Raw genomic sequence first — 72089 nt, forward strand, 5'->3', positions numbered from 1 at the left:
TTTTGGTATATTTCATGCGACTATTTCCCAGGCAAATGCGAGCAAATAAAAAAAAACTTTAAATTTTTCACAATTTTAGGTTTCTCAATGAAATTATTTACAAACAGCTTGTGCAATTATGGCACAAATTGTTGTAAAAGCTTCTCTGGGATCCCCTTTGTTCAGAAATAGCAGACTTCTATGGCTTTGGCGTTGCTTTTTAATAATTAGAAGGCCGCTAAATGCTGCTGCGCACCACATGTTAATTATGCCCAGCAGTGAAGGAGTTAATTAGGTAGCTTCTAGGGAGCTGGCAGGGTTAATTTTAGCTTTAGTGTAGAGATCAGCCTCCCACCTGACACATCCCACCCCCTGATCCCTCCCAAACAGCTCTCTTTCCTCCCCCACCCCACAATTGTCCCTGCCATCTTAAGTACTGGCAGAAAGTCTGCCAGTACTAAATAAAAGGAGTTTTTATTTTCTTTAGTTTTTAAAAATATTTATTTAGCTGTGATGGACCCCTGCTTTAGCCCCCAACCTCCCTGATCCCCCACCAAACAGCTCTATAACCCTCCCTGCTACCTAATTGCCGCCATCTTGGGTACTGGCAGCTGTCTGCCAGTACCCAGTTTGCCCCCAAAAACAACAGCTTTGTTTTTCTTTAGACCTTTAAACTTCTCTGTAGTGTAGCAGCCCCCCCTCCCAGATCCTTTTATATTTAATTTTTGAATTTTTTTTTTTTTTTTTTTAACTTTTTTTCACTGGTGTCAGTGGCTAATGCGCCCCCGTGCACACGTACGCGCACGCCCCCCCCCCCGCATGCTCCCGGCACCCGGCGTGCACAATGCACTTACAGGAACCAGATGCCGAGTAGCAATGGGTCGCCTCCCGGTTACGCTCCCACCCACCAACAAAGTTTTTAACGGCACCATCGCTACCGGTGCAGAGAGGGACACAGAGTGGCTCTCTCTGCATCAGAGGCTTGTAAAAAGGTATTGCAGGATGCCTCCATATCGAGGCATCACTGCCATACCCTGAGAGCTGCTGGAAGCGATTGCGATCGCTTCCAGCACTCTGTTAGACAACTGACGTACCAGGTACATCTATTGTCATTAACTGTTAGTTTTTGCATGACGTACCTGGTACGTCAGTTGTCATTAAGGGGTTAAAGGGACACTGAACCCAAAAATTTTCTTTCGTGATTCAGATTCAGAGTATGAAATTTTAAGCAACTTTCTAATTTACTCCTATTATCAAATGTTTTTCATTCTCTTGCTATCTTTATTTGAAATGCAAGAATCTAAGTTTAGATGCCGGCCCATTTTTGGTGAACAACCTGGGTTGTTCTTGCTGATTGGTGGATAAATTCATCCACCAATAAAAAATTGCTGTCCAGCAATTTAGCTAGAGAACAAAGAAAAATTGCTAATAGGAGTAAATTAGAAAGTTGCTTAAAATTGCATGCTCTATCTGAATCACAAAAGAAAAAATTTGGGGTCAGTGTCCCTTTAAATATTATTAACCCCTAATCTGCTGTCCCTAACATCATTGCCACCTATCTACATTTATTAACCCCTAATCTGCCACCCCCAACATCACCGCCACTATAATAAATGTATTAACCCCTTAACCACCGTACTCCCGCCTCTCAAACATTAATTAAATATTATTAACCCCTAATCTGCTGTCCCTAACATCGTCGCCATCTATCTACATTTATTAACCCCTAATCTGCCACTCCCAACATTGCCGCCACTATACTAAATGTATTAACCCCTAAATCTAAGTCTAACCCTAACACCCCCTAACTTAAATATAATTAAAATAAATCTAAATAAAATTTACTATCAATACCTAAATAATTCCTATTTAAAACTAAATACTTACCTATAAAATAAACCCTAAGCTAGCTACAATATAACTAATAGTTACATTGTATCTATCTTAGGTTTTATTTTTATTTTACAGGTAAGTTTGTCTTTATTTTAACTAGGTAGAATAGTTACTAATTAGTTATTAACTATTTACTAACTACCTAGCTAAAATAAATACAAATTGACCTGTAAAATAAAACCTAACCTGTCTTACACCAACACCTAACCTAACCCTACAATTAAATAAATTCCCTAAATTAAATACAATTAACTAAATTCAATACAATTAGCTAAATTACAACAAAAAAAAACTAAATTACAGAAAATAAAAAAACAAATTACAAGATCTTTAAACTAATTACACCTAATCTAATAGCCCTATCAAAATAAAAAAAGCCCACCCAAAAATAAAAAAAAACCTAGCCTAAACTAAACTACCAATAGCCCTTAAAAGGGCCTTTTGTGGGGCATTGCCCCAAATAAATCAGCTCTTTTACCTGTAAAAAAAAATACAAACAACCCCCCCAACAGTAAAACCCACCACCCACACAACCAACCCCCCAAATAAAACCCTATCTAAAAAAAACCTAAGCTGCCCATTGCCCTGAAAATGGCATTTGGATGGGCATTGCCCTTAAAAGGGCATTTAGCTCTATTGCAGCCCAAACCCCTAATCTAAAAATAAAACCCACCCAATACACCCTTAAAAAATCCTAACACTAACCCCCGAAGATCCACTTAAAGTTTTGAAGAGCCGTCATCCATCCTCAACGAAGCCGGCAGAAGTGGTCCTCCAGACGGGCAGAAGTCATCACCCAGACGGCATCTTCTATCTTCATCCTTCTTCTATCAGCCAATCGCAATTAAGGTTGAAACAATCCTGGAACAGCCAATAGAATGTGAGCTCAATCCTACTGGCTGATTGGATCAGCCAATAGGATTGAAGTTCAATCCAATTGGCTGATTGCATCAGTCAATAGGATTTTTTCAACCTTAATTCCGATTGGCTGATAGAATTCTATCAGCCAATCGGAATCTAAGGGACGCCATCTTAGATGACGTCATTTAATGGAACTTTCATTGTAGAAGAAGCTGTCGATTGAAGAGGATGCTCCGCGCCGGATGTCTTGAAGATGGAGCTGCTCCACGTCGGAAGGATGAAGATAGAAGATGCCGTCTGGGTGAAGACTTCTGCCCGTCTGGAGGACCACTTCTGCCGGCTTCATTGAGGACATCTTGCCGCTTGGATGAAGACTTCTCCCGGCTTTGTTGAGGATGGATGTCGGCTCTTCAAAACTGTAAGTGGATCTTCGGGGGTTAGTGTTAGGACTTTTTAAGGGTGTATTGGGTGGGTTTTATTTTTAGATTAGGGGTTTGGGCCGCAATAGAGCTAGATGCCTTTTTAAGGGCAATGCCCATCCAAATGCCCTTTTCAGGGCAATGGGGAGCTTAGTTTTTCTTTAGTTAGGGTTTTATTTGGGGGGTTGGTTGTGTGGGTGGTGGGTTTTACTGTTGGGGGGGTGTTTGTATTTTTTTTTTTTTACATGTAAAAGAGCTGATTTCTTTGGGGCAAAAGGCCATTTTAAGGGCTATTGGTAGTTTAGTTTAGGCTAGGGTTTTTTTTATTTTGGGTGGGCTTTTTTTATTTTGATAGGGCTATTAGATTAGGTGTAATTAGTTTAAAGATCTTGTAATTTGTTTTTTATTTTCTGTAATTTAGTGTTTTTTTTTTTTGTAATTTAGCTAATTGTATTGAATTTAGGGAATTTATTTAATTGTAGGGTTAGGTTAGGTGTTAGTGTAAGACAGGTTAGGTTTTATTTTACAGGTCAATTTGTATTTATTTTAGCTAGGTAGTTAGTAAATAGTTAATAACTATTTAGTAACTATTCTACCTAGTTAAAATAAATACAAACTTGCCTGTAAAATAAAAATAAACCCTAAGCTAGATACAATGTAACTATTAGATATATTGTAGCTAGCTTAGGGTTTATTTTACAGGTAAGTATTTAGTTTTAAATATGAATTATTTAGGTAATGATAGTAGGTTTTATTTAGATTTATTTTAATTATATTTAAGTTAGGGGGTGTTAGGGTTAGACTTAGGTTTAGGGGTTAATAGATTTAATATAGTGGCGGCGACATTAGGGACGGCAGATTAGGGGTTAATAATATTTAACTAGTGTTTGCGATGCAGGAGTGTGGCGGTTTAGGGGTTAATATGTTTATTATAGTGGTGGTGACGTTGGGGGCGGCAGATTAGGGGTTAATAAGTTTAGGTAGGTTGCGGCAACATTGGGGGCGGGAGATTAGGGGTTAATTAATATAATGTAGGTGTCGGCAATGTTGGGGGCAGCAGATTAGGGGTTAATAAGTATAATGTAGGTGCCGACGATGTCCGGAGCGACAGATTAGGGGTTAATAAGTATAATGTAGGTGTCGGCGATGTCGGGGGTGGCAGATTAGGGGTTAATAAGTGTAAGATTAGAGGTGTTTAGACTCGGGGTTCATGTTAGGGTGTTAGGTGTAAACATAAATTTAGTTTCCCCATAGGAATCAATGGGGCTGCGTTACGTAGCTTTACGCTGCTTTATTGCAGGTATTAGGCTTTTTCTCAGCCGGCTCTCCCCATTGATGTCTATGGGGAAATCGTGCACGAGCACGTACAACCAGCTCACCGCTGACTTAAGCAGCACTGTTATTGAAGTGCAGTATGGAGCTCAATTTTGCTCTACGCTCACTTCTTGCCTTTTAACGCCGGGTTTGTAAAAACCTGTAATACCAGCGCTGTAGGGAAGTGAGCGGTGACAATAACGGGCAAGTTAGTACCGCACCCCTCATAACGCAAAACTCGTAATCTAGCCGTTAGATTTTTTTCCCAACAAATTTAATAAAAAGTAATTCCATTTCCTTTCTCCATTTGATGTGACAGTTATCAGCCAATCATAAAAAGTATATACATACTGAAGACTCCTGCACATGGTCAGTAGGAGCTGGTGCCTCAGAAACCGTGACTGTGCACAATATGATAACAGACGTTAATTGTAAAGATATGTTTGTTAAATTGTTAGCTTTATCTGAACCATGAAAGTGCATTTTTGCCTTTAGTGCACCTCTTGAGTGAAATTCCCAGCTGAGACTGCAGTTGGATGTGTTTTGTGGAAGTTTGTTAACAAAAAAAAATGACAAGAGTCTGTGTCACTGTTAAATCCATTCCTCTGTTAAATATCTATGCAGTGAGGATTACCGTAATTTTCAGGTGCGAAAGAGAATTCGACAAATACAAATTTGTACAAAGATTGTTTTATTCTCATAAACAGGAGCAGAAGGATTTGTACAGCAAAAGAGAAGCTTTGGGTTTATACAGTGATGAAATTGTTACTCAGATTCATTAAGAACTCAGTGAACTCTTCACTGAGACAAGTCGTTCCAATTCCTATGTTACTGCAATGAGCTGACTGACAGAAGTGAATTACTTAAAGGGATATGAAAAAAATTTCTTTCATGATTCAGATAGAGAATACAATTTTAATTTGCTTCATTCTTCACATATTGTTTATTGAAAAATAGCAATACACATGGGTTAGCCAATCACACAAGGCATTCATGTGCAGCCACCAATTAGCGGCTACTGAGCCTATTTAGATATGCTTTTCAATAAAGGATATCAAGAGAAAGAAGTAAATTGGAAAGTTGTTTAATATTTCATGCTCTTTCTAAATCATGGAAGAAGAAAAAAATTGGGTTTCATGTCCCTTTAAGATTTTATCAATCATCTCTATAGGAGAAAATCAGAATTGGAGAGATTATTTTTTATCTCACTAGTGTGTTCTTTGCATTCATAATGAATCTAGGCTACAATCAGGAAAAAAAATGTATATAAGAGTTATAGAAAGCCAACACCAGTATGCTTTGTAGTCTAAAAAAGAAGTGACTAAGCGTTCAGCACTTTAGGCTTAGGTTTATGTGAGTTTTTATATTGAAATAAAAGCTTTTACTTTGAGGATAATAGAAAATAAAAGCTTTAAAAAAAATACATTATGCTTTATAAGATTGTACTAGTCACATGTCTAGCGAAGCTAAAACCTATCTCGGACCATATACCCATAAACAAACTTTAAATTGGTGGATTTGATTAAGAAAGTAAATTATGTGAAGTGAGTTTAAGTATTGCACTAATAAGTGTATAAATCATCTATTTAAAACCAGTGTGCAGTTATATTTATTGTAATTATCTTCTTTTCTGCTTTTCTGCACTGCTGATATATTTTTAAAGTTTGCAATACTCCTAAATAAAATTTCAAATGTCTGTTACCCCCCCCCCCAAAAAAAATACAAAAAAATAGTGTAAGTTTAAATTATGCAGTATTAAGATTTATCCTGGAAATAAACTCAACCATCTGCTCTCATTTACCATTAAAACATGGGAGCTTGTTTAATATTTATTATAAGGCCCAAAAGTGTCCGTGAACGTGACTATCACATCTTTATCATTACCTATATCTTAGTGGCCTATGAGGGGTCATCCAAATAGTCACACACATAAGACCCTATTATTATAAAATAGAGATTTCAGAAGCCTTTACTGTGTTATTTATTCTTGTCATGTTATATGTAAAGTGTATTATTTCATTGAACTTTTGTCAATAGTGTCACTTGGCGACCAATGTATGTTTTGTTCTTCTAACAAAATCTCAATAAAAAACTATTTAAACCAAAACATGGGAGTTCTATATTGCAGTGTTTCTCAATTATTTCCCTCAAAGGGATATGATACCAAAACATTTAGCCACCAATCAGCAAGTGATACCCAGATGCTGAACCAAAAATGGGCCGGCTTCTAAGCTTTCATTCCTGCTTTTCAAATAAAGATACTAAGAAAACAAAGAAAATTTGATTATAGGAATAAATTAGAAAGTCGCTTAAAATTGCATGTTCTATCTGAATAATAAAAGAAAGAATTTGGGTTTCATATCCCTTTTAAAGGGACATAATACTCATATGCTAAATCACTTGAAACTGATGCAGTATAACTGTAAAAAGCTGACAGGAAAATATCACCTGAGCATCCCTATGTAAAAAAGGAAGATATTTTACCTCATAATCTCCTCAGCTCAGCAGAGTAAGTTCTGTGTAAAAAGTTATCTTTAAGTTACTGTCCAGCTGCAGGTAAAAAAAAAAATGAAGAAATTAACTGCAGCCAATCGGCATCAACAGTGCTGAGGTCATGAGCTCTTTTACTGTGATCTCATGAGATTTGACTTAAAGGGACAGTCAACACCAGAATTTTTGTTGTTTAAAAAGATAGATAATCCCTTTATTACCCATTCCCCAGTTTTGCATAACCAACACTGTTATATTAATACACTTTTTACTGCTGTGACTATCTTGTATCTAAGAATCTTCTGACCACCCCTAATCACATGACTTTTAGTTATTTTGCATATAGTTGCATTTTAGCCAATTAGTGCAGTGTCTGCCACAATCCACGGGCATGCTCACAATGTAATCTATATGGTTTACTTGAACTACTCTCCCCTGTTGTGAAAAGCAAATACAAAAGCATGTGATTAGAGGCGGCCTTCAAGGGCTTAGAAATTATCATATGAGCCTTCCTAGGTTTGCTCTCAACTAGAATACCAAGAGAACACAGCAAAATTGTTGATAAAAGTAAATTGGAAAGTTCTTTAAAATCACATGCCCTATTTGAAAAATAAAAGTTTTTTTTGGACTTGACTGTCCCTTTAACTCTCATGAGATTTCATAGTAAACTTCCTTAAACTGAATAGGGAAATAAAATAAGTGTGCACGAAGCTTACTCCCTTGCCTATCCTGGGACAGGCATAGTGATTTGCTGCTTAAAGTCCTTTACAATGGGGTTTGAATACTTAGGACATTTTGAGGTAAAATATCTTTCTTTTTTTACATAGAGATGTTCAGGTGATATTTTCTAGTCAGCTTTTTACAGCTATGCTGCATCACTTTTCAAGTGTTTCAACATTTGGGTATAATGGCCCTTTAAGTACTCCTATATCAGATCTAAATTGAGCTCTCTCCGCAAACATTTAATAAACCTCTGTTTATAGCTACTGTTTAAACTTTAGAATTCTTTAATTTCACCTCCCTGCATGTTTTCCACGTTTAACCCATCAACTAATCAAATATTAATATAGGGTTATATTTCTGTGTCTGCTGACAGAATGCACATTTAGGTCCAAAGTAGAAAAGTCTCAAAAAATGAACAGGAAAAACCAAGTGTAAAACACTAGGAAAGAGTGTACTCCAATAGCACTCTGCAACACTATTGTGCTAATGTCCTAAGTCTTCCAAAATGCCCACATAATGAAAACAAAACATTGCATGAAAATTTGCACAGTATGTAATATTCTGTTATTTCTTTTGTGTATACACTGGACCTGAATGATTCTTCCCTTAGATAAAACTACACTTTACAATTTGATTCACCAAGTCCAGTTTCATGTGCAAGTACAGTATAGGGTAAGTATTATATCCACAAGGTTATCATCTGTTTTGTCTTTATTATCAACAGGAATCCTTTATCCTAGTATGTCTCACTACCATGGTTAAAGGTCATTGTTTTACAAGAGTATTAGTAAAGAGGTTATATGTAATAGGATTAGCACTGAGATACAATGGTTAAATAAAGCTATATGTTTGAATGGGCATTACGCTCTCTAGATCAGTATACGACGTATGCTAGAAAATAATCGTATCACTTATCAACAAGATAAAACTGGGCAAAAATGACATTCATGGATCATTGATTATAAAAGGAAATAGGGCTATGTCACTGCACACTGGGATCTGTTGGCGATGTAAGATGATGGGTTAGTGGTATTTACTACAAATTGATAGGATTATAAATGAAACCTCTTTCTGAAGATTTTATTGTAACACAATGAAGTCAAAGAGCTATCAAACAAATTGCGTCTGGAGTACGTTTCCGTACAGCATTCTATTTAGCTGGGATGGTACCAGAGCAGAAAGCTGACAGACTGGTTCATGAACCCCAGAACAAGAAAGAGCCGAAGAGTGAAACACCTCCCCTGTAATGAATGGCCATTGATATAGCCATGGGCAAGGAGAGTGGCAGGAGAAGCAAGATGGGGAGCTTGCTAAATGATGCCATACTGGGCCAGCTCGTGTAGTTCCAGGTGGTTGAAGGCTTCCCAGGGGCAAATAACGGTGATGTCTGGGAAAAACAAAAGAGAGGCAGTTTTGTGTTATTGCACAGACAGTTGGATGTACATATGTGTGGATGTTCTAGTACACGTAAGACTATGCTGCAAGTGTTAAAATATAAAAATGTTATAAACAAAAATCCGTCTTTGTACATATTAGATGCTATTTTTATAAAATACACAATTTAGATAAGTACAATGTAATTTCACGTATTTCTTGGTGAGAAGTATTTGATACTAATGAAAACCAAACTAAACATATTTATTTTGTGATTCAGACAGAAAAAGTTTCTAATTTACTTCTATTATCAAATTTGCTTTGTTCCCATGATATTGTGTGTTGAAGAGATACCTAGGTAGGCATCTGGAAAACTACATGGCAGAAAATAATGCTGCCATCTAGTGCAAATGGATGACATTCTTGTAAAACTGATGCCATATAGTGCTCTAGAAATGGGCTGGCTCCTAAGCATAAATCCCTGCTTTTCAACAAATGATACCAAGAAAATTAAGAAAAACTGATAATAGAAGTAAATTAGAAAGTTGTTTAAAAATCGCATGTTCTATCAGAACCATGGGTTTCATATCCCTTTAAACTGTTTTTTTATTAACTGTGATCTGTGTTTTTCCCTTTCTGAACCCTCTTTTAGAACAGTAGTATGAACCATTTTAACCTATATTACAACTTGCCTTTATTGTAACATTAAGGGGCCGAATTATTAATGTCTGGCAGACATGATCCGCTGTAGCATATCATGTCCGCCAGACATCGCTAAATGCCAACAGCATACACTGTCTGCATTTTAGCATAGCAGTAGCAGTTCTGGTGAACTGCTTGTGCAATGCCGCCCCCTGCAGATTCGCGGCCAATTGGGGTGTCATACAACCCGATCGTATCTGATAGGGTTGATTGCTGTCCGCCGCTCAAAGTCGGTGGACCATTTAAGGAGCAGCGGTTCTAAGACCGCTGCTTCTTATCTGCTGTTTCCGGCAAGCCTGAAGGCCCGAGTGGAAACAGATGTATTAGGCACCATACGGTGCTAAATAATTCGGCCCTTAAGCACGGACTTGTCCTATTTTATTTGAAAACTCTTAAACTTCCTTAAAAATGTTAGGAAAATGTTTAACATAAACAATAGCACTAATAATATAGTCACTAAATGGATAAATAATGATTTTACATGTTTATGGGTACATATTGTGTTGTTGTTTTGTGTGTGCATATGAGTACCTGTTCCAAGCCCCTCCATCCCAGGGATATCATCTCCAAATCTGCAAGAACAATAAGAGAGGTGCCTGTTACTAGGCAGTAAAAGTAAATGCTTTGTCCCTCCAAAGAAAATGTGTGGTAAGTATATACTTGTCGAACATTCATACTTAAAGGGGCATTATACTCTAAAATTATTATAGGTTATATAAATAAAGCATTAGGTGTAGTTAAATTTGCAATTGACATGCATTACCTATTTTGCAGCTAACTCTCCTAAAAATTGGATAAACCATGCAGGGTGTTTCACTGAATGTGTATACCTAAGTACTATACTCTAATCACTGAGCTATTGTTTCTCTTCACTCCCTAACTGGGAGCTAATATTTTTATATGATCCTTTACAAATAAAACAACAGTTTCTCAGCAGACCTCATATAGCAGCTTTAGTGAACCAGGCATGTCAGTTAGTGACTTCCTGCTGTAGACAGTTAGGAAATTAAGAGAAATACAGAACCCTGTATAGAGAGATCAACAGATAAAAAATGTATTCATAAAATTGTTTGAGGGACCTCACAGTACTGACAAGACCTCTTAGATAATCTCGACAGAGCAGTGATCTTTAGATCATCAGCCCCTATGTGTCAAATTGTGGGAACATTATACCATATTAAGAAAGATTAGTGAGCTTTAGTGAATCTACTGCAGAGAATAACAAAAGCTGGTGTGATTGGCTATAACTGTTATTGAATTTTGCCAAATAAAAAGAGCCCAGCGTGTGTGTGAGCACAAGCATGCAGTGCAGCAAGTATGCATTATACATATTATTTTTATTACCCTTGCACTCCTTTTTTAGGGGGTTTGCTTTTGAACTGCCTGGTTTGTCGCTGCTTAAATTTGGGTGGTCCTTTCCTGGGGGTGGCTGGTCCCCCTGTTACACGAGTGGCTGACTTGAGTTCTGACTTTGCAGGTTCTAGGTTCATTGTGACTATGTTCCTGCTCCAAATATTTCAGCAGATGGGTAAAAGTCCTGGTGATGCCAGCTGTCTGGGGGAGTTTGTGAACCACCTGGCAAGATAAAACAAAGAGATAAGCCAGAGTATGACTCTTCATCACTGCCTATGGACAAAGACACTGCCAAGACCTTGGGTTTGATTAAATACCGTAAAGAAAACTCACTAATGTCCCTGTAAAATCAGGGAAAAATCACTGATTGGTTTGGGGTGAGTAAGGAGCAAAGTGGCTTTTATGTTGTGTTTTAATTTTTATACTTTTTTTTTTATGGGACGTATGTGTATTCAAAATAGAAAGAATAGTGTCAAAATAATGATAACATGTTTTACTTTAAATAAAAAAAAAATCTTAATATTAGTTGACCCATTTTTGCACCTGTGTATAAGGTGTTAATCTCTGCTGGCCTCAGCATTAACTCAGCTCATAACTGATCCTCTTAGCTCAAGGACACTAGAGGCACAATAAGCATGTGACAAACTCCCTCTGAGATTCTAATATAAAGAAGAAATCTAGACTCGCGCTCCAACTACAAAATGTGCATTTGTTTGTGATGGTACGATCTGCCATGTTACTTAGCATTAAAATGACACATTTTGGATATTTCTCCATAACACTGTATTTTTTTTCTTTATTCAATATTTGTACATTGACCTACACCTTCAAAATACTGGCTGAATGGCAACTTTAATTGGGGGTATGTTAAGTAATGCAGCTGCACTCAAAAACAAATTTAAAAAATCCTTTATTCCAACATATTAAAATACAATTTACTATGTTAAAATGTGTATGTTTATAGAATGGCCTCTAGTTATCAAGCTGTCTACTTACCTGCATTCGCCGGCCCAATACGCTCGCCTAAGCTCGCCTTACATCTCTGCCGTGGACCTGAATACGTTCGCCAAAGTTATCAAGAAAGCTGTCAACAAGCCGCGCACCAAGTACGGAGCGATGAGCCGCGCACCTAAACCGCCGCTCCTGGACCCAGCCGCAACTATAATAAATATATTAACCCCTAAACCGCCGCTCCCGGACCCTGCCGCCACCTACATTATACCTATTAACCCCTAATCTGCCTCCCCTACACCGACGCCACCTACTTTATACTTATTAACCCCTAAACCGCCGCTCCCGGACCCCGCCGCAACTAAATAAATATATTAACCCCTAAACCGTAGCTATTTTAGGGTTTATTTTTATTTTACAGGCAACTTTGTATTTATTTTAACTAGGTACAATAGCTATTAAATAGTTATTAACTATTTAATAGCTACCTAGTTAAAATAATTACAAAATTACCTGTAAAATAAATCCTAACCTAAGTTACAAATACACCTAACACTACACTATCAATAAATTAATGAAATAAACTACCTACAATGATCTAAAATAAAATTCAATTAAATAAACTAAACTATATTACAAAAAAACAAACACAAAAAATAAAAAAATATTACAAGAAGTTTAATCTAATTACACCTAATCTAAGCCCCCTAATAAAATAAGAAAGCCCCCCAAAATAATAAAATTCCCTACCCTAAACTAAATTACAACATTACAACCCACCACCCACACACCCCTACTCTAAAACCCACCCGATCCCCCTTAAATAAACCTAACACTAACCCATTGAAGATCACCCTACCTTGAGCCGTGTTCACCCAGCCAGGCACCACTGGTCATCCGATGGGGCAGAAGAGGTCCTCCATCCGGCAGAAATCTTCATCCAAGCGGCATCTTGGATGACGTCATTTAAAGGACCAGTCATTCGTCGGTAGTCGTCGGCCAAGGAGGATGTTCCGCGCCGGAGGTCTTCAAGATGGAGCCGCTCATCGCCGCAAGGATGAAGATAGAAGATGCCGCTTGGATGATTATTTGTAAATAAAAATAAACCCTAAAATAGCTACAATCTATCTTAGGGTTTATTTTATAGGTAAGTATTTAGTTTTAAATAGGATTAATTTATTTAATGATAGGAATATTTATTTAGATTAATTTAAATAATATTTAAGTTAGGGGGGTGTTAGGGTTAATTCATTTAATATAGTGGCGGCGGTGTAGGGGGGTAGATTAGGGGTTAATCAATGTACTGTAGGTGGTGGCGGCGGTGTAGGGGGGGCAGGGTAGGGGTTAATAAATGTAATGTAGGTGGCGGCGGGGGTTTGGGTGCGGCGGTTTAGGGGTTAAACAATTAATTTATTTGCGGCGGGGTCCAGGATCGGCAGGATAGGGGTTAATAACTTTATGTAGGTGGCGGCGGTATAGGGGCGGCAGATTAGGGGTTAATAGGTATAATGTAGGTGCCGGCGGGGTCCGGGAGCGGCGGTTTAGGGGTTCAGATATTTATTATAGTGGTGGCGGGGTCCGGGAGCGGCGGGTTAGGGGTTCAGATATTTATTATAGTGGTGGCGGGGTCCGGGAGCAGTGGTTTAGGGGTTAATAAGTAAAATATCTGTGGCGGAGGTGTGGGGGGGCAGATTAGGGGTATTTAGACTCGGGGTACATGTGAGGGTGTTAGGTGCAGACATTCCCATAGAAATCAATGGGATATCGGGCAGCAGCGAACATGAGCTCTCGCTGCTGTCAGACTCCCATTGATTCCTATGGATTGAAAACCAGGTACGCTGGCCCGGAATAGTGGCGAGCGTACCTGGTAGGTATTTGATAACTACCAAAAGTAGTCAGATTGTGCCGAACTTGCCCTCGGAACATCTGTAGTGACGTAACCATCGATCTGTGTCGGACTGAGTCCGGAGGATCATAGGTTACGTCACTAGATTCTACTTTTGCTGTACGGCTTGATAACTACAGCGAATCAGCCTCGCCACAAATACGCTGCGGAATTCCAGCGTATTTGCGGTTGACGGCTCGATAACTAGAGGCCAATGTGTGGCGTTAAAAGGGTCATTATAGAGAGAAAATCATATGCTATTATTTGTTAGAGTATGTTGTGCGACTACCCCTGCTTGGTTGTGCGACTACAGCTGCTCATAGGCTCTAGTTTTAGGTGACCACTTAAAGCCTTACTCATGATGGGGCCTTGCAGAGGGGCATAGAAAAATGTGCTTTCTTTGTTTTCTTTTTCTATCCTGGGATGTTAGTTTCTTTGTAGTATAGTGGCCCTGTCCATTAACTTTCTCCTGGCACAGCTGGATATTCTAACCCTCAAACCCTCTTACAGAACTGCAAGTTCTCTGACTGTCAAGTACAGGCTCCACCTTCTGCTGCCCCTGTGCGGTGCTGTCAGCTTCAGCATACTCAAAGGCAGAGGGGACACAGGCAACAATAAATATGTAAAAGGGAAAGGAGCACAGCATTTTAACCCCTGAAACCAGAGATGATAAGTTGCTATTAACATTTCTTATGTTCTCGCTCTCATCTGTCCCTTCTCTCACTCTCACCTCTTATCCACTCCTTTCTTTACTCTTTTCTCTCCTTCTCTCCCTCATCTGATGTCCCTCCTTTGTCTCTCTCTTTGCTCTCTCTTATCTCTCTCACTAACTTCATTTTCTTTCCTTTCCTTTCCCTTACTACTTCGCCTCTCTTCACTTTGTCCTCTCGTTTCAATCTCCCTCTCCACTTTTTCCCACTGTTCTTCTCTGTTCCCCCTCCTTTTTCTTCTCTCTTCATTTTATCTTCTGACTCTATTTCACCTTCCTCTCTCTTCCCCTCTCTTGTTCTTACTTATATTTCTCTTTCTAATCTCTGCATTCTTCCCTCAAGACTCTGTCTTCACTTGTTGTCCTCTCTCTGACTTTTCTTTTCACTGCTGTCTCTCCTTTTTGCCTCCCCCCTCTCTCCCTTTCTCTGTCCATTCTGTCTCCTCTCTCTCTCTCTCTCTCTCTCTCATCTACAACCATTATCTTTATTCTCTTTCTATTTACACTCTCTCTCTTCTCTCCTCTCTTCTACCTTTTTCAATTATTCCTTCTTTCTCCTCTCTTGCTCTCTCCTCTCTTGCTCTCTCTTCTGTCTTTTTCCTCTCTTTGTCTCTCTCCTGTCTTTCTCTCTTTCTCTCTCTCTCTCTGTGTCTCTGTGAGAGATTTGGAACAATGGAAAACCAAAACATAAATAATCTAAATAAAAAAGAGGGAATGGTATTGTACTCAACCAGGTATACAGTGCAGTACAGTATGGTACTTTATATGTAATAAAAGTTAAACATAAGAGAAGCCTCATATTTGAATTTTGCCTCAGGCCTTACCAACTCCAGAGCTGCCTTTGCTGATCTGGGCATCGGCAGTTTCTTGTATAATGGCCCTATAAAACCTTTGATAATTACTAATTTCAAAGTATGTATGTATGTATGTATTGAGTACTTGTAAAGCGCGGCTAATCACCCGTAAGGGTCTCAAGGCGCTGCTCATTTTATCAACCTCGGAAGGATGAAAGGCTGAGTGGACCTCGCCAGGGATCGAACCTGCAACCCTTGGGTTGCTACAGAGCTCAGCCACAGTGCCTTAGCATGCTGACCTATCTGAAAGTATTCTGTACAAGATGCTTGAACTGTTGCAAATAGAGAAGAAGTAGTTATATTTTAGCAAAGGGTTATGGGACAGAATGAGAGATCCATCTGTTAATCACTGCACTGTACATTTTTATACTTTTACCTGAAAACAGCATACAGGAAGAATGCAAAATATTGTTTTAAAGGGACAATAAACACTTCACGCACCTCCCTCTAATCATGGGTGTTGCCATTTTGGAACCTAGTTTACACTGCAGGTATCTGAAGGAGAGTTGCTGCACATGTGTAAACACATTAGCAAATGGATGATTTGAAAGTCAGATTTCCACATGGCAGCACCCATGACTAGAGGGAAGAAGGGGATAATGTCAAGCAAAATGAAAATTAAACATTTGTAATTCAGATAGAGCATGAAGTTTTAAACAACTTTCCATTTTACTTCTATTATCTAATTTGCATTATTCTCTTGGTATCTTTTTGTTGAAATGCATACCTAGGTAGGTACAGGAGCAACAATGCACTTCTGGAAGCTCTCTGCTGATTGTTGGCTGCACTTATATGCTTGAGCTACCTCCCAGTAGTTTATTGCTTCTCATTCAAAAAAATTTACTCTCCACCAATATAGCTGGAGTAGCTTTTGCTTATCAGTCAGTAAACTTTTGTCCCATAGTATTGTACAAACATGCACTTCCTGTTATTTAACAGTCAAAACACATTAAACTTAACTTTTTGTCATGCACAAATACAATAGTTTGCTTAAATAGGGCTCTTGCTTATACAGTGTAATACCAGTTAAACTTGATTGTTGAGTTTTAAGGGACACAGTGTTTTTTTTTTGTTTTGTAATAATGACACAAGTTTTGAAGTTTTGAATCACTGTTTTGTTTTTTTTTTTACTTGATATTTGCCAACACCATGGCTGCTGATATTGTCTAATGTAATGTTAATTCTAACATAAGCAGCCAGCTTTCTCCTCCTTTATTCATTATAAATATGAAGATCCAAGAGAGGCCCATACATCGTAATATAATACTAAAAAAAAAAAAATGTGCATGCTTTCTCTCCACGACGATGAGAATTTAATCATCAGGCGCTAAGTGTCTCTACAAGCCTGAAGATCGAAAACTTGCCGGCATGGAGAGAAAAATCTTTGAGATTTTTTTTAAATTATATAAAGTAATAAGATAAATAAAAACAGAGAAGCACTCAACCTGGGAATGAAAATTAGCATAATAGCGTGTTCTATGGCTAGTTACCACCCAAGAAGCAGCCTCTTTTTGCTCAACATCTGCCTTTCACAGAGAAGAACTTTCCTGTAGTATATCAGTCTGATCCTGACTTAACAGTGCAGTCCAGTCCTGAAATACCATTCAATCCCTCTCTGAACGAGAGAAAAGGCAAAACCCCAGACGTACGTCGTTTTGGCCTATTGTGGGACTCGTCAGTGAGGTGCAGACATATCCCTCTAGGCACACTGAGCAATGGGTCCACGTCTGGCTTCCCACAACACCATTAGGGAGACTTCCTTCAGGGTCATAATTTGCATAAATAAAAACAGAGAAGTGCTCAACCTGGGAACGAACATTAGTATAACAGCTTGTTCTATGGCTTGTTACCACCTAAGAAGCAGCCTCTTTTTGCTCAACATGTGCCTTTCAAAGAGAAGAACTTTCCTGTAGCATATCAGTCTGATCCTGAAGTAACAGTACAGTCCAGCCCCGAAATACCAGACAATCCCTCTCTGAACGAGAGAAATGTCAAAACCCCAGACGTACATTTCTGCCTAGTGTGGGCCTCGTCAGTGAGGTGCAGTCATATACCTCTAGGCACACTGAGCAACGGGTCCACGTCTAGATTCCCGCATCACACTTAGGGAGACTTCCCTAAGAGTCATAATTTGCATAAATAAAAAGAGAGAAGCGCTCAACCTGGGAACGAACAATAGCATAATAGCTTGATCTATGGATAGTTACCACCCTAGAAGCAGCCTCTTTTTGCTCAACATGTGCCTTTCACAGAGAAGAACTTTCCTGTAGCATATCAGTCTGATCCTGACTTAACCGTGCAGTCCAGTCCCGAAATACCATTCAATCCCTCTCTGAACGAAAGAAACGACAAAACCCCAGACGTACATTTCAGCCTATTGTGGGCCTCGTCAGTGAGGTGGAGCCATATCCCTCTAGACACACTGAGCAACAGGTCCACGTCTGACTTCCCGCATCACCCATAGGGAGAGTAATAAAGGAGTCTCCCTTTAAATACAGAAAATATATAGCAAGATAAACATCTTTCAAGGTAAAATTTGTGTTTCTGAAGATCTTTGAGGGACCTCACTGTACTGACAAGACTACTTAGATCATCTCGCCTGAGCGTAGAGCTTTAGACCATGGGGCCCTAAGTGTAGCATACAACAAGTAAATGATCTGCACTGGGATCTCATGTTTGCAATTTCATTGTCATCTTCCATTAAAGGCTCCTTGAATATACCTCTGTGGGCTTTAGACCTAGTCTAACCTCATATGTGACACACACAAACACCTGTAGGCATCATTTAACAACAAAAAAATTGCGCTCTTGTGCAACGCTGCCCACTGGCCACGCACAACCAATCACGTGCGGGCAGGAATTGTCAATTTCCCTGGTCGGAACAGACTGGGGAGATTGAAATTCGCCACCTAAGAGGTGGCAAAGAGGTTAGTGAAGCAGCGGTCTGATGACTGCTGCTTCATAAATACAGACTGCAGGTTCTCTTGGGGCTCGAAGGCTGGCGAAAGCCTTTGATAAATCGACCTCATAGTGCATTATTAACATCCAGTTATATATACACAGTCATGGCCAAAAATATTGGCACCCCTGCATTTCTGTATATAGCACCAGAAAATTGTTGCAATTACAAATGTTTTGGCATTCTCATATTGATATATTTTGTTTGTATTGGTATGATACAAAAAAGTGGAGAAGAAAAAGCCAAATCTGACACATTCCACGCAAAACTCCAAAAATGGACTGGACAAAATTATTGCCACCCTCAATTTAATATTTGGTAGCACACACAACTGAAATCAATCACATTCTGTAACCATCAATGAGTTTCTTACACCTCTCTACTGGAATTTTGGAACACTCTTCTTTCGCCAACTGCTCCAGGTTTCTCAGATTGGAAGGGTTCCTTTTCCCAACTGCTGTTTTGAGATCTCTCCAGAGGTACTCTATGGGATTGAGATCTGGACTCATTGCTGGCCAGTTCAGTACTCATCAGTGCTTTGTCTTAAACCATTTCTGGTGCTTTTTGACATGTGCTTTGGGTCATTGTCCTGCTATAAGACCCATGACCTCTGACGGAGACCCAACTTTCTGACACTGGGCCCTACATTGCACCACAGAATTCTTTGGTAGTCTTCAGATTTCAAAATGCCATGCACAAAGTCAAGACATCCAGTGCCTAAGGCAGCAAAGCAACCCCAAAACATCAGTGAACCTCCACCATGTTTGACTTTAGGGACTGTATTCTTTTCTTTAAAAGCCTCATTTCTTTTTCTGAAAACAGTAGAATGATGGGCTTTACCAAAAAGCTGTAGTTTTGTTTCGTCTGTCCACAGCACATTCTCCCAAAAAGATTTTGGTTTCCTCATATAAGTTTTGGCAAACTCCAATCTGGCTTTTTTATGTTTGTGTCAGCAGTAGGGTCCTCCTGGGTCTCCTACCATAGCGTCCCTTTTCATTTAGATGGCGACGTATAATGCAAGCTGACACATTTGTACCCTGTGCCTGAAGGTCAACTTGAATTTGTCTGGAAGTTGATCGAGGTTCTTTATCCACCATTCAAACAATTCTTTCATTGCAATCTTTGATCAATTTTTCTCTTTTGTCCACATCCAGGGAGATTAGCTACAGTGACATGGGCTGTAAACGTTTGACAATGTTGCGTACAGTGGACATAGGAACATTAACATCTCTGGAAATGGACTTGTAACCTTCAGATTATCAATGCTTTTACACAATTTTTGTTCTCAAATCCTCAGACAATTGTTTGCTGCCCTTTCTCTTTATGCTCAGTGTAGCACACAGAGACACACAACAGAAAGGTTGAGCCAATTTTGTACCATTTTAACTGGTTGCTGGTGTGATTTCTATATTGTCAGCACCTGTTATTTGATACAGGTGAGTTTAACCCTTTGAGTGCTTACGACGGCTCTGAGCCATCGCAAATTGTCCCAGTCAGGTGCCGACGACGGCTCAGATCCGTCGCTAGCACCCACCCACCTTGAAGGCAATCTGGGGGCTCCCACCTACTCCCACCCAGGTGATCTGGTCTGAATAGTGAGAGGCATCGCCGGGGTTTCACGATTCGTGTGGTGACGTCACACGCAATGACGTGATGACGTCACAGCGCAACTTTATTTAAAATTAACAATGAACAATATAGGGAAATGGGGGCATGCTGCTTAGAAGCCTGTATCTCGGGCATTTAAGCAGCTACAGACCCCCAAGACCCACCGTTGGAAAGGTAAACGGCTATCCTTTTGAACAGTATAAGTCTTGGTGATCTGGGAAAAAAAGTATAAAAGTAAAAAATAAATATATTTAACAAAGTAATAAAAAAAAGCTCAAATCCAGCTTAGCACCCAGATGGGAAATGGCTTAGTAGTCAAATGGTTAATTACAAATTACAGGAGCATCACAAACTTGGAATGCAATTATTTCTTACAATTATGAGAAGGTGCCAATAATTTTGTCCAGTCCATTTTTGGAGTTTTGCTTGGAATGTGTCAGATTTGACTTTTTTTTTCTCCACTTTTTTGTGTCATAGCAATAAAAACAAAAGAAATAAACATGAGAAAACATTTGTAATTGCAACAATTTTCTGGGCAAAGTGGTGAATATATATATACTGTATATATGTATGTATAGGCTTTCTATGCTTATATTATTAAGAGCATCTGATTCAGTAAAGCTCTCTCACTTCCCCAACTGAATGGGCTCCACAAAAAAAGATTATTGATGTGATATAAAAGAAGCTATAAGTGGCTTTTTGACCGTTCTTTTACATTAGCAACAAGTTGTCAAATCAATGACAGTATTTGCAAAATGCAATCCTTTTATGCTGTAATGAAGCCCCTCCTTTTCCCCTAGATTGTAAAATGTTTGCATGTGCATTAGAGCTGCCATCAGCATCACATTTTGCTAGGTTGTCACAGTTTGGTAGCTATGTGTTGCTATACCTCCCTTTGGTTCCCCTACCCTATTTGTATGGGAACAATCTAGACCCTTTCAGATGCACCCCACCTCTGTCATCACTCTGCTCAGCTGTGCCCATAATTTGTCCTGATCTTGAGCCACAAACCCCACTCCTGAAACTGAGCTAGAATATTAAAGGGCCAAGATACCCAAATGTTGAAACACTTGAAAGTGATGCAGCATAGCTGTAAAAAACTGACTAGAAAATATTACCTGAACATCTCTATGTTAAAAAGGAAGATATTTTACCTCAAAATGTCCTAAGTATTCACACCCCATTGTAAAGAACTTTAAGCAGAAAATCAGTATGCCTGTCCCAGGACAGGCAAAGGAGCGAGCCTCATACACACTCATGTTATTTCCCTATTCAGTTTAAGGAAGTTTACTATGAAATCTCATGAGAGTTAAAGGGACAGTATACTGTAAAATAGTTTTTCCCTTAATGTGTTTACAATTGCTTTTTTACCAACTGCAGAGTAAAAAATGTATGAAAATGAGCTTTTTAAGGTTTATTTATATATATTAAAGCTCTGATTTTGTGTTTTGAAGCCACAACCTAATAAAATGGGTTGAGCTTGTAGGTATAATCAGATCTCATTACTGTATTACATTGTGTACATATACATGTTTCTTTATCTTATATCTGTCAATAAAACAATCACCAGTACTTCGAGAGAACAATGGAAAATCAACATTTTATTACATTACCTCTGCTATATCCCACTGGGAGTGTAATTTCTTCTGCTGGCTGTGTTTACAAAGCTTATCTATAGCTTGGACCTGTGGCCACAAACTTTCAGAATAGGTGGGGATACCACATGCTAAATCAACTATTTCAAATGCCAATATAAGGGTAAAGGAGATACTTGTAAACAATTTAATACAAGCCAACAGGTAAAGGGGATCATTGGGAACAAATTAAAGGGGAGAACATTTTTGAGTAAACTGTCCCTTTAAGTGAAATCTCATTAGATCACAGTAAAAGAGTTCATGACCTCAGCACTGCTGATGCCGATTGGTTGCTGTTCATTTCTTTTAAACCTGCAGCTGGGCAGTAACTGAAAGATAAATCTTTATACAGTACTTACTCTGGTGAGCTGAGGAAGTTGTGAGGTAAAATATTTTTCTTTTTTACATAGAGTTTCTCAGGTGATATTTTCCTGTCAGCTTTTTACAGTTATGCTGCATCACTTTCAAGGGATTTAGCATATGAGTATTATGTCCCTTTAAGTGCAAATTGAGACCGGAAGAAAAGTGTAAGGATTACTTTTGTTTTTTACAAGACACACAAAGACATTAAAATAAAGTATTAAATTCATATATACAATTTTTATTTAAAAAAATATCATTTTAATGTTGCTAAAAAGGCGTTAAAACTTAAAAGGGATATGGTAAAGGGAAAGGTGTTTGACCAGAAAGGGCTACAATTAAATCTAAATAAAAGACCAAAAGGAAAAAACTGCTGCTGGACAACGTAGGTGCAATGAAGTCCAAGTTTAACCACAGTCATAGGGTAAACACACCTGACATGTATCACCCAGACGTACCTACGCTTTATATCTAAATATGTGCATGTGTGTATGTATACATGTCTATATATGTTTCTACATGTGCATTTATGTGTTTAGATGTGTAAATATGCATGTTAGCGCTGCAGAATCTGTTGGCGCTCTACAAATAACCGATAATAATAATAATAATAATAATGTGCACACACACACACATACATACATATATACACATATAAACACCTTTATAGAATATTTAATAATAACTTGAAACATGCAATATAATTTTTATTGTTTTAACGTGTTTTTTTTTATAGAAATACCTTACATTCCTATGTTCTTCACTTAGAAAAAAAGTTATTTTTATTTTTAAATATAAATTTTATATATCTGTGAGTGTGTATGTGTGTGTATTTATATATATATATATATATGTATGTATATATATATACAATATTTATCTATATATCTATATAAATTTATATAGATATATAGCTATACCAGTTAGTGTCTTTAATCTCTGGATACAGCTGCATAATCTCATCCTGCAAATACAAATATTGTGTTAAGAACAAAAATAGAAAAATAAAAACATTTTAGGTTCACTTTCTTACTTAAAATAATAATCACCTAACTCACACAAAGATACTCATCAATACTTCCCCCTTGTTTACGTGAAACATCCCATGTGGCACGCAAACACAATATAACAATAAACTAAAAGACAAATCATGCACTCCACTCATGCATGCAGAATACTATGCTCAATAGCAAGCAAAATCAAATACACCTCACTATTCAATATGCCATTCATACAGCACGCTTCCACACGCAGTCACAAAAGAGAAAAACATAACAATCTCGTAGAAAACATTTAAAACCAATTGTCCATTCCACACAACAAAACATTAACAGCCGACACAAACTTTAAACAACCACAATTAACCTGAAATTCAACACATATACTGACGTTCACTGAAACACAGCACTCGCAAAACACTACAAATAAATAAAATCCTAAAAGAACCATTTATACCCTGGTTTGCAAATTCTACTATGCACAATACTATAAGATCATACTAATGATGCAATCACTGCAGATGCTCAATAAACTCCAGTTGCATATTTACAAATAAAATCCCTAACCGTAAATTTACAAAGGAACACACAAACACCTAAGTATCCTATTTTGGTAAAGATTAGATAATAATGGTACAGCCACTGCTCTATATAGCTCCTGCCCGCATGCACCATGCAGATCCACTGTGAAATAAATCATAGGTGACACAAATAACTTGTGGAAAACTCTAGAATCCAGTCTATACTTTTACATAACCAAATTTTTAATAACAACACAATTATTGGATCTAACTTTGTTTATAATTTGATATTCACCATTCTGCAGCTCTCTAGCCAAATATAACAATTGCATATAACACAAAAAAATGAGCTTTCTACAAAAGAATAATAATAAAATTTCCCCTTTAAATTATTCCCAATGATCCATTGGCCTTACTTATAATAAAAATGCATACTGACGTTCATTAAATAGCCTAAGCAAGCATAAGCAGCATAAAAACACACTCACAGTGGGATGCAGGCTAGTTAAAGGGACATTTTACCCAAATTAAAAATGATCTTTAATTGAAACTGCTAACACAGTTAAATATACTAGTGTTAGGCTTACAGTAAACCTCATTGTCTTTTCTGTAACTATTTCCTTAAAATCTCAGATGTTATATCAATTTGCCTGTATCCCTTTAAATACTTTCACTCCTCTGTTTGTCTTTTTTTTTTTTTCCCGCTAGTCTCACAGATCGCAACACTAAGATTGTAGACAACTTAACAATTCAGTTTGCATTAGAGAGAGAATTCAGTTACACTGCAAAAGAAATATCTGCTATCTAAACGGCAGATTTAAAAAGAATAATACAAAGAAAGGTCTCAAAAAAATATATATTTTGCAAACTACTAATACGGTGTTATTGCTGCTCCTGAACTCCTTTCACATGAGTGAACTGATCCTTTAAATAATAAAATGACAATTTTCCATTGCTCTGTCTACGCACTGAGCTCTGATTTTACAGACAAATATAACATAAGGATTATCCAAAATTCAACCCATTGCAATTTACTTCATATATACACATAAACTCACAAATGCAACTTATCCTACATTTTAAACTATTCAGCTTGTATAACAAGCCATTGACAATACATTAATATCAAAACTATGTTACAGTGGACTGTCCCTTTAAGGACTAACCATTTATCACGTAAATTACATATGTATACCCTAACCATAATTTAGGCTGATTGTATGATTTACCACACAAATTCAACTTCTGTACTGTATCATGACCTGCATATTAATTTACTTGCAACAGAAACGGACCCAAATACCTTTAGATACATTTAATGATATACAGCCTATAACTATATTTTATCTTTTCCACTAACTCTGTGCACAGATCTTACAAATACAACATACTTAACCCATTAATCATACCAGAAAAACTCTCATATTTACTAGAGCGTGACAAAAATCACACACACCATCACACTTTCAAAGTCGTTAGTTACTTCACTTGCAAAAACAATATATTTATATGCCGCAACAGGTGGACAGTTTTTTTTATATTTACATACAACAATTATCACTTAAAACTAAAACTGCTTTTAGTAAATTCACTGGATACAAGATCAATGCTCAGAAATCTGAGATCTTATGGATTAACAAGAATAAACATAGCTATACGCGTCACCCTTTCAGGGAGGTAGATAGTATAAATTATCTCGGGGTGTTCATAGGCAGAGATCCAGGGGAATGGTATGGCTTAAATTACACTAAAATGTTTGCGAATCTAGAGGTTGAATTCCAAAAGTGGAACATACTTTTTCTTTCTCTTTCAGGAAAAATTATGTTGATTAAAACAATCTTGTTCCCGCGGATCTTATTCCTGTTACAAAATTTACCTCTGGTTATTCATAAAAAGGATATAGTTTTATATAACCGAGCATGCACATCATTTATCTGGGGCAATAAGAAACCACGCCTGTCAATTGAGAAATTGTCTATTCCTAAAAAATTTGGTGGCATGGCCTTACCAAATTTAAGATACTATAACTGGGTTACGTTGGCCAAATATGGTGCGGACTGGCTGACGGAAGCACAGTATGTCACATATTTCGACATGGAGTCTGATTTAATTGCACCCTTTAGCTTGAAAGCAGCTCTGCACCATGTATACGCCAAACTACCCTCTAATATCAAACAATTAATTACATTCTCAAATATTGTATTAGCTTGGCAGAAATACTGCAAGATGATGGGAGTAGACTTCCAGAAATCCCGGTTTCTACCCATTATTGGGACCCCCGCATTTTCTCCAGGTATATATAATGGGGTATTTAAAGAATGGCATACTAAAGGTATTACATATTTCTCACAGCTTCTTAGGTTGGACAGTAATATAATTCAATTGTATAGCGTGATATCAGATAAATATAATCTTCCTTCAAATAATTTCTTTGCTTATCTCCAGGCCAGAAGTTTCATAACATCATTAATGGGTTCAGGCATACCAGATTGGAGCTTACATGAGATAGAGCCAGGCCTCAAATTATATAAAGCTGGTGTTAGATCAATCACTTTTTGGTATGAGGCCCTATATTCTAAACTGGGGGATAGACATCTATCTCGAATTAAAGAGACCTTCCAAAGATATTTCACTAATATACAAGAATCTGATATAAAGAAGAGTCTAAGTCTATGTGAGGCAACTACAACTAAGACGGGTTGGAGGGAAGCTCATATGAAATTAGTAAATAATTTTTATTTAACACCAGAAAGGATGAATAAATGGGTGCGTGACGAACCAAGGTATAGGTGTTTCAAATGTTGTGCTGATAAGGCAGATATGTTGCACTGTCTCTGGTCATGCCCCAAGATTAGACAATTCTGGGGGAAAGCCAATTTTTGGTTGAATAGACATTTGCAGCATGGCTGCGAATTTACCCCCAGAAAGATTTTTTTTTTGTGCCATGATCAGACATGTTACGGGGATCAGCTGTTGATTAATACCGTTATCCTAGCGGCCCGTATGTTAGTCTTCAAGAAATGGAAGTTAATAAGTGCCCCGAGTATAGCTGAACTCGCAAGTGCAATTAGACTACAAATGAGGATAGAACTATACGATAAAAATTTAATATCAGAGAAATATCTCAAGAGATATTTCGGGAAATGGTTAAAGTTAATTCAAAAGTGGCCATTGGCATCTCAGAAACAATTTATCACCCCTCTGACAAATTCTGTAGCGTTCCTTTCACTGGTCGCGGGGGAGATCCTCCCGCGGCAGTGGATAGAAGATCAAAATAAATGAAGTGTGAATGGTCAGCGGGGCTGGGAGGGGGCCCCGGGGGAATGGCAGGGGTTAAGATACCAATTGTTTTCCCTTTCTCCTTTTTTTTTTTTTTTTTTTTTTTCTCCCCTTTTGTCTATTTGTTTGTTTGTTTCGATTTATCCCCATTTGGTTATTCGATTTTCCTTTTTCTTAGAAATGATATAAAATGTGAAGTACTAGAAGACAGAGTATGAAAGTTGAAAAATTGTCTTTAGATAAACGATTATCTTTATTTCCTTTTGTTTTCTTGGCATATTTAATTTCATAAAAGATGTTTTCACAATGTTACATATATAATCAGATACAACGATGAATGTTATGTCTTTTTATGTACGAAATGATGTACTTCACCAATAAAATATTTAAAAGAAAAAAAAAAAAAAAAAAAAAAAACTGCTTATTAATAACACACATACTTAAAACATGCTGTTGACTTTAAAATACATTTATAAAAAAATAACACTACAAAATACCTCCTTACAACGTCTGATTTCCCAGCAGAGAAACAGAAAGAAACATTTTTACAGCGATACCGACACACAAGCCCATCTCATCTCGCATACCAGAATTCACTCCCCCTTTTTTTCCTTTCCTCCGGAAAACAAATATTCAAAATAACATACCAAAGACACATAAAAATACAATAAGATCAACTTTCCACCAAATTTACAATGTATTTGAAAGTGTCCGAATTTGCAAAGAATGGCCATTTCCCCACAAATTGAGAAAAACACATTTCAAACAGGATAAAAACATCCTCCGTTCCCTTTTTTTATTTTATTAATTTTTGTTGATCTAAGCAACTCTTCTACACGAGATAACAGGCACATCACACATGACACATCAAAATATACAAAATTTCCTTTTCATTACTGCAAACAAAGAGAGAAAGAGTTTTACAAACGGAGCTGCTGTAACTGTTTTTTTTTCCTGTTCTCTGATCTGTGTGTGCGCTCAGTGGCCCCCCTTCTTTGCCCTCAACATTCTTTAACACAGAGTTTTCTCTTTGAATCTACACAGCAGTGCTTACTGACAGTTTTTTTTATGATCCCCCTCCCTTTCTAGAGTGGATATTTCTCTGCTGTCTCCCTGCTTCTGAAATACTTCTGTTAACCCCTTTGTAGACATTAAAAATGCAATAACATTCTCCTTTTCGAACACGCAGTTATTATAAATATTTTACATGCAAATAAGAGCAGCAATGCTAAAAATGCACAGTCACTTAATATGTAGCACAGCAAATAAAATTATATAGCAATTTAATAGCAATAAGCAAAGCATCAAATATCACACGTCAGCTCCAGGTGGGTAACACAAACTCTATTATAGGACATGTATAAGGACAATTTCAACACAAGAGGGACTCAAACCCACTTATCACAAAGCAATGCCACTTTTAAGTGCATGACAACTTTTATCTTGCCCGCTTCAATCAGACAGAACTACAATATCTATCTTAAACTAGCACAGGACTATTAACCTGTCTAGAGGGATTATCACAAGTGCCGACAGGACTGAAACCTTCGCACAAAACCCTGCTTCTCTCTTTACTGCAGGAATCCCATTTAACCCTTTATCATATATTACCAACACCTATTACAAGACTAAATTTAGGTTCAGATTCACAGAGGGAAAGCAGAGTAAAAACACTCATACTTACCGACTGCGAATCCCACGAGCTGACACCAGAAACTGTAAGGTGTTGGTTTCATGGGGGGAGTGTCAGGTCAGGCCTAAGCCTCGGGCCCACTGTATCACCTGGAGCAGATGTAGATTATCTGATAAGGATATCCTTAGAACACACTCAGACCACGCAGCAATGATCCAAACACACAACATGTCTTATAGGCACCAATCTCAGCATACAGGCTTAACATGATGACACACTATGACTGCGTCATATCATACCATATTTCATGAACAAAAGAAGCTTATTAAAATATATGAGAGAAAAAGGAGTATGAAGGAGTATTTCTTATAACAGTAGCAAAGATACATCTGTGCGCCTATTTCAGCTTCAAGCAAGGTCATTTGGGCCTCTTACCTAGATAACGGACTTCCGGGCATCTCGCCAGGAATCTTTTGCAAGGCTAATACAATTCTTAATAACTTCAGCATATTTCTTACTACATAATAACTGCTATAATAAAAGATTCATTACACAAGATGGATGCCTAAGACAAAATGGCGGCGAAGAACAAGATGGCACTAGTCATGCTAACAATTCCTAACACATAGTAACATAGTAGATTAGGTAAAAGAAGACATAAAAGAAGCTCTAATTGAGCGTAAATTAACAACATTAAAAAGGCATCTGTGGCACCGGCGGGGGGGGGGGGGCTTGGGTTGTACCTGAGTGGGCATGGTCAAAAAATGTTAAACAAAAAACACAAACTATATATTTTTTTTAATCATAAATAAAAACTTTTTTTTCTGATTGGACAGGGGAGGCGCTGCCTCCCTTGCCTCCTATTAATGCACGTCACCGTTTTGTTACTACTCCTAAATCCCTTTTCTCTTCTGTTTTGTTAAATCTAGTCCCATTTAAATAATAGGTTGCTATTATTAAATTTAATTTTCCATTTACCAGCCCATTCTTCCAATTTTTTTAAAAAAACCCTGCAAAGCAATTGCATTCTGCACTGGCCTAATGGCCTTACACAACTTTGTACTTGCAAAAATAGAGATGTTACTATTTAATTCTTGCTCCAAGTCATTAATAAAAATTTTAAAAATAATAGGACCCAGTGTTGATCCCTGGGGAACTCCACTTATTACCTTTGTCCAATCAGAGTATGATCCATTTACTACTACTCGTAGCTCCCTTTCTTTTATCCATTTATTTATCCATCAGTTTACATTTTCAGCTATTACCAGTTAATTTTGTACAATGATCTTTTAAGTAGTGTTGTATCAAAAGCCTTTGCAAAATCCAAGTATATCACATCAACTGATTCCCCTTTATCTATATTTTTACTTACATCCTCATAGAATCTAATTAGATTAGTTTGACATGATCTATTTCTCATAAAACCATGCTGATTTGGACTCATAATCTTGTTTACATTCATAGGGGCCTATTTATGAAAGGCCTGTTGGACATGATCTGACATTGTGGATCATGTCCGACAGACCTCGCTGAATGCGGAGAGCAATACACTCTCCACATTCAGCATTGCACCAGCAGCTCTTGTGAACTGCTGGTGCAACGCTGCCCCTACAGATTTGCAGCCAATTGGCTGCTAGCAGGGGGGTGTCAATCAACCCGATCGTATTCGATCGGGTTGAATTGCGGCGATGTCTGTCCGCCTCCTCAGAGCAGGTAGACAGGATATGGAGCAGCAGCCTTTAGACCGCTGCTCCATAACTTGTGTTTCTGGCGAGTCTGAAGGCTCGCCAGAAACACGGGCCCTCAAGCTCCATACGGAGCTTGATAAATGGACCCCATAAACTCATGAATATAATTCTTTATAATCCCAAGTATTTTCCCAACAATCGATGTCAGACGAACTGGTCTATAGCTTCCTGGATCATCCCTGCTTCCCTTTTTAAAAAGTGGCACCAAAACAGCTTTATGCCATTCCTGGGGTACTATGCTTGATGGTAAATATTGTTAGTAAAGGTTTGGCTATAACAGTGCTAAATTCCCTTAAAACCCTTGGGTGTATTCCATCTGGACATGGAGTTTTATTTACCTTAATATTATACAGATTTTTCTCCAGAATCCTTTGCAATTAATCTTTGATTTTTACTTTTGGTTTATTTGATTGTTTTTATCATGCTTTGTTACATTCCTTAGATATTTGAGTCTGTACTATTTTCTTTGAATAATTTAAATGCCCTACATTTGTTTCTTAATCTCTCATAACACATTTTTATTCAGCTAAATTGGCTTAGATTTATTTCTTTTACGTTTACAACCATATGGTATTTGTTGTGTACATTTATTTTACACATTTTCAAATGTTATACATTTATTCTCTGTGTTTTTAATTTAAAAATACTTTGTCCCAATTTATGCTATTTAATGATTTCCTAAATCATTGAATTTTGCTTACTTAAAATAAAAGTCTTAGTTGAACCCTTTTAACACTGTTTTTGGAAAGTGATTTCAAGCATGACCATGTTATGATCAATGTTACCCAAATGATCTCTTTCTATGTTTGATATTAGATTTGTATTGTTTGATACCACTAAATCCAAATTAGCTTTATTCCTAGTTGGCTCCTCTATTAATTGTGACATGAAGCTATCTTTGAGAGCATTTAAAAATAAACCTTCCTTAGGTGTATTAGTAGATTCATTGGTTTATTTTGTGGTAGTTAAAACTCTTCCATAATTACTACACTTTTATTATTATCAGCCTTTTCTATTTGCATTAGCAGTTGAGTTTCCTCCATGTCACTAATGGTGGGGGGCTTGTAGCATGTTCCTAGTCATATTTTTATTTTTTCCCCACTCTTTATTTCAAGTCACATTATTTCTACATTATCACCTCTATCATCATAAATATCTTCCCTTATTGTAGTTTAAGGTCAGGTTTGATATACATGCAAATTCCTCCACCCCTTCTATTACTCCTGTCACTCCTAAATAAAGTATAACCCTCTAAGTTAACTTCCCAGTCATGTGAATTACCAGGTTTCAGTTATACTAATAATATCCTAATCCTCTTTTGCATATAAGAGCTCCTGCTCCCCCATTTTACCTATCATGCTTCTTGCATTTGCTGCCATACATTTATGTATAAATATATATTAAAAAAATAATTATATATATATATATATATATATATATATATATACACACACACTATATATACTGTATATATAGTAAACACACATATACAGTACTGTGCAAAAGTTTTAGGCCACCATTATATTTGTTGTTTTAGCAAAGGTTTAATGACCATTCATATTTATTTTTCAGTCTCTTTATTAAGATAAAAACAGAAAATACAGGAACTATGTACACAAAATATAAAACCCCCTAAATTTTCAGGACAAAATGTTGCCAAAACACCACTGGCAGAAATGCAGCCCCAAACCAGGACAGACCCTCCACCGTGTTTCACTGAAGGCCGCAAGCACTCATTCATTGAGAACATGGTTGTTGTTCAATAATAAAATTAATCCTCAAAAATACAACTTGCCTAATAATTCTGCACTCCCTGTAAATACTTGCCTCTTTAACCTATAGAAGCTGTTTTTCTGATTTGTTTTTCTGATTTTTAATACTGCATACACATATCCTGTATTTTCTGGTTGTATTCTAATAAAGACATTAAGAAATAATTATCTATGGTCATTATACCATTGCTAAAACAACAAGACTTTTGCAGATTACTGAGTGTGTGTGTATATATATATATATATATATATATATATATATATATATACTATTTTCTTCTATTTGAAGAACAAAGGAATATACTTACTGTTTTACTAACGCATCTTTGGCTTTGGCGCAGTTGATCTATCAGCAATTACTAATAGGCTAGTTATGTAGTGCACACCATAAAAGTCTATGGGAAGATGGAGGTAGCATGGTCGCAATATCTGAAGTGCTGAAGTTAGCGCACCTGAGTCTTTTTCTCACACAATAACTTTTACTTTTAACTTGTAATACCAGTGCTAATGCAGCTGCACTATTTTTTTTACTTTGAACGCAGTTTATGCGCAAGCTGGGGGGGGGGGGGGAATTAGCGTGCTACTTGGAATCAGACCCAATATCAGGTAACAAATCCAAGGCAGAATCAAATAAAAGGTACAAAACAAAGAAGCAGAATGGTCAGGTGAGAGCAACAACACACACAAAACTAAAAAGCAATAGCAGAAATCCTAACATACTGGCACACATATAGGGATACGTTGCTTAGAACTTGCCTCTAAATGATATATTTCTAGCCTCACTAATGATTAGGGGCTTGCACATATTAACACTAATTAGCACACATTGCAATGTATGGTGCAGATATGGATTAGGTATATGGCTAAAGAATGTTCATTAATAAAAAACCTCAGAGCATATTGTGTATAATCAATTCAATTAAACTAAAACTTAACTCTTCATGGGGACATGGAAACGTTAAAGGAACATGAAACCCAAATTGTTTTCTTTCAAAATTCGGATAGATCTTACAGTTTTAAACTACCTTCCATTTTACTTCTATTATTACATTTTTATTTAGTATCCTTTGTTGAAAAGCAGGAAGGTAAGCTCAGGAGTGTGCACGTTTCTGTAGCATTATGTGGCAGCAGTTTTGCTATGGATTTGTTCAACATTTTTTTATAAACATCTCTATATATTTACTGTCCCTTTCAGTACAAACTCCCACATAGGAAGGAAGCTTATTTACTCATGGGACAAAGTGCCACCTATGTAACTGTAATAATGAATAGCATAATAAAGATATATCTAGAATGGGGCATAAGAAGGTACCTAGGTTGCAGTGGATCCTGATCTGTGTACAACTTAAAGGGACACTGAATCCAAAATTTGTCTTTCGTGATTCAGACAGAGCATGCAATTTTAAGCAACTTTCTAATTTACTCCTATTATCAATGTTTCTTCGTTCTCTTGCTATCTTTATATGAAAAAGAGGTATCTAAGCTTTTTTTTCTTGGTTCAGAACTCTGGACAGCAGTTTTTGATTGGTGGATAAATTTATCCACCAATCAGCAAGAACAACCCAGGTTGTTCACCAAAAATGGGCCGGCATCTAAACTTACATTCTTGCATTTCAAATAAAGATACCAAGAGAATAAAGAACATTTGATAATAGGAGTAAATGATAAAGTTTCTTAAAATTTCACGCTCTATCTGAATCACAAAAGAAAAAATGTGGGTTCAGTGTCCCTTTAAGACCCAGATAACACAATACACTCTCCAGGTTTTTTCCCTTCTTTTTGAATGTATCAGAACAGCTAAATGATCACTATTACGACAGACTCATACATTTTTGTAGAAATCAGCACATAGTAAAATAAACTGAGGTTGAAAATTTGAATGCTTTTCATTTCTATTAATTTATTTCCCTCCCTTAAAGGGACATTATACACTCATTTTTTCTTTGCATAAATGTTTTGTAGATGATCTATTCATATAGCTCATAAAGTTTTTTTTTTTTTAAATCGTATAGTTTTGCTTATTTTTAAATATCATTGCTCTGATTTTCAAACTCCTAACCAAGCCCCAAAGTTTTATTTGAATACCATCAGCTACCTTCTCCAGCTTGCTCCTGATTGTGTAAAGGGTCTTTTCATATGCAAAAGAAGGGGGAGGGGGGGGAATGTCTTATTTCCCACTTGCAGTGGGCTTTCCAGCTACCTTTTCAACAGAGCCAAACTGACAGCTTCTAAGTAAGTTTTTAAACAGTTTTATACTGGATTTTTATATCAGTATCTGTGCATTTTATTCTTTATAGTAGTGTCTATTACATGCAGTTATATGAAAATGAGTGTATACTGTCCCTTTAAGGAAAAGAAAGAAATCAGTCTCATATCCTCTTTATATACTCTTAGCCATGAACCCCATATGGTGATGTATTAACAGAGATTACCTATTGTTACATAAAAGCCTCTCTCCATATGTTCTTGAAATGTTTACAGTCACTCATTTCTTCACAAGATATCTCATTTTTTGCTTGAGACCTCTAATTATAGACACAGTTTGGTGCCATTACAAGGAATATGATTAAGGCTTTAGAATTCCTAGGTACAGTGCAGACTGTTTTATATAAAACACTCTTTGAAACCCCTATACAATGTTTAATTTTGTATAATAAAAAAAAGAAAACATTGTAATATATGTTCAGTATTTATATTCCCTTTCCTGTAATTTAACTCTGAAAATAGTGGATTTTCCAAATCCTGCTAGAATTGGAAATGCATAATCCAGACTTCAGAAAGCTAATCCTGCTACAATCTACACTGTGTTTGTTTGTTCATAGTTGTAGCTCATTTGTATCTGTCTCTAATGACAAGTACACAGCTCTTTTGCAATATAGTGTTTCATTGCATATATATATATATATATATATATATATATATATATATGCATATATATATGTGTATATATATATATATATATATATATATATATATAAATGAGTTACGGATCCCTTTAAAGTGTATTCTAATGTTGTTCAGATAAAACTTCAAATGTTTATTTATATTGAGGCAAAATTTAACACGTGCCTCTTCTAAGCACAGATACTATGCATATCTGAACTAGGGCAAACTTCCTCCAGTGCATTATATATTGCTAAATATTATATAGTGCAGAATGATGTAACAGATCCATACAACTGACGCTTTGAGAATCAGTGTGTATATTTTTGGACCTGTGTGCTAGTAATTTTGAGGGATTTGTGCAACGTCATAGATCTTACCAAGAAACTGCTAATTTTATGTATGTATTCTTTATATTGAAATCTATATTTGTGTTTTAAGATACAATTTACTTTGCATTTTGTGAGAACATGGTAGAGTTGCAACAACCAATCGGTAAGATTCATCTAAAAAACTTGTAATGAATCTCGTTACCGATTAGGTGGTTTGTGATTGGGTTATTAGTTGCACTGCACCAGCTGCTTCACTCCAAAGAACTCCTGCACATGGTACCGTGCAAAAAATTGTATTTATTGTTTCAATTATTTTTTTTCTATCCGATTAACCAGATAATAATCAGCCGATTAATCGGATAGAAAAAAATAAAATAAAAACTATTTCTTGTGCAGGAGTTCACTGGAGTGAAACAGCTGGTGCCGTTCAACTGGCCAACTAATCGCAGACTAATCAATGAGACTCGTTGACCACTATTTTTATGATTAATCTCACCGATTAGTTGTTACAGCCCTAATACATAGTCTACAAATTCTAGCTTGACTGGAGAATTTATGAGGATAAAGTAAGCTTCTATATTGTACTTTATTACACAAGTAAAACATCTATCTTTACCTCTAAAAAGGCAAGCCGGTGAAGCCCATATTTATATTACTCATATAATAAAAGTAACTGTTCATAGTCTCATCTGGGTCACTGATATGTTATGAACTAATATAATGGGGCAAAGGTTTATTTTATTTCTGTTTAATACTTATCTTGAACCATATGAACATGAATCAGAAATCATAGAAATGTGTGTGAGGTCTTTGTAAAACCTTTTCATCATGGAGCTAGTGATGCACTCATAAACTGAAGTAATTAGATGTGGTCCCTGTTGTGTTTTGTTCAGTAAATAAATTGCTTGCGCTTGATTGAAAAGGTATACAAAATGGTCCTCAGCCTCCATCATTGGTAAAGTGGTACCTACCATGGGTATGATGCGATTATATGACTGGTGCTGCCTCAGCAAACCTTTTCATCATAAGCTGATTATTCAGGTCACAAATCCATAACTATCTCTGGTTCCTTCTGGAGCTTTCCAGGCACCACAGGACATAGAGAGGTGGCCACTGTACAAATGGCACATTGTTACTGCAAAGATTGCACTCAAAGTCCATACCCGCAACATTATTCTAGGGAATTGTGGGACTTAAAGGGACACTGTACCCAAATTTTTTCTTTTGTAATTCAGATAGAGCATGCAATTTTAAGCAACTTTCTAATTTACTCCTATTATCAATTTTTCTTCGTTCTCTTGCTATCATTATTTGAAAAAGAAGGCATCTAAGCATTTTTTTGGTTTCAGTACTCTGGACAACACTTTTTTATTGGTGGATAAATTTATCCACCAATCAGCAAGGACAACCCAGGTTGTTCACCAAAAATGGGCTGGCATCTAAACTTACATTCTTGCATAAATAAATAAAGATACCAAAGAGAATGAAGAACATTTGATAATAGGAGTAAATTAGAAAGTTGCTTAAAATTTCATGCTCAATCTGAATCACAAAAGAAATTTTTTGGGTACAGTGTCCCTTTAATGTAAATTATGATACCTTAGGTTTGTCGGTTAGAGAGATTAATATATGACTGTTTAAAATTATTTGTTCTAGCCGGATCATGAAGAAAAAAAAAATTTGTTTTATGTCCTTTTAACATTGAGTGGATTAGTAATTTTTTCCCCCTGACTTGTAAAAGATAATAACAAAAACATTTCTAAAATACAGGAAACAAGCTTCTCATAATAAGATCTGAAAAAAATTACATGCTGTATAGAAAAAAAATATCAAACCAATGTTATTGTCTGCCAGGACTGTCAAGGATTTCTGGGTTATTGTCATATACTGTATGTGCATTGTACACTGTGTGAGTCACATTGTTTTTGTTTTTCATGTCCTCGTCTTATGAACCTGTTGTAATACTTATTGGCCTTGCTGGTTATGAAACTGCAGAATTACAGAACAGTATTTTATCAAAATAATATAATAAAAAGCTCACTTCAACAGAATCATTACATCACTCTTTACAGTTCACAAGATTAAAATTCCATTGTTCCAAAGTGTCCACAGTCAAATTTCTGTTTCTAAAATTTTCTAGCCAAATGTTGGATTCAAAACCAGATCTCTCCAGTTTCAGAGAACAGCATAATAGTTTCTGCATGGCAAGTGTAACATAAAATAACAGTTTAATTTAAGTTACATATTTTACTTATTTCCAGTCAGAACAAACAATATTTAATATTTCCTAAAAAGATGCTTGAAATTCCTACAATATAGCAGAAATAATGCAGATGTGAAGGACCACCATAGCAAGGTGTACAACTAAGAGGGTGAAAACTACATAAATAATTAGTTATGTGAATAAACTTTAAGAACTTAAACTATATTAATGGTGGTGAGTAAAATTCAGGAGTGAAGATTTTAGAAATATTTTTAAGTACCAGTTTCTAAAAAAGTAAAATACCATTGCAGCAGGTCAGTAGATACATACAGAAAGTTCTACAGTGTATGAGGCTATATGAGAAGGAATACAATCCACCACATTTTCAAAATTAACATTTTTTTGGGGGAGAAAAGCAGTTTTATGAAATCACGAAAAGAAAATGCAACAAATCTATTGCTTCCCCTTGCAAACTATAGTATAAAGAAATTTTATATATATATATGTGTGTGATAGTACATATATATATATGTGTGTGTGTGTGTGTGTGTGATAGTACATATATATATATATATATATATATATATATATATATATATATATGTGTGTGTGTGTGTGTGTGATAGTACATATATATATGTGTGTGTGTGTGTGTGTGTGTGATAGTACATATATATATATATGTGTGTGTGTGTGTGATAGTACATATATATATATATATGTGTGTGTGTGTGTGATAGTACATATATATATATGTGTGTGTGTGTGTGTGATAGTACATATATATATATATGTGTGTGTGTGTGATAGTACATATATATATATATATATATATATATATATATATATATATGTGTGTGTGTGTGTGTGATAGTACATATATATATGTGTGTGTGTGTGTGTGATAGTACATATATATATATATATATATATATATATATATATATATATATATATGTGTGTGTGTGTGTGTGTGTGTGTGATAGTACATATATATATATATGTGTGTGTGATAGTATATATATATATGTGTGTGTGTGTGTGTGTGATAGTACATATATATATATATATATGTGTGTGTGTGATAGTACATATATATATATATATATATATGTGTGTGTGTGTGATAGTACATATATATATATATATATGTGTGTGTGTGTGATAGTACATATATATATATATATGTGTGTGTGTGTGATAGTACATATATATATATATATATATATATATATATATATATATATGTGTGTGTGTGTGATAGTACATATATATAATTTTTTTTCTAAATTCTAGTTCACTCAGGTTTGTATTACTGCTAAACATTAAATGCATAGTCATAGTCAAGTCATTAGCTAATATGAGTAAATAACATGTTCAGAAGCACTTTGTAGGCTAATAAAACAAAGCATTGATTTGGTACTGGTCCTATATATATATATATATATATATCCCAAATATCACTTACCCAATACAAAGTGGTTTTACATATCCAGCAGCAGTTCTAAATGGTGAGCAGCCCTTTCATGCACTCCCTAGTGGGAAAACTCTGATCCACTCCACCTATGTGACTGGATTTATTGGGTTCAGTGTTAATAGGATTATGGCTCTCAGTCCTGTACAGTAATCTGATATCCCATCTGGGGACATGGATAGTGCATCATATCTGACGCGAGCTGCGTAAGCCTTCTTGTCGCCGGAGGCCTGCAAAATGCTTGACACAGTTCTGGTAGTTAAAGGAACAGTAAATGTAAATATTTTATCTACTGCTTCAAATGCAGTGAGAAGAGCAACTTTATACAGATTTTTTTTTTTTTACTTTAAATGTAAACCCCTCCCCATTGTTTCATATTTACTTAAAGGGACATGAAACCCAAAATGTTTCTTTCATGATTCAGACAGAGCATACCATTTTAAACCACTTTCAATGTAATTCTATCTAATTTGCTTAGTTCTCTTGGTATCCTTTGAAAAGCATACCTAGGTAGGCCCAGAAGCAGGCTGCTAATTGGTGGCTGCACATATATGCCTCTTGTCATTGGCTTACCAATGTGTTCAGCTAACTCCCAGTGGTATATTGCTGCTTCTTTACCAAAAGGATACCAAGAGAATAAAGCAAAATTAATAATAGAAATTAATTAAAAAGTTGTTTAAAATTAGGAGTGTGCATTCAAATGCTTCGGTGGCAGCTGCTCATCGCATTCAGCTCTTTTCGGAACCACACACTAAGATCTGGATTTGCACAAAATTGTATGTTCTATCCGAATCATGAACGGAAAATTGTGTGTTTTTATGCCCCTTTAACTATCCAATTTACTCATTCATTTAAGGCTTTTTTGTCTTAAAATGATCAGCAGGCTATTACCAATATTGGATAAAATCTACCTTCACTTTGGACATCAAGATTGATACAGACAAAATATATCTCTTTCTATGGGACAACTCATATAAAAAAAAAAACTCCATAAAATCCTCACTTTATGTTCATTATTAGAAAGGCACTGCATTCTAAGTAAATGGATCGCTACACAAATACCAACCATAGCTCAATTTAAACAAATCTTACTAAAGCAACTTTTTATCGGACAACACAATGTCAAACAAAACACCGACTTCAGCCGTTTCTAAACAAATGGCAACCCCTCATAACTACACTTGGCCCCCCTCTCTACAACAACAAATCCTTAAACTATTTATCCATCATGAATTGATGCCTTCAAACCCTAACTGCATTGTCAGGGAACCAAACTAATAAAACACTCTCAGAAGAAATGCTATTTTGACACCTCACCTCATCATACATCACTAACCATTCAAGGGTAAGAGGTGGAACCATCCTCCCTTTTTTTCATCTCTCTCCCTTTGCTCTACCCCGTTACTAAGATGTTAATTGTTGTAATGTTATATAAGTAAAGGTTTATAGTATTATTTGAAAATTTGAGATGGAGTTACAACAATTTTCCTCAACTTTATTATCTCCAACATATACATAATTTCAATACTCATTGTGAAGGTCCTTCCAATGTCATTCATATATATCTAGAAGGGTGATGACTTTTGACTTGTCATAATGGGAATGCCCATACCATGCCAGCTTGCTGTATATTTAATGGTCTGCGAACCATGACACCACATGTATGTAATTTGTGATTCTCTGTTGATTGCTGTTTCTCTATCAATAAAAAGGATTTGAGGGGGAAAAAAGGTCAGCAGACTATACAGCCAATCAGAAGTTATCACCTGCCCCTACTTAGTATTATGTTAGACTTGTTTTTAATAAAGCTTCATTTGTAACTCATGAACCCGGCGTTTGGTTCATCCCGCAGCGCCAGTTCTGCAAGATGAACCTTTGACTGGCTGTACCCTCGTTTGACATTTTTAAATATAAAAATTCCATTGCTCCCAAAATATTTAATTATGCACTCATTATTTATTTTGCCTGCTTCTCCTGCAATTTAATTGTATTGCTTCTACTCCCTGCCTGGAGGGCATTCTGTAGAATGCAGAACCCCGACACTTCTACAAACTGCACAGTGGTTGGTTGACACGTGCAGAAAATAATTTATATATTTCCCTAATTGGCCACAGCAAACTGAATAACACAGTATTCTTATCAGGAATTGTAGAGCGCCAACAGATTCTGCAGCGCTATAAACATAGGTGGTATACAAGGTAACATTTATAGGGATCAAATAGGTAGAGGGCCCTGCCGAGAGTTGCACTGTTGTAGTCGACTCTTATGAAGGTGATCTACAAACAGCTGGGCTCATAGACTTACATGCTAAGGGGTTCAAGGGGATAGCAATAGAGTTAGGAAAGGTTAGTGTAGGTTGTATGCATCCCTGAATAGTACAGTCTTTAGGGAGTGCTTAAAGCTTTCAAAACTAGGAGAGAGTCTTGTAAAGCAAGGCAGAGAGTTTCACAAGATGGGAGCCAGTCTGGAGAAGTCTTGTAAATGGGAATGTGAGGAGGTAACAAGAGAGGAGGAGAGTAGGAGATTGTAAGCAGAGCAAAGGGGTCAGGAGGGAGAGTATCTGGAGACTATGGGGCCTATCTATCAAGCTCCTAATGGAGCTTGACGCCCTGTGTTTCTGGTGAGCCTGCAGACTCGCCAGAAACAGCAGTTATGAAGCAGCGGTCTAAAGACCGCTGCTCCATAACCCTGTCTGCCTGATCTGATGAGGCGGACAGGAATCGCTGGAATTCAACCAGATCGAGTTTGATCGGGTTTATTGACACCCGCCTGCTGGCGGCCGATTGGCCGCAAGTCTGCAGGGGGCGGCGTTGCACCAGCAGCTCACAAGAGCTGCTGGTGCAATGCTGAATATGGAGAGCGTATTGCTCTCCGCATTCAGCGATGTCTGTCGGACCTGATCCGCACTGTCGGATCAGGTCCGACAGACATTTCATAAATAGGCCTCAAGGTCTGAGATGTAGGGGAGAGCAGTGTAGCTGAGGGCTTTGTATGTCAGAGTGAGAATTTTATATTTAAGCCTGGAGGCAAGAGGAAGCCAGTGAAGGGATTGGCAGAGAGGTGCAACAGATGAAGAGCGATGTGTAAGGAAGATGAACCTGGCAGAGGCATTTATTATGGATTGTAAAGGAGCTAGGCGGTAGCTAGGAAGACCAGAGAGGACAGAGTTGCAGCAGTCGAGGCAGGAAAGGATGAGAGAGTGGAATCAAATCTTAGTTGTGTCTTGTGCAAGGAAAATTTTAGAGATGTTTTTAAGGTGGAAGCAGCAGGCTTTAGCCAAGGACTGAATGTGAGGAGTGAAAGAAAGATCTGAGTCAAGACATCGAGCATGTGGGGTAGGGGTAATGATGGAGTTATCGACAGTTATAGAGAAGTTGGGGGTGGAGATTTTTGAAAAAGGGGGGAAAATAAGGAGCTCAGTTTTGGAGAGATTTCGCTTAAGGTAGTGAGAAAACATCCAAAATGATCTACAAGAAAGACAGTGACATGTGGTTTGCAAGGAAGAAGATAGGTCTGGTGACGAGAGGTAGATTTAAGCGTCATCGGCATACAAATGATATTGAAACCTGTGGGACTTTATTAAGGAACCTAATGATGACATGTAGATTGAGAATAGAAGGGGATCGAGGACAGAGCCTTGCGGTACCCCAACAGAAAGTGCAAATGGGGCAGAGGATGCCCCAGAGAAGGCTACACTAAAGGTATGGTTAGACCGATAGGAAGAGAACCAAGAGTGAGCTGTGTCGCAAATGCCGAAGGATTGGAGGGTTTGGAGCAAGAGAGGGTGGTCGACAGTATCAAAGGCCGCAGACAGATCAAGGAGGATAAGCAGAGAGAAGGGGCCTTTGGATTTTGCTGTAAGTAGGTCATTGGTAACCTTAACAATTACTGTATCTGTGGAGTGATGGGGCGAAATCCAGATTGCGGTGGGTCAAGGAGGGAGTTTAATGTAAGGAAATAGGATAGACGTGCATATACTAGCTTTTCGAGAAACTTCGAGGCAAGAGGGAGTAGGGAAATAGTGTGGTAGGTGGATAGGGAGCTTGGATCGAGAGGTTTGTTGAGGATAGGTGTGACTAATGCATCTTTAAGAGATTTGGGAACTATACCAATGCTGAGGGAGAGGTTGAAGATGCGTGTGAGTATAGGGGTAAGGGTAGAAGACAGGGAGGGAAGTAGCTGTGAGGGGATAGGGTTGAGGGGACAGGTAGTTAGTTGAGAGGATAGTATAAAGGTCAGAAACTTCATCCTCTGTAACAGGGGCAAAAGAGCTAAATTTATGGCTATGTGGGTTTTGGATGATTGTGAGGTTTTGAGGGGGTGTGAGATCGGTAGCATGTTGACAGCTGATTTAATTTCTGATGGAGTTGATTTTGTTATTGAAGTAGCTGGCAAAATCTTGAGCTGAGAGAGAAGTTGTAGTAGGAGGTGGGTGGGCAGTCGGAGAAAAGTATTTAACGTGGAGAACAGACGTTTTGTGTTTTAAGAAAGAGTAGAGATAAGAGTGGGGAAGTAATGTTACTTATATAGATAAAGGGCAAAATAGTAAGAGTTCAAGATTAACTTGTAGTGAAGAAAGTCAGCTGAACTCCAAGATTTTCTCCAGTGTCGCTCAGCAGTACGGGAACGTCTGCGTAGGTACCGTGTCAGAGGAGTATGCCAGGGCTGAGGATGAGTGTATGATTTCCGAGCTATGGTATGTGGGGCCAGAATATCAATGACCGATGTAAGGGTGGAGTTGTAGTGGCAGATAGATTTATCAGGGCAGGAAAAGGAGGGGATGGAAGAGAGGAGAGGTTCGAGAGAGCTAGCGAGCTGTTGCTGATCTAATGACTTGATGCTTCTGTGAAGTTTGGTGTGAGGGGTAGAAGGAGGGATGTGATGTTACAAGTGAGGAGATGATAGTCAGAAAGAGGAAAAGGGGAGTTTGTGAAGTTTGAGATAGTGCATCAATAGCTGAAAATCAGATCAAGGAAGTGACCATCTTTGTGAGTGGGAGAGTCAGTCCATTGAGACAGGCCGAAAGAGGAAGTGAGTTTCACAAATTGTAGAGGAGGCAGTGGGATTGTCAACAGGGAGGTTGAAGTCGCCAAGAATGAGGGCAGGGGTGTCTGAGGAAATGAAATAAGGTAGCCAGGAAGCAAATTGAATCTAGAAATAAAGTTGATGAGCCAGGGGGGCGGTATATGACTAAAACACGTATAGAGAGGGGAGAGAATAAGCGAAGCGGGTGTGTTTCAAATATAGAAAATGTGAGGGAAGAGAAGGGCTGTATTTGTTTAAAGGTTCAACGAGAGGAAAGTAAAATTCCAACACCACCTCCTTGTCTATTATCAGACCTAGGTGTGTGGCTGAAGTGAAGACCCCCATGTGACAGTGCAGCAGCGGAAGCTGTGTCTGAAGCAGAGAGACAGGTTTCTGTCAGAAGATTGAGAGAGTGGGAAATAAAGAGGTCATGGATAGAAGTGAGCTTGTTGCAGAGTGAGAGTTCCAGAGTACACAAGTGAAGGGGGTGGTGGCTTTAGAAGCAACTGTAATGAGATTAAGGTTACCAGAGTTTTGTTTTTGAAGTTTATTGAAAGGCACACATGGGTGTGCAAGGCTATGAAGTTGTGGGGGACCAGGATTAGGAGAGATGTCACCAGCAGCTAGTATGAGCAAGAGGGAGAGTGACATAATATGAAATGCAGATTAGCAATAATTAGACTGTTTTTGGGATGTGGTGCGAGGGGGAGAGAGAGTCTTTAGGAATGTGTCAAGTTCATGAATACAAAAGTAAAGTGAGCTTAAGAGAGATGGGCTAATGAGCAGTGCAGGTGGTGAGGGGGATAACATTTAAGTGGCTTTCCAAAGAGTGTGTCTTGGCATTCCAATAAAGTGCATATTTTTTTTTAAACAAAATTACACTTTAAAATGCTTTTTTTTTTTAAACGTTTATTTTAATAAATTCCCAATGCATAAAATTTGTCATTAATGCTCATTTAAGCAGGGGGGAAAAAAGCAGAAAGAAGATAGGAAGGTTGAGTAGTGAATAAATATGCACCAATTGTGAGGTTAATTTAATAAAAAGCTCATGCTGATAAAATATTTTGTTTGTTTACTGTCCCTTTAAATAGCAGCAATACATATTTGTTGTTCGTTAAATCACTATTACATTAATGATAGATAATGCTATAAATATTTTTAGTTTAAAACAACGATCACAAAATCTTTAAAATGAAAAATCATGAATAAAATTATATATCGGTAACACTTCTTAAAGGGATATGAAACCCAATTTTTTTTCTTTCATGATTCAGATAGAGAATACAATTTTAAAAAACTTTCCAGTTTACTTCTATTATCAAATTTACTTCATTCTCTTGGTATTCTTTGCTGAAGGAGCAGCAATGCACTACTGGGAGCTAGCTGAACACAGAGTGTGCCAATGACAAGTAGCATATATATGGGCAGCCACCAATCAGTATCTAGCTCCCAGCAGCACATTGCTGCTTCTGAGCCTACCTAAATAAGCTTTTGACAAAGGATATCAAGAGAATGAAGTAAGAATATAAGTTAAAAGGGTCATTAAACTGTTGAATACAACTACAATATCTTACAAATTTTACTTGGTGAAGTTCTCCATCTTCACACAGGGCGCCGCCATCTTGGAGCTTATATTTGTTATTTAAAGTTTCAACTGCGCAAAAAAACTGCAAAAATGTAACACTTCAGCTCTTTATTATGTGAGTTAAACTGAAGTGAAATGTAGCGCTGTCACAGAATATAACAGTACATGAGCTACAAGATGGCGGCGCCCAGTATAAGATGCAGAGCGTTAAAATAAGATTATTATTATTATCAGTTATTTGTAGAGCGCCAACAGATTCTGCAGCGTCTTTTAAGATAACAGAGCTGCAGGTACAGGAGAAAATACAATAATATGGTAAGTAGTAACCATTATACTGTACGTATTCCCAGCAGCTTAATGTCCCTTTAATTGTGAATTTGTTTAAAACTGCATGCTTTATCTGAATCATGAAAGGTACACAGTTTGAATTATTGTTTATCCCTTTAATGATCAGTAACACACTATAACAACAAGCAATAAAAAGCATGACTTTTCCAAATTTAAGTAATACAGTAAAATGATGCTGTCACTAAACTCCATTTATATAAATCAAATTGCACTGAGATATTAAAAATGTCTGCAAAAAAAAAATATATAAACAAAACAAATATAACAAATAACTATGGGGTCAATCAAAAGCCTTAAAGGGATATTCCAGCCAAAATTGGAAACCCCATGGGTGCATTTCAGTATTGAACAGAAGCAATTTTGTAATATACATACATTAGCAAATATGCGTCTAATAAAAGCTATAGCTGTTTCAAAAGTGTATTTAAGTATGCACCGTGCACCAGCATTTTAAACACAACACTTGTTCAGAGAGCCTAAGGTGCTTGTACTATCTGGTAATGACTCAATTTGTTAATTGAGGACATTATACAAGCCCCACTGATTATCTAAGCAGCTGCATTATTTAAAATGTGGGTGCAGTGACAATATCTAGCAATGCTTCACATGCACGTGCAGAGAAAAATGTTAACTCTTACTAGAAGCATTTTGCCAATACATATATATTGCAAATATGTTTCTAATAAATCTATGTGCATTTATATTTTGACTGGAATGTCCCTTCAACAAGAACAACAGATCTAATTATTTTCAACAGAAAATCACCTTAAAGTCTATTTTTGTAGCTAAATCATTTGATGCATTTTATAAAGTATAGTGATTGACCTATTTGTGTGGGTCTGTGACTTTTACCTTTGTAAAATTCCTTTAAAAAAGGCACAGTGTACTCTCAAATGGGCTGAGCTTGCAGACACAGTGCAGACCTCTATCTCTCTCTCTCTATATATATATATATACACACACACACACACACACAATTCTTCCTAACTTATCTCCCACTTTAAACACATACTTAGGGCCCAATGATCAAAAAAACGCCAGCATGGAGAGAAATCAAGCAAAATCTTTGGGGGCTTTTTTTTAGCACTATATTGTAATGTAGTTATCTGTTCTTCACATCCAAAATAGTTACAAAAATTCTCTTGAGCTAAAATGTGCCTTTCTAAACTTATTTAGGGACCTAGCCATACTGACAATACCTCAGATAATCTCGCCAGAGTGGAGAGTTTTAGATCAAAAGGCCCTTAGAGAAAACTATTGAAAATAAACATTTAGTATCTCTAACCTACCCCCCCCCTCCCCACTGGGAGAGTGATTTCTACATCTCATTTACATAGCTTTTCTATAACCAGTACTTATGTACTGACATTTTCAGAATAGGTGGGGATACAACCGGCAACAATTTAATACACTCAAGCAAGTAAAATAGATCATTGGAAACATATTAAAAGGAAAAAAAAACAGAGTACACTGTCCCTTTGATGGTGACATTTTTTCTGCAGTCATGTGTGTTATATATTAAAATACACATCCTCCATTTGTGCTGCAGGTTCTTAAATCCCCTGGAAGTCAGTACAATGATTTTCCAACCTAATATGTTCTTTTAATAGATTTGATGGGAAATACTGAATGTTTTAGGCCCCATCTCTTTTCATTCTGAATTTTATTTCCATCTTTATGAACATCTTAATGTTCTCATCCTCAATGTGCTGATCCACAGCCCTCAGGGCCGCATCTCCTCCATCTTTATAGTGTTCCAGGAGCTCCTCTGCATATGCAATCCACACACAGTTATGGCAGCCACTCATGCAGCAGTTGGTAGGTGGTGCTAGACCGGGGGGAGTCCCAGGAACGACCGAGTCTGCAACAAGATGGGTAGTGCTCTGTACAGTGTCCTTAGGGTAATCCACCTGACTAGTAGTCTTTAGTTCACCTTCTGTTGTGCTGAAGGCTCTCCGGGATCTGCATCCCACTAGATAACTGGCAGAAGACAGAAACATGCTGCAAGGAAATCTACTTAGCATGGAACATGTCAGCTAAAAGACATAAAAACACATAAAATGTTAGCAAAATATTGGTAATAAAAACTATAAAACATGTCTATTGTGATAGTTTAACATACTAGAACCAAATAAATATAAATATATATATATATATATATATATATATATATATATATACACACACACATACAATTCAAGTATATATCTGTATACAGCTGAGTAAATAGCAGGGACAAGAACTATAATTTTTTTTAAACGGAAATCATATATTTTGTCAGCTTGCACATTATGAAAGGGGCATCATAATCTTAAAGAAAAAAGAAAACAAAATTATTGTATTACTGACCTAGCTAACTGAGTCAGATTAGTTGAAAGCAAACGTGTTGGCTCACACACTAACCCGAGTGCAAAAAGCCAAACTTAAAATATAGCGCGCACGTCAACGTATTCCCACATGAGTCAATGGAGAGAAAAAAAAGTGGGGGAAAACAACTAACGGCTTATTCGATCGCACACCGGGTTGCATATTCTTATATTCTTATGTGCGCTAATCCGACACGAAAAACATAATTTATGCTTACCTGATAAATTTATTTCTCTTGTAGTGTATCCAGTCCACGGATCATCCATTACTTGTGGGATATTCTCCTTCCCAACAGGAAGTTGCAAGAGGATCATCCACAGCAGAGCTGCTATATAGCTCCTCCCCTCACTGCCATATCCAGTCATTCGACCGAAACAAGACGAGAAAGGAGAAACCATAGGGTGCAGTGGTGACTGTAGTTTAATTAAAATTTAAACCTGCCTTAAAAGGACAGGGCGGGCTGTGGACTGGATACACTACAAGAGAAATAAATTTATCAGGTAAGCATAAATTATGTTTTCTCTTGTTAAGTGTATCCAGTCCACGGATCATCCATTACTTGTGGGATACCAATACCAAAGCTAAAGTACACGGATGATGGGAGGGACAAGGCAGGTACTTAAACGGAAGGAACCACTGCCTGTAGAACCTTTCTCCCAAAAACAGCCTCCGAAGAAGCAAAAGTGTCAAATTTGTAAAATTTTGAAAAGGTGTGAAGCGAAGACCAAGTCGCAGCCTTGCAAATCTGTTCAACAGAGGCCTCATTTTTAGGCCCAGGTGGAAGCCACAGCTCTAGTAGAATGAGCTGTAATCCTTTCAGGGGGCTGCTGTCCAGCAGTCTCATAGGCTAAGCGTATTATGCTCCGAAGCCAAAAGGAGAGAGAGGTTGTCGAAGCTTTTTGACCTCTCCTCTGTCCAGAGTAAACGACAAACAGGGCAGATATTTAACGAAAATCTTTAGTAGCCTGTAAGTAAAACTTCAAGGCACGGACTACGTCCAGATTATGCAAAAGACGTTCCTTCTTTGAAGAAGGATTAGGACACAATGATGGAACAACAATCTCTTGATTGATATTCCTGTTAGAAACCACCTTAGGTAAAAACCCAGGTTTGGTACGCAGAACTACCTTGTCTGAATGAAAAATCAGATAAGGAGAATCACAATGTAAGGCAGATAACTCAGAGACTCTTCGAGCCGAGGAAATAGCCATCAAAAACAGAACTTTCCAAGATAAAAGTTTAATATCAATGGAATGAAGGGGTTCAAACGGAACTCCCTGAAGAACTTTAAGAACCAAGTTTAAGCTCCACAGGGGAGCAACAGTTTTAAACACAGGCTTAATCCTAACCAAAGCCTGACAAAATGCCTGGACGTCTGGAACTTCTGCCAGACACTTGTGCAAAAGAATAGACAGAGCAGAGATCTGTCCTTTTAAAGAACTAGCTGATAAGCCTTTGTCCAAACCCTCTTGGAGAAAGGACAATATCCTAGGAATCCTAACCTTACTCCATGAGTAACTCTTGGATTCACACCAATAAAGATATTTACGCCATATCTTATGGTAGATTTTCCTGGTGACAGGCTTCCGAGCCTGTATTAAGGTATCAATGACTGACTCGGAGAAGCCACGCCTTGATAGAATCAAGCGTTCAATCTCCATGCAGTCAGTCTCAGAGAAATTAGATTTGGATGATTGAAAGGACCTTGTATTAGAAGGTCCTGCCTCAGAGGCAGAGTCCATGGTGGAAGAGATGACATGTCCACTAGGTCTGCATACCAGGTCCTGCGTGGCCACGCAGGCGCTATCAGAATCACCAATGCTCTCTCCTGTTTGATTTTGGCAATCAGTCGAGGGAGCAGAGGAAACGGTGGAAACACATAGGCCAGGCTGAAGAACCAAGGAGCTGCTAGCGCATCTATTAGCGTTGCTCCCGGGTCCCTGGACCTGTATCCGTAACAAGGAAGCTTGGTGTTCTGGCGAGACGCCATGAGATCCAGTTCTGGTTTGCCCCAACAATGGACCAGTTGAGCAAACACCTCCGGATGGAGTTCCCACTCCCCCGGATGAAAAGTCTGACGACTTAGAAAATCCGCCTCCCAGTTCTCTACGCCTGGAATGTGGATCACTGACAGGTGGCAAGAGTGAGACTCTGCCCAGCGAATTATCTTTGAGACTTCTAACATCGCTAGGGAACTCCTGGTTCCCCCTTGATGGTTGATGTAAGCCACAGTCGTGATGTTGTCCGACTGAAATCTGATGAACCTCAGTGTTGCTAACTGAGGCCAAGCTAGAAGAGCCTTGAATATTGCTCTTAACTCCAGAATATTTATTGGGAGGAGTTTCTCCTCCTGAGTCCACGATCCCTGAGCCTTCAGGGAGTTCCAGACTGCGCCCCAACCTAGAAGGCTGGCATCTGTTGTTACAATCATCCAATCTGGCCTGCGAAAGGTCATACCCTTGGACAGATGGACCCGAGAAAGCCACCAGAGAAGAGAATCTCTGGTCTCTTGATCCAGATTTAGTAGAGGGGACAAATCTGAGTAATCCCCATTCCACTGACTTAGCATGCATAATTGCAGCGGTCTGAGATGCAGGCGCGCAAATGGCACTATGTCCATTGCCGCTACCATTAAGCCGATTACTTCCATGCACTGAGCCACTGACGGGCGTGGAATGGAATGAAGGACACGGCAAGCATTTAGAAGTTTTGATAACCTGGACTCAGTCAGGTAAATTTTCATCTCTACAGAATCTATAAGAGTCCCTAGGAAGGAGACTCTTGTGAGTGGTAATAGAGAAATCTTTTCCACGTTCACTTTCCACCCATGCGACCTCAGAAATGCCAGAACTATCTCTGTATGAGATTTGGCAATTTGAAAGCTTGACGCCTGTATCAGGATGTCGTCTAGATACGGAGCCACCGCTATGCCTCGCGGTCTTAGAACCGCCAGAGGTGAGCCCTGAACCTTTGTAAAAATTCTCGGGGCAGTGGCCAACCCGAAGGGAAGAGCTACAAGTTGGTAATGCCTGTCTAGAAAGGCAAACCATAGGAACCGATGATGATCTTTGTGAATCGGTATGTGAAGGTAGGCATCCTTTAAGTCCACTGTGGTCATGTACTGACCCTCTTGGATCATGGGTAGGATGGTCCGAATAGTTTCCATTTTGAATGATGGAACTCTGAGGAATTTGTTTAAGATCTTTAGATCCAAGATTGGTCTGAAGGTTCCCTCTTTCTTGGGAACCACAAACAGATTTGAATAAAATCCCTGTCCTTGTTCCGTCCGCGGAACTGGATGGATCCCTCCCATTACTAGGAGGTCTTGCACACAGCTTAGGAATGCCTCTTTTTTTATCTGGTTTGTTGATAACCTTGAAAGATGAAATCTCCCTTGTGGAGGAGAATCTTTGAAGTCCAGAAGATATCCCTGAGATATGATCACCAACGCCCAGGGATCCTGAACATCTCTTGCCCATGCGAAGAGAGAAAGTCTGCCCCCCACTAGATCCATTTCCGGATAGGGGGCCGTTCCTTCATGCTGTCTTGGGGGCAGCAGCAGGCTTTCTGGCCTTCTTGCCCTTGTTCCAGGACTGGTTAGGTTTCCAGGCCTGTCTGGAATGAGCAACAGTTCCCTCTTGTTTTGAAGCGGAGGAAGTTGATGCTGCTCCTGCCTTGAAATTTCGAAAGGCACGAAAATTAGACTGTTTGGCCTTTGATTTGGCCCTGTCCTGAGGAAGGGTATGACCCTTGCCTCCAGTAATGTCAGCAATAATTTCCTTCAAGCCAGGCCCGAATAAGGTCTGCCCCTTGAAAGGAATGTTGAGTAATTTAGACTTTGAAGTCACGTCAGCTGACCAGGATTTAAGCCATAGCGCCCTACGCGCCTGGATGGCGAATCCGGAATTCTTAGCCGTTAGTTTAGTCAAATGAACAATGGCATCAGAAACAAATGAGTTAGCTAGCTTAAGCGTTCTAAGCTTGTCAATTTCATTCAATGGAGCTGTCTGGATGGCCTCTTCCAGGGCCTCAAACCAGAATGCCGCCGCAGCAGTGACAGGCGCAATGCATGCAAGGGGCTGTAAAATAAAACCTTGTTGAATAAACATTTTCTTAAGGTAACCCTCCAATTTTTTATCCATTGGATCTGAAAAAGCACAACTGTCCTCAACCGGGATAGTGGTACGCTTTGCTAAAGTAGAAACTGCTCCCTCCACCTTAGGGACCGTCTGCCATAAGTCCCGTGTAGTGGCGTCTATTGGAAACATTTTTCTAAATATAGGAGGTGGGGAAAAGGGCACACCGGGTCTATCCCACTCCTTGCTAATAATTTCTGTAAGCCTTTTAGGTATAGGAAAAACATCAGTACACACCGGCACCGCATAGTATCTATCCAGCCTACACAATTTCTCTGGAATTGCAACTGTGTTACAGTCATTCAGAGCAGCTAATACCTCCCCAAGCAATACACGGAGGTTCTCAATCTTAAATTTAAAATTAGAAATCTCTGAATCAGGTTTCCCCGAGTCAGAGATGTCACCCACAGACTGAAGCTCTCCGTCCTCATGTTCTGCATACTGTGACGCAGTATCAGACATGGCTCTAACAGCATTTGCGCGCTCTGTATCTCTCCGAACCCCAGAGCTATCGCGCTTGCCTCTTAATTCAGGCAATCTAGATAATACCTCTGACAGGGTATTATTCATGATTGCAGCCATGTCCTGCAAGGTAATCTCTATGGGCGTCCCTGATTGACGCCATATTAGCGTGCGTCCCCTGAGTGGGAGGCGAAGGGTCTGACACGTGGGGAGAGTTAGTCGGCATAACTTCCCCCTCGACAGAACCCTCTGGTGATAATTCTTTTATAGATAAAGACTGATCTTAACTGTTTAAGGTGAAATCAATACATTTAGTACACATTCTCCTATGGGGCTCCACCATGGCTTTCAAACATAATGAACAAGTAGGTTCCTCTGTGTCAGACATGTTTAAACAGACTAGCAATGAGACTAGCAAGCTTGGAAAACACTTTAAAACAAGTTTACAAGCAATATAAAAAAACGTTACTGCGCCTTTAAGAAACACAAATTTTCCCAAATTTTGAAATAACAGTGAAAAAATGCAGTTACACTAACGAAATTTTTACAGTGTATGTAATAAGTTAGCAGAGCATTGCACCCACTTGCAAATGGATGATTAACCCCTTAATACCAAAAATGGAATAACAAATGACAAAAACGTTTTTTAAACAGTCACAACAACTGCCACAGCTCTGTGGCTTTTTACCTCCCTCAATACGACTTTTGAAGCCTTTTGAGCCCTTCAGAGAAGTCCTGGATCATGCAGGAAGAAGCTGGATGTCTGTGTCTGTAATTTTTGCTGTGCAAAAAAACGCCAAAATAGGCCCCTCCCACTCATATTACAACAGTGGGAAGCCTCAGGGAACTGTTTCTAGGCAAAATTCAAGCCAGCCATGTGGAAAAAACTAGGCCCCAATAAGTTTTATCACCAAACATATGTAAAAAACGATTAAACATGCCAGCAAACGTTTTAAAATACACTTTTATAAGAGTATGTATCTCTATTAATAAGCCTGATACCAGTCGCTATCACTGCATTTAAGGCTTTACTTACATTACTTCGGTATCAGCAGCATTTTCTAGCAAATTCCATCCCTAGAAAAATATTTTAACTGCACATACCTTATTACAGGAAAACCTGCACACTATTCCCCCTCTGAAGTTACCTCACTCCTCAGAATATGTGAGAATAGCAAAGGATTTTAGTTACTTCTGCTAAGATCATAGAAAACGCAGGCAGATTCTTCTTCCAAATACTGCCTGAGATAAACAGTACACTCCGGTACCATTTAAAAATAACAAACTTTTGATTGAAGAAATAAACTAAGTATAAAACACCACAGTCCTCTTACGACCTCCATCTTAGTTGAGAGTTGCAAGAGAATGACTGGGTATGGCAGTGAGGGGAGGAGCTATATAGCAGCTCTGCTGTGGGTAATCCTCTTGCAACTTCCTGTTGGGAAGGAGAATATCCCACAAGTAATGGATGATCCGTGGACTGGATACACTTAACAAGAGAAATATTAATATTTCACATACCAATATTCTTCACAAAGAAGAATATGTTCTAGTTATTGATAAATAAATATGTCTACATATATCTGATGGTATTTTGGTACCATATATACACACAAGGGCTGCACGATTAATCACGGATGCGGTTTTAAACCGCAATTAATCGCAGCGGTTTTAAAACCGTTAGAGTATGCGATATTAGCCCCAACCCCTTTGACGTCACCTATGACGTACAGGAGAGCCGTCGACTTGCCGTGCCCACCTTGCGACATTGAGCAGACTTACCGGGGAGTGCTGTGGCTGATGTGGGTTAGAGGGAGGGGTGCGCACGCTGTGGATGATGCGAGTTACAGGGAGGGGGTGTGCTGGGACTTATGTGGGTTGGGGGCTGATGGTGTTTACAGGCGGTGCTTATGATGTTAAAGGGGGTGCTTATTGGGGGGTTACAGTGGGAGCTGATGGGACTTATGTAGGTTACACAAGGGGTGCTATTGGGGGTTACAGTGGAAGCTGATGGGATTTATGTAGGTTACACAGGGGGTGCTATTGGGGGTTACAGTGGAAGCTGATGGGATTTATGTAGGTTACACAGGGGGTGCTATTGGGGGTTACAGGGGGTGTGGGGTTAATTATATATATATATATATATATATATATATATATATATATATATATATATATACATACACACATACATACACACACATACATATATACACACATATACATACGCACATCTTTAGACATGTTTATTTTTTTATGTATTTACCTCTTTGTTAAAGCCCTTTGTCTGCCTTTTTTTGAGACCTCATATCTTTCAGCCCTTATAACTTTTGTGTGCAATTTTTTAAAACAAATTTTTATTAGATGGTGTTATTATGAGTGTAACTGTACTTTGCAATGTATTTTGGTGTGTTTTGTGCAACTTTTTTGTTTTTGCAAAACAGTAAACCAGAGCTCTGAGGACGCGGTAATCATTCAAGCGTAAATCGTGATAACGTTCAAGTGATCACATTGACTTACAACTCGTAATACCAGTGGTAAACATGACAAGCGCAAACACCCTCATTAAACCCCTTCCTTATCACACGCGCGCAAATTTTGCACTACAATCTGGCGCTCTGTGTTTAACCTCTGAAAGGGGTTAAATACATATGTAAAGTCCTGTTCTGGAGCCAAAATCACTGCAGCTCGTGACTAGAAAGTGGACAATGACTGGCAGATTGTGTGACTGCCGCTCCTGACTGGCTCCCCTTTGCAGGTTACACTTAATTATCTAGTGTTAGTAATGCACAAACTGCGTGCTCTAATGCAGCGATTCATAATTCCAGTTCTTAAAGGGACAGTCTAGTATAAATATAACTTTCATTATTCAGATATGACTTAATTTTAATCAACTTTCCAATTTATTTTTATCATCAAATTTGCTTTTTTCTCTTGGTATTCTTAGGTTAAACAAAACATAGCTAGGCTCATATGCTAATTTTTAAGCCTTTGAGGGCTGCCTCTTATCACATGCTTTTTAAATCTCTTTTCAACACAAAGAGACAGAAAGTACACGTTGGCCATATAGATAACACTATGTTCAGGCACAGGGGGTTATTTAAGATTTAGCCTAACACAATGCTAAATGCAAGACAATGGATAATACACAGCCACAGTCATGTGATCAGGGGGCTGGAAGAAGGTTCTTAGCTACAAGGTAATCACAGAGGTAAAAAGTATATATCTCTATAACAGTGTTGGTTATGCAAAACTGGGGAATGGGTAATAAATGGATTATCTATCTTTTAAAACAATAACAATTCTATGGTAGACTGTCCCTTTAAGAAACACTAAAATGCCAAATTTTTAACATAACATTGGGCATGAGCAGGTTTATAACCATAGTTACTGATCAGCTGATTATTTAATCTGTGCTATAGTTGAGATGCACTAAAAATCTGTCCTGTTAGTGTTCCCTGAGAACTGGAATTGTAATTTTACAGCATGTAATTTTTGCATTACAGGGAGTGCAGAATTATTAGGCAAGTTGTATTTTTGAGGATTCATTTTATTATTGAACAACAACCATGTTCTCAATGAACCCAAAAAAACTCATTAATATCAAAGCTGAATAGTTTTGGAAGTAGTTTTTAGTTTGTTTTTAGTTATAGCTATTTTATGGGGATATCTGTGTGTGCAGGTGACTATTACTGTGCATAATTATTAGGCAACTTAACAAAAAACAAATATATACCCATTTCAATTATTTATTTTTACCAGTGAAACCAATATAACATCTCAACATTCACAAATATACATTTCTGACATTCAAAAACAAAACAAAAACAAATCAGTGACCAATATAGCCACCTTTCTTTGCAAGGACACTCAAAAGCCTGCCATCCATGGATTCTGTCAGTGTTTTGATCTGTTCACCATCAACATTGCGTGCAGCAGCAACCACAGCCTCCCAGACACTGTTCAGAGAGGTGTACTGTTTTCCCTCCTTGTAAATCTCACATTTGATGATGGACCACAGGTTCTCAATGGGGTTCAGATCAGGTGAACAAGGAGGCCATGTCATTAGATTTTCTTCTTTTATACCCTTTCTTGCCAGCCACGCTGTGGAGTACTTGGACGCGTATGATGGAGCATTGTCCTGCATGAAAATCATGTTTTTCTTGAAGGATGCAGACTTCTTCCTGTACCACTGCTTGAAGAAGGTGTCTTCCAGAAACTGGCAGTAGGACTGGGAGTTGAGCTTGACTCCATCCTCAACCCGAAAAGGCCCCACAAGCTCATCTTTGATGATACCAGCCCAAACCAGTACTCCACCTCCACCTTGCTGGCGTCTGAGTTGGACTGGAGCTCTCTGCCCTTTACCAATCCAGCCACGGGCCCATCCATCTGGCCCATCAAGACTCACTCTCATTTCATCAGTCCATAAAACCTTAGAAAAATCAGTCTTGAGATATTTCTTGGCCCAGTCTTGACGTTTCAGCTTGTGTGTCTTGTTCAGTGGTGGTCGTCTTTCAGCCTTTCTTACCTTGGCCATGTCTCCGAGTATTGCACACCTGGTGCTTTTGGGCACTCCAGTGATGTTGCAGCTCTGAAATATGGCCAAACTGGTGGCAAGTGGCATTTTGGCAGCTGCACGCTTGACTTTTCTCAGTTCATGGGCAGTTATATTGCGCCTTGGTTTTTCCACACGTTTCTTGCGACCCTGTTGACTATTTTGAATGAAATGCTTGATTGTTCGATGATCACGCTTCAGAAGCTTTGCAATTTTAAGAGTGCTGCATCCCTCTGCAAGATAACTCACTATTTTTTACTTTTCTGAGCCTGTCAAGTCCTTCTTTTGACCCATTTTGCCAAAGGAAAGGAAGTTGCCTAATAATTATGCACACCTGATATAGGGTGTTGATGTCAGACCACACCCCTTCTCATTACAGAGATGCACATCACCTAATATGCTTAATTGGTAGTAGGCTTTCGAGCCTATACAGCTTGGAGTAAGACAACATGCATAAAGAGGATGATGTGGTCAAAATACTTATTTGCCTAATAATTCTGCACTCCCTGTAGAATGTCCCTTTAAAAAGCATATTTTACAAAAGGCTGTAAGTAATGTTAAAGGGACACTGAACCTAAATTTTTTCTGTTGTGATTCAGATAGAGCATGGAATTTTAAGCAACTTTCTAATTTACTCCTATTATCAAATTGTCTTCATTCTCTTGGTATCTTTATTTGAAATGCAAGAATGTAAGTTTAGATGTCGGCCCATATTTGGTGAACAACCTGGGTTGTTCTTGCTGATTGGTGGATAAATTTATCCACCAATAAAAAAGTGCTGTCCAGAGACTGAGCAAAAAAAATAATCACTTAGATGCCTTCTTTTTCAAATAAAGATAGCAAGAAAACAAAGAAAAATTTATAATAGGAGTAAAAAGTTGCATGCTCTATCTGAATCACGAAAGAAAAAATTTGGTTCAGTGTCCCTTTAACAGCACAAACATATAAGTGCAACCCGTTAATAATAAATCAATAAAAAAAGCTTTATGTGGGTTTCATCATTTTAAAATGTGTTAACAGATTTAAAAAATAATAATAATAATAAAAAAATAGGTATCTGCCATTAATAAACATTTTTTGTTTCTTGTGCACCAATTTAGTTGTGAGCAATTGATGACTGAGTATGAGTTATTCAAAAACATGCACCTGCTAGATGCAATATAAATTGAATCCTCTTTAACACAATTTTATTTGTACAAAAGTATAAATTTTACTGCCCATCCTTCATATGCAAATTTGAAATTTTTTTGTTGTGTCCTTTTAAAAATGCCTTTAAAGTTGTGCTATGTTCCAACTAAACATCTTAAAAACCCAATTTATATAGGATCAATCACTGTAACACATAGGGGTCGATTTATCAAACCCTTCTGCAGGCTTCGCCTGCCGCTGCCTACGACTGCAGGTTCTCACAAGAAAACCTGCAGTCCGTATTTAACAAGCAGCGGTCATCAGACTGCTGCTTCCCTAACCTTTCGTCACCTCTTAGGTGGTGAATTTGTATCTCCTGGTCTCATCCGACCGGGGAGATTGACAGCTACTGCCCACGCGTGATCGTCTGTGCGTGGGCAGGGGGTGGAGTTGCACAAGAGCGCAAAATTCCGGCAGCGAGCTGCAGAGGTGAGTTGCGGCGGACAGGGGCGCGTATGGTTAGGAGAAATAAGGCTAGAAATTAAAGAGCTATTACACACTGAATACATTATTAAAATATCCTAATATGTATTTTTTTTGTTAATTTAATAACATAACTAAATGCCCCAAAAATATTTTGAAAAGCCTAAATTTAAGTTTTCAGCAAAACTGTTAAAAGCCGGAATGTTGAAATAAAAGTAATTATTAAAGGGGACATGAACCTCAATTTTCTTTTATACTTCAGATAGAGAATACATTTTAAACAACTTTCCAATTTACTTTTAATATCAATGTTGCTACATTGTCTTGGTATCTTTTATTGAAGAAGCAGCAATGCACTACTGGGAGCTAGCTGAACACATTGGTAAGTCAATGACAGACATATGTGCAGCTACCAATCAGCAGCTAGCTCCCAGCTCCTGAGCCTTTTGTAACATTTGCCTGTCTGATATCACTGTCTCCTTAAGACTGCCTTCCCTGCTATTGACAATCATACTGTTTGGGCAGTATCTGCATTCAATTTACCTGCCAAATTAATCATTCATGCACCCGATTCCCTCAGCCTCTTTTTAAATCATTTCAGGCCTAATGTGCATTGCATTAGCTTTGACATTTTGTTTCAGAACAACAGAGGTCTGTGATTGTTCCAGTATGGATTTTACCAGCCTATTCAAGCTACAGCCTTTCCTTTTAGCTAAGGTTAAAATCATCTAATTGCAAGTATCTATATAATTCCATTTTGTTTCCTGGACACTGCTACTTGTGCATTTTGTTATAATCACACTCTAATTGCTACAACGGCATCATACTCAGATCTTTATAACTATTCTCTGCTACAAGATGTCATAGCTTTAATATCCTCTTGCAAAATATATAAATATATTCAGAACTCTGCATCTATGTGTTCAGTTAAACAGCTTTCCTGTGATTCTCCAGTATATGCACAAACAGTATTTAATGCCTTAAACTTGTAATTTGTCTATCACTTGTGCTGCTCTGCCTGAACATCTTACATTGCTATATGTTTCACTCATGAATCCTGCAGCTACTCCTATTAACTATAAGTCACAGTATCTATTTATGTTTCCATTGAAGCCAGAATATATTGTATACATAGTTTTTACTCTCCATAAATTCTACAATAACTTCTTGCAATTATGAATCACAGAATATCATCTATCCACGTCCAGGATACTCTTCGGGTCAGGGGTCGGTGTCTCCAATTTCCTACCACTGCCCCGAGCGTCTGTGTCCTGAGCGCATATACACCAGAACATGACACCTACCTAGGTATCCTTTTCAACAAAGGATACCAAGAGAACTAAGCAAATGATATAATAGAAGTAAATTGAAAAGATGTTTAAAATTGTATGTTCTTCTAAATGATTCCTGTCATCATATTTCTTAACTGTTCACTCTTGCTGTATGACAATTCTGTATTTAACTATAATTTAAACTTTAATAAAAATATTTTAAATTTTTTTTTTTTATGTTCTATCTGAATCATGAAAGAAACATTTTGGGTTTTGTGTACCTTTTAAGAATTACTTGTAGTTTTGCATTCTAAATTATTGTCTTGGCCATATGGCATTATTTTACTTAAAGGGACATGAAACTCAAAATGTTTCTTTCATGATTCAGATAGAACATACAATTTTTAACAACTTTCTAATTTACTTCTATTATCTAATCTGTTTTATTCTCTTGGTATTATTTGTTGAGGGAGCAGCATCACACTAAGGGTTTCTAACTGAACACATGGGTGAGCCAATCACAATCGATTTATATATGCAGCCACCAATCAACAGCTAGATCCTAGGTTCTCTGCTGCTCCTGAGCTTGCCTAAATAAACCTTTCAGCAAAGGATAACAAGAGAAGGAAGCAAATTAAATAATAGAAGTTAACTCGAAAATTGTTTAAAACTGTAATCTCTATCTGAATCATGAAATAAATGTTTTGGGTTTCATGTCCCTTTAAAGGGACATAATACTCATATGCTAAATGACTTGAAAGTGATGCAGTGTAACGGTAAAAAGCTGACAGGAAAATATCACCTGAACATCCCTATGTAAAAAAAGGAATATATTTTACCTCACAATTTCGTGAGCTCAGCAGAGTTAGTTTTGTGTAAAAAGTTATAATTCAGTTAACTTCAGCTGAAGGTAAAAAAAAAGAAAAAAAAAAAAAAAAAAAAAAGAAAAAAAAAGAAGAAGAAATGAACTGCAGCCAATCAGCAGTGCTGAGGTCGTGAACTTTTTTACTGTGATCTCATAGCAAACTTTCTTAAACTGAATAGGGAAATAACATAAGTGTGCACGAGGCTCACTCCCTTGCCTGTCCCGGGACAGACATACTGATTTGCTGCGGAAAATCCTTTACAATGGGGTGTGAATACTTAGGAGATTTTGAGGTAAAATATCTTTCTTTTTTACATAGAGATGTTCAGGTGAAATTTTCTAGTCAGCTTTTTAAAGCTATGCTAGATCACTTTCAAGTGTTTCGACATTTGGGTATCATGGCCCTTTAAAAAAATAAAAATGGTATAAGGGTTCAGAGGAGGGTTATCAACAATACTGCCCTGTTTGTGTCTCCAGGAAGAAAAAAAGGGGAACCATATTTTGGGGTATAAAATCCCTGATTTCCCCATAGACTTTCCTCAGCCAGCACTTTCACACATACTCTGCTTACCTATGTGGATACATTGTATATAACACTCAGCTTACATATTGTATACATTTCTGCAGGCTTTTATACACATGTAACTGTTTACTGAACACAGATCAGCCCTACTAGTACCGAATGTACAGCCACACACTGCTGAGATACTAATGTTCACACAACACAGGCTTAAAAAGGTACACTTAAAGGAATACTAAACCCAAAATTTTTCTTTCATGATTCAGATAGAGCATGCAATTTTAATCAACTTTCTAATTTACTTTTGCTATCTTTATTTGAAAAAGAAGGCATCTAAGCTAAGGAGCCAGACAATTTTTGGTTCAACACCATGGACAGCATTTATCCACCAATCAGCAAGGACAACCCAGGATGTGAACCTAAAATGGGCCGGCTTCTAAACTTACATTCTTGCTTTTCAAATAAAGATAGCAAGCGAATGAAGAAAAATTGATAATAGGAGTAAATTAGAAAGTTGCTTAAAAATGCATGCTCTATCAATCATGAAAGAAAAAAAATTGGGTTCAGTGTCCCTTTAACTGAATGCTCAAACTTACAATACATGCACGGTCTTAAAGGGATATGAAAGGGACAACTCACTGAATGCTCGACAGTCTTAAAAGGACAGGCACACACACACCCCACACAGCCTTTAATGGGACAAGTCACATCACATACACACAGTCTTAAAGGGACTTGCACACTAGATCTTTCTTTGCATAAATGTTTTGTAGGTGATCCATTTATACAGCCCATCTGTTTTTGATTATTTTTTTTCTAGTTTTGCTCATTTTTAAATAACATTGTACTGATTTTCAGACTCCTAACTAAGCCGCAAAGTTTTAGATGTGTACTGATGTCTACAGATTGCTTCTGATTGTATAATAGGCCTTTTCATATGCAGGGGAGGTTCAGCTTTCAGGGGGTGTCCCAGCCTAAACATACCAACAGTGCTAAAGTGGGAGCTTCTAAGTAAGTTTTATATCAGTATATGAGCATATTATTCTTTATAGTAATATCTATTACATGCAATTATATGAAAATTGGTGTATACTGTCCCTTTAAAGTGACAGGTCACAGTATGTGCACACACACACAACCTTGTACGCTCCCAAAGTCTTAAAGGGACAAAGCACACAGCATTTAAAAATGCACAACTTACGCCACACACAGTCTTAAAGGGGCAGATGCACAGTATGCACATACACACAACCTCACAAGTTCTAAAAGTCTTAAAGGAACGGACACGGCTGTAAAAGTATATTCAGTCTTTAAGGAACAGGCACCCACCCCACACAGCCTTTAAACAGACAACTCATACACAGTCTTAAAGTTACAGATCACAGTAGGTGCACACACACACACACACACACACACACACACACCCTTGCACGCTCCCAAAGTCTTAAAGGAAGAGACAATGCACACATCCTTTAATGGCACAATCAGTCTTAAAGCGATAGGGTGCACACACATAATAATCTTCATAGCCTTTAAAGGGACAACTTACAATACATGCACGATCTTAAAAGGGATATGAAACCAACTTTTTCTTTCATGATTCAGATAGAGCATGCAATTTTAAAGGGACAGTCAACACCAGAATTGTTGTTGTTTAAAAAGATAATCCCTTTATTACCAATTCCCCAGTTTTGCATAACAGTTATAATACACGTTTTACCTCTGTAATTACCTTGTATCTAAGCCTCTGCAGACTGCCCCCTTATTTAAGTTCTTTTGACAGACCTGCATTTTAGCCAACTCCTAGGTAACTTCACATGCGTGAGCTCAATGTTATCTATATGACACACATTAACTAATGCCCTCTAGTGGTGAAAAACTGCCAAAATGCATTCAAATTAGAGGCGGCCTTCAAGGTCTAAAAAAATTAGCATATACGCCTACCTAGGTTTAGCTTTCAACTAAGAATACCAAAAGAACAAAGCAACATCGCTGATAAAAGTAAATTGGAAAGTTGTTTAAAATGACATGAAAATGTATTTTGGACTTGACTATCCCTTTAAGCAACTTTCTAATTTATTCATTCTAATATATATATTTATTAATTCTAATATTATATTTATATTTTTAATATATCACTTTCTCTTCGTTCTCTTGGTATCTGTATTTGAAAAAAGCAGGAATATAAGCTTAGGAGCCAACCCATTTTTGGTTCAGAAGCCTGGGTAGTGCTTGCTGATTGGTGGTGAATAATGAAAGAAAAATGTGGGTTTCATATCCCTTTAATGAGACAGATTACAGCAGTGATTTTTAATATATATATAAATATATATATATATATATATATAATATATATATATATATATATATATATATATATATATATATATATATATATATATATATATATATATATATATATATATAGTTACAAGGTCAAATTGCAGTACAACTAAAAACACTGTCTTAAAGAAACAAACCACAGTATGCACAACCACATGCAGCCTTAAAGGGACATTAAACACCTGCTAAAAAATCATAAATCTAACTCCTTTTGATCAAACAAATGTAAGTAAGCATTGATTTCTATGAAATCTTGCCAGCTTACCCCAAATTGTTAAAAAAAAGTGTATACAATTACAATGTTGTACCTGTGCCTGATGTTTCTATGCATGCTGCCATTTTGTAACTTACATGAGCACAGCAGTCATGTGACACGCAAAGCACATTGACTGTGATACACGCAAAGTGTGTGCTGCAGCGTTTGTAGAGGCATTTTTATTTGTAAATGAATAGTATTTTTAAGATCATAATATAATGTTATTGTAAAAAACAAATTACATGTTATAATGTTCCCTAAACAAATCTGATGAAGTCAGTGCACGGCTCCAGGCACCATACTTGAAAATAGCAAGTTACTGGGAGAGAGGGAGAGGGGAGATAACAGTCCTAGGAAAAATGGATAAAGCTTTGCATAGTAAAATACAAGCTCTGTGGTGTGGTTATATATAATGGTTCCTGACCCTGCAGTACATAACACAGCACCGGGAGTTTCTCTCTCTTTCAGCCCTAATGTTAAAACCCTCCTGGGACTTGAAGCGCGACTCCTACTGACATAGACAGTAGTTTGAAGATTACCAGATGCTCACTGGCTGTGACAGGCTGCAGTTGTGGAGTTTGCACACACTCCCTGGCAGTGACGAGCAGGGCTGTCTATGTCAAGCCGACAGTAGGAGTCGCGCTTCAAGTCCCAGGAGGGTTTTAACATTACAGCTGAAAGAGAAAGTTACTCCAGGTGCTGTGTTATGTACTGCAGGGTCAGGAACCATTATATATAACCATCACACCACATAGCTTGTATTTTACTATTCAAAGCTTTATCCACAGTTCCCAGGACTCTTCTCTCCCCTTTCTCCCAGTAACTTGCTATTTTCAAGTATGGTGCCTGGAGCCGTGCACTGACTTCATCAGATTTGTTTAGGGAACATTATAAAATCGAATTTGGTTTTTACAATAACATTATATTATGATGTTAAAAATACTATTCATTTACAAATAGAAAATGTCTTTACAAACGCTGCAGCACACATATCACACTGAGCGAGATTCCTCTAAGCAGCATGTGCTGCCTGTTGGTGTATCTGTCCTGTGTGCAACGCACGTAACAATATGGCAGCCTACATAAGAATATTAAGCACAGGTACAGCACTGTAATTGAAAACAGTTTTTTTAAAACAATTGTGGTCAGCTTCCAAGATGGCATATACATCTGTGATTACTTGAGTTTCATTAATCAGAAAGAGTTAGATTTAAGGAATTTAGCTTTCAGGTGTTAAGTGTCCCTTTAAAGATCAACTTGCAGCATTTAACACACAGCTTCACATGGCTTAAAGGAATGGCTCATGGTACACACCACCTTCAATAGATGTTTGGATGTGTGCCAATACTAGTTGTTGTTTTGCAATTATTTTAGTCACTTTGGCAGCACTCCCACAATATGTGTGCCTTGTTGTTGTTGTATTTCTTAAATAGGGTGCTGAACAAATCCCTTTGGTTAAAGAACACCACCAATGCGATTGTGGTATACTGTATGTATATGTATATATATATATATATATATATATATATATATATATATATATATATATATAGGGAGTTTCATGCTGTGCAGTCATGATTTGAGGCATAGTACTGCAGTGTTTATATATATATATATATATATATATATATATATTGTTATAAATATGTGGACTTAAGTGTTTGGATGTGCGCCAATACTTGTTGTTGTCCTATACCTTTAAGAGCATGCAAAGTTGTGATCTGTCCCTTTAGGACTGTATGTGGTGTAAGTTCTCTTTTTAAAAGGTTATGTATGATGTGTGTCAGTCCTTTTAAAGTGATTGTTAATCGTAGAATCTGTGCATTAAATAAATGGTTCATGAAGGTTAACTGAATGTACGCTAACCTTTATTTTGCTTCTCCGTTATTACTACTCTAAGCCCCTCCAGCTGCTCACAGCAAAACTCTTTTTTTTTATGAGGTGACATTTTAAAGGGACAGTAAACCTTAAAAATAATGTTATATAATTCTGCACATAGTGCAGAATTATATAACATTATTTAGGTGCTATAGCCATAAAAGCATTTTTTACCGTTTAATTTGCTAAAATACGGCGCTTTTACAGACCCGCTCTCTGCTCTCTGCTGAGCGGGTCTGTTATTTTTAGTCAGCACATCGGGCCAGCTGTATAGTCACAGCCCGGCCCGACCGCGCCATAGCACTAAGTGCAGCTCGCTCCTGTCACAGGAGCGAGCTGCACTTAGTCTTATGGCGTGGTCGGGCCGGGCTGTGACTATACAGCTGGCCCGATGCGCTGACTAAAAATAACAGACCCGCTCAGCAGAGAGCGGGTCTGTAAAAGCGCTGTATTTTAGCAAATTAAACGGTAAAAAATGCTTTTATGGCTATAGCACCTAAATAATGTTATATAATTCTGCACTATGTGCAGAATTATATAAAATTCTTTTTAAGGTTTACTGTCCCTGTAACCTCTTAGCCAATAGCCATGCTAGCCTTATGACACTGAAGCACAGCTATTGGCTAAAAGGTGGAAATGTCAACTCACTGGGGGGGGAAAAAAAAAGTTTTGCCATGGGCGGCTGGATTGGTTTTGAGTAGAAATATTGGAGGAACAAAATAAAAGTACTTTCATGGTACATTTACTTAACCTTTATAAATGAAGGTCCTGTGCAGGGAGTTGTACATGCATTTTGTAGGGATGCACTGAAATTTCGGCCGCAGAAAGTTTCGGCCGAAAATAGCCTTTTTGGCTATTTCGGTTTTCGGGTTTTTTGCCTGTTATTTTCGGTAAAATTATTGTGTAGCATGTTTCAAATTTGATGCTAGCCTAGAGCTGCTGTTTAAGTTTATTACTTGACTTACTGTTCTGCATATAATGAGTTTTCTAGGACTATACTTTATTTGGATAATTGGTAAAAAACAAAAAAACTGTTAAATATGATTCTGTTACATAGAACTAAATGAAGAATACAGTATATTGATATTTATAATTGTTTGAAGTGAGGAAACATTTTGGCCGAAAATTGCATTTTTTTTCTCTTTTTTTTTTTCTTGGTAAAATTATTGTGTAGCATTTTATTGTTTTAAGATATTTTGGTCCAATTTTAGTGTATTACTTTCAATAAAAGTGTGGGCTTTTTTATTGGCTCTAATTATGCAAAAAAAAAAAAAAATTAATTTGAAAAAAACAAAACATTTTCGGTATCAGTTTCGGTTTTCGGCCAAGTGCATCCTGGATTTTCGGATTCGGTTTCGGTCCAGAATTTCCATTTCGGTGCATCACTAGCATTTTGTATGCCGCCGTATGCCCCTTTAAGACTGGGCATCCATTTAAAGGGACAGTATACACTCATTTTCATATAACTGCATGTAATAGACACTACTATAAAGAATAAGATGTACAGATACTGATATAAAAATCCAGTATAAAACTGTTGAAAAACGTACTTAGAAGCTCTCAGTTTAGCTCTGTTGAAAAGGTAGCTGGAAAGCCCACTGCAAGTGGGAAATAAGACACTCCCCCCCCGCCCCCTTCTTTTGCATATGAAAAGACCCTTTACACAAACAGGAGCAAGCTTGAGAAGGTAGCTGACGGTATTCACATAAAACTTTGGGGCTTGGTTAGGAGTCTGAAAATCAGAGCAATGTTGTTTAAAAATAAGCAAAACTATACATTTTTTAAAAAAAACAAACTATGGGCTATATAAATAGATAATCTACAAAACATTTCTGCAAAGAAAAAATGAGTGTATAATGTCCCTTTATCTGCCTTTTCCTTTACGGTTTTGAAAACGTGCTAGGTTGTGTGTATGCGCATAGTGTGAAATGTTCCTTTAAGACTTAGCGCGTAACGTGAGTTATCCCTTTAGGATATGTGGGTTGTGTGTGCCTGTGTGAGTTGTACCCGTGTTGTGTGAACATTAGTATCTCAGCAGTGTGTGTCTGCACATTTGGCACTAGTAGGGCTGCTCTGTGTTCAGTAAACAGTTACATGTTTATAAAAGCCTGCAGAAATGTATACAATATGTAAGCTGAGTGTTATATACAATGTGTCCACGTAGGTGAGCAGAGCATGTGTGAAAGTGCTGGCTGAGGAAAGCCTATGGGGAAATCAGGGATTTTTACACCACAACATATGGCTCCCCTTTTTGTTCCTGTAGACACAAACAGTGCAGTATTGCAAGTAGCCCTCATCTGAACCCCCATACCGATTTGTGAAGTAAAATAATGTCGTATGGCCGGGAAAATTACCTTAATTATTATAAGAATATTTCAATACAAGTAACATTATTGCAAAATAATTCTTCTAAACTAAGCATAAATATTATGTAGTGATATCCTCAGGACCATCAACACAAGTGTAGTTTAAAAGCCAATACAAAGTAAAAATGTCATTTAAATACAGTCATCTGGAAATTATTGTCATTACCATAAGTTACTTTTACTGTGACCCTCTTGTGCAATGAACACAGAAGTCCTCTTCTACTAGATTTCTCCTTCAGCAACAACATCCGCTAAACACCGGCCGCGGAAGTGACGTCAAAACACATTGATCTATCAGTCTTCCATATTTGATCTTGTGCATTGAAAATGTGTTATTTGCCAGTACACAAAATGGCTGAAATGCATTACGAATGGTAGATGTTGCACCAATTAACACAGCTAAAAGACTTTTTTTTTAGTGTGTAGCCAATCACAATAGCTAGTTGCAACTAAGTCATTATACAAGGACCGGAAATCTATAGTGTGTACGCACGTGTGTTTGTACAGTGGTAAAGATCGGAATATGGGGAAGCATCATAAAATTAAAGCCTGCGCTCTTTCCTCAAAACCGGAGCAGCCTCGCAGGTCTGTGTAGTATTTGTGGCTCGGTTCAAAAAGACCGAACAATACAATTAACAAACCGAAGTGTATGATTCAATGTAAACTAAGTTTAAGCATGCGTGACGTAATATCTGTCAATTAAAAGCAGCCACCATTAATACTAGGAAATTAAAAGGTGCTAGTGGAATTTACATTACAGTCGTAAAAACAATGCTATAAACGTAAATAATACAATTTCTTCAACAGTCAGAGGGAATGGATGTACTGCTTGTGTTATACATGAGTTATGGCTGTAATTGGATGTTTATTAAAATAAATATTCTATTTAACTTATAGAAAAAAAGCCGGCTACTGAGCGACAGCACAAAAACGTCTTTATTCCAGTAAAGCGAAATATACCAAAGAAGGGCTCAGCTACTTACGCGTTTCACGCCTATGAGTAACCACCTTACAGCGTGAAATGCGTAAGATAGCTGAGCCCTTCTTTTGTGTTTTGTATCTTTTGTTTTATTGAAATAAATAAGTTTTTGTGCTGTCGCTCAGTAGCTGTTTTTTTTTTTTTTCCTTTTATTGATGTGTGGCTGTCCACCACTTTTTTCACTGGCTCCACACAACCCCTGTACTTGGCTGTGACCTGGCTTCTCATTCACTCTGACGGAAGCTTCTGCAGCGGCAATTACCCTCCTATTAATTTAGGCTCCCTAATGCAAATGTGTATCATTTTCCACCTTTGAATAATGCATTTTTCTTTTACAGTTTGGGTTGCCAGGTGTCCAGTATTCAAACGGACAGTCCAGAATTTTAACATTCTGTCCAGTAAAATCTGTACAAAAATACTGGACACTTAAATGTCCAGTATTTTTAAATACCCCTTTCAGCTATTGTAATGGGCCTTCTAGGCCTTTATGCATTAGAAATGTGTCTCAAAAATAAGTTACACTGTGCATTTACTATTATATATGTTACAGGCAACCATGGGGGTGTTCAACCATTGCAAGGTGTGTACCTCTAGCAGTCAAGGGGGTCAAATCACTGCTCTGTACTTGTGTTACTGGCTACCAAGGGGATAAAATGACTGCTAAGTTGTGAAAAATATATGTGGTGGGGCCTAAGGTTAAAGGAACACTGAACCCAATTTTTTTCTTTCATGATTCAGATAGAGCATGACATTTTAAGCAACTTTCTAATTTACTCCTATTATCAAATTTTCTTCATTCTCTTGGTATCTTTATTTGAAATGCAAGAATGTAAGTTTAGATGATGGGTTGTTCTTGCTGATTGGTGGATAAATCCACCCACCAATAAAAAAGTGCTGTCCAGAGTACTGAACCAAAAAACAGCTTAGATGCCTTCTTTTTCAAATAAAGATAGCAAGAGAACGAAGAAAAATTGATAATAGGAGTAAATTAGAAAGTTGCTTAAAATTGCATGCTCTATCTGAATCACACAAAACATTTTTTGGGTTCAGTGTCCCTTTAAGCTTTTGTGGAGACATTGTGTCAAACCAGCTATGTCCTGTATCCAATCACCTATAAGTTGTCTGGTATTTTTTAGGAAGCACAGATGGCAACCCTAATTAGTTTATTACCAGCATGAATGCAACATAAAGCTGCTACAGAATCCGTTACTGTATGTTTTAATAGAACCATTTTTCCCCCAAATGCAAGTATATTGCAAAAGTACTTACCAATGAATAAAAAATTACTTCAATGCATGTGTTTAACCTTTATTCACATTTAGCGCTGTTACTGGCCATACATTGTTTTTTTTACAAATGTCTCTTAATCTAATTCAGGAGGTTAAAGGGACATAAAACAAGTTGGGATAGAGACAAAATAATATAATATGTACTTTAATTACTTTACCTGCAAATTTATACTGCAGTGCTGTGTCATTAACCTTTTCTTTTTAGTTTCTGAATTGTAGATCTCTAACTCCCCCCACACATTTCCTTTTATAGCTGTAGCTATAGCCACCTTTGTTTTGGTAAAATGCAGAAGTGAATAGGGATTATCTGCTGGAGCATGCATAGAAGCTGTGAATTCAGCTGAAATACAATGCCTATGTCTAAACACTGATAAGGGGGGTGGAGTTAGCTGCTCCAGACAGCATAGCTTTGTAACTAATTTTCCTTATTTTTGAAAATGATTTTAAAATACTTGCCAGCAATTTTTAAACATTTTTTTTATGCAAACTATTTTTACTTAATTAGCCCTTTTAGGATATGCAGAGATCTCTGCCTGTTTTATGGCAATTTAAAGGATCAGTAAATACATTAGATTTGCATAATCAACAAATACATGGTAAAAAGACAATGCAATAGCACTTAGTCTGAACTTTAAAGGGCCACTGTAAGTAAATATTTTCTATGCCTGTTACTAACTAACTACCCCAAATACGCTTTTTATCAATAGCATTTCATTAACATATCTCTACCGTATATCAGAAATCTTGTCTGCAAATTTAATTGTTTTCCAAACCCACTCTGTGGGTATCCTTTGCTCTGTACCAATCCGTTTACAATACCTAGGTTTCAAAATGGCGCTTTAAACACAAAGTTATTGGTTTAAGTATTTTGAACACACAGTGCTGAAAATAGTGGGCAGGATAACGTGACATCATCGGTTAATAAAAGATATAACTTTTAGAACGTTATGAAACTTCGTTTTGGAGAAAATATAGGTCAGTAGGTTTTAATTAATGTTTATTAACTTTAATATGTTAGTTGTTTAGCTTAAAAATTATAACAGAAAGTAATCCTTTAAATAAGTAGTAGATTTTTTTTCTGACAAATTTCAGTTGTATCTGTTTCCACTCCCCCTGAATCATGTGACAGCCATCAGCCAATCACAAAAGCATATAGGTATAACATTTGATAATGGAAGTATATTGGAAAGTGTCTTAAAACTGCATGCTCTATCTGAATCATAAAAGTTTATTTTAAATTGAGTGTTCCTTAAACTTCAAAATATAAATGTCCTTTGTTGACAACATAATATTGGAAGGTATGTCTTATTTATTCAGAGACA

General features: G+C 37.5%; 1 protein-coding gene across 1 annotated transcript; it reads right to left on the reverse strand.

The window, feature by feature from the left end:
• Positions 1-8372: 8372 nt before the first annotated feature.
• On the reverse strand, positions 8373-47490 carry LOC128643494 (retinal rod rhodopsin-sensitive cGMP 3',5'-cyclic phosphodiesterase subunit gamma). Its single transcript, XM_053696339.1, has 4 exons — positions 38906-47490; positions 11100-11330; positions 10287-10327; positions 8373-9066 (listed from the first exon to the last, which is right to left on the reverse strand). The coding sequence occupies exons 2-4, from the start codon at positions 11243-11245 to the stop codon at positions 8990-8992; spliced, it is 264 nt and encodes an 87-aa protein (XP_053552314.1). The 5' UTR covers positions 11246-11330; positions 38906-47490; the 3' UTR covers positions 8373-8989.
• Between the last annotated feature and the right edge of the window lie 24599 nt (positions 47491-72089).

This window comes from Bombina bombina, unplaced genomic scaffold, assembly GCF_027579735.1.
Source record: "Bombina bombina isolate aBomBom1 unplaced genomic scaffold, aBomBom1.pri scaffold_776, whole genome shotgun sequence".
Lineage (NCBI taxonomy): Eukaryota > Metazoa > Chordata > Amphibia > Anura > Bombinatoridae > Bombina > Bombina bombina.

Bases quoted from the DNA above. Each gene is read 5' to 3' on its own strand.
- LOC128643494 (XM_053696339.1), bottom strand. From the start codon at position 11,245: ATGAACCTAGAACCTGCAAAGTCAGAACTCAAGTCAGCCACTCGTGTA. The intron at 10,328-11,099 runs GTAATAAAAATA...TTGTTCTTGCAG, and splicing joins CCTAAAAAAGGAGTGCAAGG to ATTTGGAGATGATATCCCTG. The intron at 9,067-10,286 runs GTACTCATATGC...TGTTTTTCCCAG, and splicing joins GATGGAGGGGCTTGGAACAG to ACATCACCGTTATTTGCCCC.